At 38.7% G+C, this 52,657-nt stretch overlaps 3 protein-coding genes across 5 annotated transcripts in view; 1 reads left to right on the top strand and 2 right to left on the bottom strand.

Annotated features, from left to right (window-relative positions):
* Positions 1-1,935, bottom strand: part of LOC121954108 (glucosamine-6-phosphate isomerase 2) — a 6,569-nt gene extending 4,634 nt beyond the window's left edge. The window contains exons 1-4 of one of the 3 annotated variants that reach the window (XM_042501443.1): positions 1,882-1,935; positions 1,212-1,347; positions 972-1,073; positions 1-180 (exon numbers count right to left, since the gene is read on the bottom strand). The exon at positions 1-180 is cut by the window's left edge and continues 3 nt beyond it. In XM_042501443.1, the coding sequence (XP_042357377.1) occupies positions 1-180; positions 972-1,073; positions 1,212-1,335 (406 nt within the window). In that variant the 5' untranslated portion in view covers positions 1,336-1,347; positions 1,882-1,935. The other 2 variants (XM_042501442.1, XM_042501444.1) reach the window with 2 other exon arrangements.
* A 6,959-nt stretch (positions 1,936-8,894) lies between these two features.
* rrh (retinal pigment epithelium-derived rhodopsin homolog) lies at positions 8,895-18,548 on the top strand. The gene is made up of 7 exons (XM_042500146.1): positions 8,895-9,006; positions 10,113-10,303; positions 12,794-12,893; positions 14,153-14,306; positions 16,796-16,964; positions 18,117-18,295; positions 18,443-18,548. The coding sequence occupies exons 1-7, from the start codon at positions 8,895-8,897 to the stop codon at positions 18,546-18,548; spliced, it is 1,011 nt and encodes a 336-aa protein (XP_042356080.1).
* A 959-nt stretch (positions 18,549-19,507) lies between these two features.
* Positions 19,508-44,843, bottom strand: LOC121953974 (glutamyl aminopeptidase). The gene is made up of 20 exons (XM_042501265.1): positions 44,182-44,843; positions 37,635-37,776; positions 35,429-35,563; positions 35,177-35,297; positions 33,348-33,502; positions 31,674-31,787; positions 31,455-31,589; positions 31,231-31,296; positions 30,581-30,646; positions 29,290-29,447; positions 28,834-28,916; positions 27,767-27,903; positions 26,770-26,825; positions 26,535-26,685; positions 25,678-25,751; positions 24,266-24,370; positions 23,780-23,953; positions 22,744-22,884; positions 21,604-21,685; positions 19,508-19,685 (listed from the first exon to the last, which is right to left on the bottom strand). The coding sequence occupies exons 1-20, from the start codon at positions 44,841-44,843 to the stop codon at positions 19,539-19,541; spliced, it is 2,904 nt and encodes a 967-aa protein (XP_042357199.1). The 3' UTR covers positions 19,508-19,538.
* Between the last annotated feature and the right edge of the window lie 7,814 nt (positions 44,844-52,657).

Consider the following 52,657-nt stretch of genomic DNA (forward strand, 5'->3'; position numbering starts at 1 on the left):
CTACAAACAGCTCGATTCCTCCGGCCTCTGCAATCTTCTGCTCGTAGGCCTGACACTCGGCCTCCAGGTCCTCTACGTTTCCATCAAGGATGTGAGCGTTGGCTGGATCGATGTCGATGTGCTTGAAGAAGTTGTTCCACATGTAGGAGTGGTAGCTCTCTGGGTGAGCACGAGGGAGACCTGGAGAACAAGACGGTAACCTTTTTTTTACCAAAGAGATAACGTGCAGAGCTTCTACAATTCTTACAGTTATGAAACCGTGACATCATGTAACCACACCTATGGCAAGACCAGTTCATCCAGACATCCCCACTTGTTAATTACCTTTTATGAGTTTCATCTGTGACAATTTTTATTTGGTGAAAGAGTTTCTGCACTAAAATCCACCCTGCAATTAGACTGACCATGCCATGATAAGAGTTATTGTGAATTAACACTAATTTGGGCTGTGTTCATGCATATGGCATACATTTTAGCAAGACTGTGTATTTTTGTTTAATCTTGAAATTTCCAGCTCAGCTTCTACAAGAAGTCTAAAATACACTGTGAAAACTAAAGTGTTACATTCAGACTGTTAAAGTAAAAAAGCGTGCCATTGAAACCCATTTAAATTGACATTTTTGATCCCACAGCCATCAAAGTATCAAAGCATAAAAACATGCATATTATTATTTCTGGGTGTCATTTCGGCTTTTGACTAGGAATTTGTCATTTGTCATTTAAAAACACTGTGACAAAAAACTGGCATTTAAAGGATTAAAATTCTGAAAACTAATGAATACTTGACATTTATGATTTAGACTGAAGTTGGTTAAAAGAATCAACTCAGTGAGTTTATACGAGAATGAAAAGTGCGTAAAATGCAGTCCCTGAGGGTTAATAAAACAACAATGCATAATTCTACAGCTGTATGACATCAGTCCAACATTAAGAGAATAGTTGAGAGCGTGATCAGTCAGCCTTTAACTCACCCACATATTCATCCATGTTGAAGGTCTTCACATATTTGAATGAAATGTCTCCATTTCTGTAGTATTCTATTAACTTCTGGTAACAGCCATAAGGAGTACTCCCTGAAAGAGATGACACACATCAACATATGCTCAGCTTAACCCTTTAACACCTTGAGTGATATCACACATGAGCATTTAAACCTCTGAAACCGTGTGTGTGTGTGTGTGTGTGTGTGTGTGTGTGTGACCGGTGCTCACCTGTGGGTAAACCTAGAGTGAAGTATCTGTCAGCGGACGGTTTGAACTGGATGATTCTGTTGCGGATGTATTTTGCTGCCCACTCACTCGCCAGGTCATAGTCGTCCAGAATCACCAGCCTCATTGTAGTGCTTGACTACATTAATAATAATAAAAATATAATAAAATTATATTTTGGAAAACCGAGTCACCACATTTTTAATACGGCATGGTAATATTAATTATTATACAGAGCAGCGGGATGAGAAAACGCCATTACATTCATTATTCATCACGCCAAACACCACTAAACACTGCCAACTAACAACACGAGCTCTTTGCTAGGTGACCATCGAAGTTACTACAAATCATACAGTGCGTAACTTAATTAACATTCATTCGCAAATTTAAGGTTGGCTGTTATCTCCTATTGAGACGGAAACGGACGGTCCTTTACAGGTAACACTGTCACATAACAAGGTCTTCGGTAAATAGTCCGGTGTTAACGTACACTTGAAGCAGATGCTAATGTTAGCAAGCACGGCAACTAAAAGCTGCGTCTTCTCCAGAGTTTAAATGTTCAGTTACCGCTGACAAGTCGGCTAATGTCACTCAGCTGATGTGAAACTACCACCGTTTACTAGTAAGTTGTTAGCATGAACCAATGAGTTAAAGCATTACGTGTTTTTACCTGCTAAAATACGCTGTCTGTCCGGCAAAAAGTCATGTGCTTTAGACTGTTTTGTCATGTGACATACTACCGGTCAGGTGACTTCCCTGAAAAATATATGGAAGTCTGAGTATGCCAAAATGAATTATTATTATTATTATTAGTAGTAGTAGTAGTAGTAGTAGTAGTAGTAGTAGTAGTAGTAGTATCATCATCACATATTCATCAACATCAACATATTCACAGTGTTTTTGTTGACTAGTTGATATTATACTCTTGAAATACGGCTTGGTATCATTTTGCTTGTTAAGACACCTTTCACAAGCTATTTTACCCTTTCAAGCCCGAGCAAATTGGTTTGATTTATTTCTAAAACATGGGAAAAATTGAAAGATGACAAGAAAATTACCTAAAAATTGGTTTAAAAATAGAAGTGTTAGTGAAAAGAGAAAAATGTACAGAAAGCTGTATTTATTACATACTACAATACATTTTTTTAACAAAATAAAAAACCTTTTCAGCAATTTTTACATCATTTGTGTGTTTGTCTTTTACTTTTTGTTTCTTATTTTCAGGGGATTTTCTCATAACTTTTAAATTTTTGGTCATTTTTGAGCCATGTTTCGTTAAGTTGCCAATTGCCTTCTCCCCATGTTTTTTTTTGGGGTTTTTTTTAAGAATTTAGACCAATTTGCAGGTTTTTAAAGGGTTAAGTATTGAATTCCTTTTTATTTCCAGGTGGCATTTTTCCTTTTTTTTCAATCTCTTCTCCTGACATTGTATTTGACAACCATTCCTGCAGAAATGACTTTACTTTGTAAGTGTAACATTTTCTGAGGGAATATAGTTACATTTGAATACATTCCATCAAATGTAAGAGAAAATTATTCTTTGAATACATGTCTATATTCATTATTTTTATCAAACTCCTTTCTTGCAGCATCAAAATGCCAAATTTCTGAGCGAGGAATGGATCTCACTGAGAGCCATAGACACTATCAGCACTCAAAGTGCCCCATTCTTAAGCATGCGTAGATTTAAGCTGGTGAGTTTTGTCATAAGTCACCCCCCGTGCCGCTGTACCCTTTCTGCACTGTGGATTCTACATGCATAACTCTTATTTGTAATGAATTTCTTCACCACTGCCGATGCGTGTCCTTACTTTAAAGGGCGTGGTTAACCTGCAGCATTATCAGCTGATACTCTTCTGACAGCCAGTGGAGCTGGTTTAACAGAGTTCTCTGCCAGCAGCAAACCCTGCAACTTTTTATGACATCTGGCCATGAAATTAATCTTAGAAACCAAGCTTTAAACTCACCTATAAATCTACAATATAAATTATTAATAAGTAACAAAGTTATTTTTCCAGTCGTATGCCTCAGCGTAACAGTCAAGTCAAACCGTGTCTGAAAACATGGATGCTTCACCCACATCTTCACCAAATGTCTCCACTTCTGACCCTGAGATATGATGTTGAATAATGGGTATAAAAGGTTTTTTTTACATAGCATTATTTCAGTGAACCCGACCTCTGACTTTTTGGATAGAAAAGGCCATTACTTTTGTTATATCCTATTCAACATCTGTGTTAAATATGGTTCTAATCAGTGAAATATATTCTTGTTATGGCCAAAAACATGCTTTGTGAGGTCGCAGTGACCTTGACCTTTAACAACCAGATTCTAATCAGCTCATTCTTTTATCAATGTGGACATTTGTGCCAAATTTGAGCAAAATACCCCAAGACCTTCTTGAGATTTTGTGTTTACAAAAATGAGATAGATGTAAAGTAACCGTGACCTTGACCTTTGACCACCAAATTCTAATCAGTTCATCATCGAGTCCAAGTCAATGTTTGTGCCAAATTTGGAAAACTCCCTTGAGATATTTTTGAGATCACAAGTTGACAAGAAAAAGACAGACAAGGTCACAGTGACCTTGACCTCTGCGCACTAAAATCTAATCACTTCATTTTTAAATGCAAGTGGAAGTTTGTGCCAAATTTGTAGAAATTCCTTCAAGGTGTTATTGAGATGTAGTGTTCAGGAGAATGGGACGGATGGACAAACCGAAATCTTAATGCCTGTGGCCACACTCACCCCTGGCACGGGGACACATAAAGCCTTATCCAAAATATATACACACATAAAAATATACACAACAAGCAACATCGTTGTGTTTAAAATTTAATTTTGTAACATACTGTTTAAGAGGAAAGATCTACAATACATTTTTCAATGTATGTGAGAGAGTCAGTGTTTAGAGACAGTTGGTTTCTCTCTGGGATGTGGAGTGGATCTGTCAGAGGTAGAGGACTGAGGGTAAACTTGCTCCACATTCTTTTCTGCGGCAGAATATATTGGTGATGGTCCCAGGGTGTCACTGGAGGTGCAGGAGGTACCAGACTGTTAAAATGTCCACTTTACTCTTTCTTCTTGTAGTCCTCCAAGTGCGCCAGGATCCAGCCAGATGGTCCCAGGATGGCCAGAGAGAACATGGTGATGGCAACAGTAGTTTCCTGAACAACAGCCACAAAGGATTCAGTCAAATGACAGCCAATCAGCATCTTCATCGCTACAGAGACCAGGATTCACTAGTGCATCATGCAAAGTGTCAAAAGTTTCACCTGCTGAAGTATTATAATTATTATTGTGTCAGTCCAACTAAAACTGGACTTTTAAAGTCATGTAATCATGTTAGTCCGGCTGATATCGGACTAAATCCAATTTCCCAAAATTGGACAAACACACACACACACAGATAATGTGATTGAAAGTCAAGCTATTCCATCACGTAAACATCTCAATCGGACTTTAACTGGATTCGGCATTCTACGCCTGCTCCTAGTTGCCGCGCCTGCCTCCCTCTGTGGTTAGGGGTAGGGACTATTTGTTATTTATGAGGGGGGAAGGAGTGCTGCAAAACAGGACAGGCATTTTAAAAAATTAAGCACTGAGGAGGGACTTGTGCTTTTAAGTTTGGCTTGGGTGAGGGACATACAACTTCAAAAGGTAGTATTTTATATTTATTTTAAACTAAAAAGTCACACCCCAGCTTTATACAAAAAAGTGCAGTCCCACAACACCAGCACGGAAGCTACGGGATGTCCTGCTGTGGATGACGCTGCAACAAAACATATTTTAGCCACTGAAAAAATTAATATTAGGTGCATTTTCTTCTTCACCTTCCACAACAGCTGATGGACACAGCGGTAAACCAGCAGCTCTGCCAGGTCGGTAAGGCCTATTTTACTGCAAGGTAGTGGTGAAAATATTATAAATATAATGTAGGCTTCACTTAAATTGATATTGATTTTTTGTGGATTAAAACAAATCAATGAAAGCACAGTTTACTCAGCTTAGTTTATTTATATTTATGTGATGTGGTGGTTTTCTTCCCAGATATTATTGTAAATAAAAAGTTATGATTGTGTTTTAGTCTATAACATAGACTGTATAATAGATGTAATAATATACATCCATAGCAACTAGCTGAAAGAAGGAATATTGCCACCTGCTGTGTAGGATTCCAACATACTTCCATCAATAAATGGATTCTCCCCTGGTGCTTGTATACTGAGAAGAGGACAGTATCCAATTACATGATCTAATCAAGCTCTAACTGTAGCTCCACTTAACAGCATGGAAATACACTGATTGTTAATCCTGTGAGGAACCTGATGGCAGAGCTGCCTTCAGAGGAGCTGCTATGGCTGACACTTGACTTTACAGACAAAGTCATGAAACATACCACAGTCCTGGATCTTAGAGTGCTGTCTATGATGCTAAATTTTTACTTTGTTACCTGCTTTTAGATGAACTCTTAGGACCCCTTTTAATATTACACACACTCATGTCACTCTGCAGACATGAGATGCTTTTCAAAATGAAGCTTTTTAAAAAGTATTGTATTAAAGTATTGTACAAACATTATTTTCTACTTTTATTGAGTCTATTTATTTAACCAGCACCAGACCTAATCGTGACTGTCAAGAATTCATTAATTTTTGGAATTTTAACCCTTTAAATGCCAGGTCATGTCACTGTCATGACACCACTATATTTTTAGCTGGAAAAATATAATTATTGCCAACTACATAAAAGTTGTTTTTTGTGGTTTGTTTGTTTTGATATTCAGCCTGGGGTATTTTAATGATTTCCAGCAACATTGGTAGCATGTATTTACTCCAAATGCCAAATATGGTACAAATTGCACCATCAGGGGGTAGATAGCAAAAACGAAAAAACCGAGCCCAGGATAAGACCCAGAAATAATACAATGCGTGTTTTTATGCTTTGATGGCGGAGGGATCAAAATATGCCGATTGAATGGGTTTCAATGGTGCTTTTTTTAAACTAACAGTTTGAATGTAACAATTTAGTTTCCAAAGTGTATTTTAGAGTTAGGGTTTTAAGTGCTTAGTCAACTACTAGTTTTTTGAATTTGACAGTGAAGTCCATCTGTTTCAGTTCCATCACTGGATAGCAGAGGGTGCTGCTTCGGGCGAAAACACCTTAAAATACTTATTGATACCCTGTGAAATCACTTCAAAAGTTAGCAAACGGCTTATGCTCATGATATATAAATCTGACTCTGAGAATAGGAATTAAACTGAGTTTTCTAAACACAATTTGGCACGTCGTTCCTTGCGAACACGACCGACCGCTAAGTTACATGGCTAAAGTTAGCGTTTCCTTACTGCGTTAGCTTGTGCGTGACGTCGACTTCGTGACAAAAGAATCATTTGATAGTAATGTGAATATATGACTTAAACATTTTACGGGACAAGCAACCTTTCAAAGTCAGTTAATTAGACGCGTTGACTTTCATAACAAACGTCTTATATGACAGGTATCTATTATGACCTCGTCAGCCAAGGACAGCTAAGCTAATGCTAGCTAGACGTGTATTTAGCATTAGCCCTTATCAATAACATCAGACTCACCATTGGGCCAATCTTCTCTTTGGCCAGGGCTGTGAACAGATTGGCCCTCTGAGCGACGCTGTGTCCCCGCAGGACAGGAGCAGCACGGCTAGCGACGGTCCTCAGGAACCCCGGCATGTTTCTCTGTTACGGTAAAGAGATGTCTTCTCGAGTGAAAAAGCTGGTGTGGTGAGAAAAGGAAGTGAATCAATGCGGAGGTCACTTCTCTTCTTCTCTTCGCGAGTGGTCAGTAGTGAGCTGCACAGCGCCACCTACTGACCCGGATGTTGACGTACATGCAGGCAAAATGTTGACTTTAATACAATGTATTGAGGTCAACTTTTACTTTACTTGGCTGACCATTCTTATTTTATACTTACCACTACAATAAAGTCTACACTCTGCAGTACATATATTATATTATATTATATTATATTATATTATAATTATATTATATTATATTATATTATATTATATTATATTATATTATATTATATATTTAAAATAGTACTACTGTAGGCTGGTTACTATTAAGATTTAACATGAAAAATAAATGAAAATCTTAAGAACATTCATAAAATAATCATATGTAAACATCACTTGTATATTATCCCCTCTAAAAATCTGTCATGCTTTTCAGATATGTAATGTACAAGTTATTAACAGTTTCACCAAAGAGACATTTCTCTTCTAAACTTCTAACATTATTTCATCTAAATAACGTTTTCACAATCAAAGAGGTCAAATCAATTTTTCCCCAAAAATTGAAGAATGGAGAAAAGTCATGGTGCATGCTCAACATAATGACAGGAGGCCAAGGGCCAGTCCCAGCAGCCCCATACATGTTTTTAGGATTTTAGGACATTTCTTAGACTTTAGGATGTTTCTAGACGTTTAGGAAGTTGTAGGATTTTCAGACATTTCTAAGATTTTAAGATATTTCTAAGACTTCAAGATGTTTCTAGGATTTTAGGATGTTTCTAAGACGTTCATTTGTGTCTAGGATTTTGGGACGTTTTCAGGATTTTAGGGTGTGATTTTTAATTTGGAATTAGAAAATGGTTTGGGAGTCACCCAGTAGTCTATCAGGGGCCAGATTCACCTTGCAGGCCGTAAGTTGGGTATCACTAGACCTTTAAGGCCCTTTTAACCCATTGAAAACTAGATCGTCATCAGTTATGTTTTTGTTTGTTTTTTGTTGTGCTGCGTTCCGACGCGTTTCACAAGCTATTTGACCATTTGAAACATAGGCAAATTGATTTGATTGATTTCTAAAACATGCAATGATGACCAACTTGGCAAGACATGCCCCACAAATTTTAAGAAATTAGTTAAAAAGTGAAAAAAAAAAGAGGGCAGGATTGTCACAATTTGAAAATACGGAAAAAGGGACAGAAAATAATATTTACAATTATATTAATTTTATATTTATAATTATGTTACATAAAAAATAAAATAAATTACTTTTTTCAAATTTATTACTAACTTCTTGCTAATTTCTGGACCATGTCTTGTCAATTCACTTGTTGCTTTCTCCCCATGTTTTAAAAGTAAATCAAACCAATTTACTCTGCTTTCAAAGGGCTTATTTCATTTTGTATTAATTAATCAAACACACAGCGAACATGGGGTCTGACTCTGAGGGTCCAGGGTTCCTGAGCAGGTGCCGTCTTTGCTAGTTGGTCATTTAGTTGCAGGCTTCCTATAGTTTGTACCTTCAGCGAGGTGAACAGTGTTCAGTGTGAGGCTCAGGCATTAACTCAACTTCAGTTTTGTAATGTCAAAGCCTATTGGCCGGAGCTCAACCTGCAAGCAACTCCGCGTGAGAGGTAATCCTCTCTGGTGCAGCTGCTGCCCGCTGCCTCCTGCTAACTGGGAGCAGTGGTATGTAATAATCCCCTTCACCCCGTCCCTCCACCTTCACCCCCCCAACTTCTACACAACAATACCCTACAGATCAGAGTCAGAGCAAGCGTTTTGCAATACTGACTCTCCATCTCTCTTCTTCAGATTTTGTTTTTTTTATTAGTGTAATTTTCCTTCAAAGAGTGTAAGTGGAACACTGTTATCTTCAATTAAGGATCGATTTTGTTTGTCTTCACCTCAGAAAATGGGGATTGACTCTGGAGTCAATATTTCAGATGATGCTGTACCTTATGGCGGAAAAAGTGCCTTTACCCAACTGGAGCACAACATAGTGGCTGGATATCTAATAACTGCAGGTAACGGAGAGAACACCAGCAGCAGCTCTAGAGAGAGACAATGAATGGTTTGAATATGGTGATGTTGCAGTGTGTTTTCTGCAGAAAGTTAGCATATAACTGTCAGAGTCAGTGGCATTTCAAAGGAGCCTGCATTGAGCTATTGTTAAGACATTACCTACTCTCAAAGGTATAGTAGGTAGCAGTAGTCTAGGAGGTAATATGCTAATGTGAAGTACTTTTGGCTGTGTAACAAATTTGGAACATTCATCATAACATCATAAAGAATACAGTGAATTTGCACAAGTTTATTCTACAGGCTTTTTTTTCCCCCGACATATTGCAACAAAGCCAACCCCTTCGCATAAAAATTATATATTTATTACCCACAGTAATGGGAGAACTGTCTATGGAGAGTTTGTCACTCTTTATTTTGGACAATTTTACTTGAGAATCAGTATGTTTCTATTATCTGGTTTTAACCATTTTAAACCTGGAGCAACATCACTTTTCTTGTGTTGCTTTCAGAGATTTTTTTTTTTTTTTTTCAAATTTCCACACCAAATTTTTAAACCTATGAACCCTGAGCAAATTGGTGTGATGTCTTTCAAAAACATGGGACAAAGTCAGCCTGCAACTTGGTATGAAATGTTCCACAAACTGCAAGGAATTATTATTAACTGTTAAGCACTTTTAAAAAACCTTTTTTTTGTTTTCTTAGTGCTTTCTCATACTTTTTTTTCTTTTACAAATGTTTTCCTAATTTTTGGGTCATTCTTTCTTTTATTGCTCATTGCCTTCCTTCCGTGTTTTTGAGAGAAATTAAATCACAAGACAGTGTAAGAGAAACATGTTCGTATCAGAAATAGACTTTAAAGGACAATGAATGTGAAAGGAAAGTAGCAAATTATTATCCTGTGTAAAACTGTTCTGGCAGCATTATGTAACGTATCCAGGTCTTGGCACTGTATTCTATGTTGGGTGTATTTTTCTGTCTCTGAATTTCCAATTTGCATTTCTCCTTTGCCAACAGTGAAAGTTTCAAAAAACAAAGTTTCAAAAAGTGCTCTGCAGTGGTTCCAAAATCTTTTTCAGTAATTATTCCATGACTTCTTTTCTCCTCTCAGGTGTCATCAGTTTAGCAAGTAACATTGTGGTGCTGCTGATGTTTGTGAAGTTTAAGGAGCTGCGTACTGCCACCAACTTTATCATCATTAACCTGGCTTTCACTGACATCGGAGTGGCTGGGATCGGCTATCCTATGTCAGCAGCCTCAGACATCCATGGCAGCTGGAAATTTGGCTACACTGGTTGTCAGGTGGGTGGAATAAGAATGCCTTCACATGTACAGTATTTTACCAATAGAACAGCCAACGTCTACACTGAAAGCTGCAAATTTAATGTTGAGATTAGGGGCAGTGTATTCTTTTTTTTTTTTTTCCATCTTCAAGGACCCATCCTAAATGTCTAATATGCACTGAACAAAGCCTCAGTAATGTTTGGAGACTGGTTTACTGTGTGAACATGTTATCAGGTTCAGTGGCCCCCACTTACAAAAACTGCTTCAGTGTAATCAAAGGAATGTCTTTTATTATTATTATTATTATCATTTTTATGTTACTGACATCAAAACTAAAAATAATAATAATTAAAATGACACCTTATTCTTTTACATTTTCCATTAAGAAAAAAACTTCTTAGACTTGGCACTGAACAGTGTTATGTAATAGCTTTGTCATGGAAATATGTGAACAAAAATACTGCCAAAGCAAAGTCAATGAGGACCTTTTGCTGTGGTGGACACACATATGAAGTCTAAAGAGCAAGAGAGTTAGTGCAGGGCAGATAGGAGTGGTGCTGCATGGGTCAAACAAACATGGACTTTCAACTAGGAGACCTCTGTTCCTATCCCGTGTGAAACTAAATCTCAACATAGTAACATGACTTTATTTAACATGAGTAAGTACTTTACAAAGGCACTTTATGTAATCATGCCAAATACATACCTTTATGTCAGTACTGCCCTGTACATAGTTATTTATTTTCAGTGTTTTATTGTGTCCTCTGCACCTAACCAAGGGTTCTTTTCACTAAACTTAACCAAACTGTGTGCATTACAAAACAAAACTATAATAGTGCCTGATAGACTTTTCATTGGTAGTGTTGCCATTATGAATTTTGTAATAGATCCCATTGGGGTGAATGTAAACCAGTGAGGTTGGATTTAGCCATCAGTAAAATGCTTGCTGGGGTGTTTTATTAAGTTTTCATAAATTCTACACATTCCTCCAAAATATATCTAAATGTGGGAATTACTCAAAAGATCAATGATCAAGTCATCATATTTTCAAAAACTTTTAAAATGCCACACTAACAAACAAGACTTATTCTGAGACTTATTCTGAGAATGAACTGAAGCTCCTTCACTTCAGCCACTGCACTGCAGATTCTTTTGGCAGATTATGTTTTTCCTCAGTTCTTGTTATTGCACAGCAATGTTGAGTTATGTGATTCTGGTGTACAATGAGAGGCAGAGCTTGGAGACCCAGAGTTAAATGTTTGGAGTGGAAAGTAAGGGTTTCCTTAACAGTGCCAATATTGTGTACCTTTACTAAAACGGATTTGTCAAAAATATTCACACACTCACCCTGTTTCAGTGACAGACGTACATGTGGTATCAAAGGTCATATAAAATATTCACATTCAGCCGGTGAAAATACTGCCCTCCAGTGGGTTGGATAGACAGCTTTCCTCAAAACAAACATGAAAGATCTAAAGATGAAATGTAATTTACAGGAATACTGTTACATATAGGTTTGGAGGATTTTTCCTTAAATCTATTGACAAAAGAGATGACAATAGATTTTAGGAAAAATCCTCCAGTCTTGTCTCCTGTGATCATTAATGATCAGGTTGTTGAGGTCGTAGATCACTTGAAATATCTTGGCACTACCACTGATGACAAACTAAGCTTTGACTCTCACATTGATGCCGTCTATAAAAAAGCTCATCAGTGCATGTATTTTTATTGTAAGCTTTGTGGTTTTAATGTCGACCATACTTAAACGAGAATGTTTTACTCTTGTTTTATCGAATCAACGCTCACTTTTTCCTTTATTTGTTGGTTTGGATAACTGTCCCTTAAAAACAAGAACCGACTGCAGGGAATTGTCAAGGTGTGCAGTAAGATTCGATTCTCAAGCGATCTTTTTCACCTTTACAAGGTGAGGTCTTTAAGAAGGTCCCAGTCAATCCTGGCCATCCAGAGCTATCCACTTTACAGTGAGTTTTCACTGCTTCCATCTGGCTGCAGCTTTAGCAAGCCAAAATGCAGGACTAACAGACTGAAGAACTCCTTGATCCTGTTGTCATTGTTTTTTTAAATGATTCAGTGTGATTTTAAATGTATTGTTTTTATTTCATGTATTGTAGGCACTAATGCACTTCTGCTGGCTGCACAAGAATTTGCCCCTTGGGGATCAGGAATCTTAGACTTATTTGAGTTAGTTTTTTTCATCCAAGTGAATACATCTGCATTCACATGTCTTGTTGCCAAAGTTACATATCAATATGTGTCATTCTGATATCACTGTACAATGCAATAATTCCATTTGAATTTCTATGCAACAAAGCTGTAAATTGCCAAAAAAATGAATTTAAACATTAAAACTTGGATGAATAATGTGTATGAGGTCATTCGATATACTATTTAGCAAAAATGACCTTCTGATAGGACAAAACAAGCTATTTTGATGGGAAATGGGGATGGGTTAGAGGATTTATTTCATTTCTGTGTTTTTGTCTCCAGATCTATGCAGCTCTCAACATCTTCTTTGGCATGGCCAGTATTGGCCTGCTGACTGTGGTGGCAATCGACCGCTACCTCACCATCTGCAGACCAGACATAGGTATTTATATATTGCTCTTCTAGTCTCTGTGCAGGGGCGTAACTTCCATTGGGGATGGGGGGACATGTGCCCTAATGTTTAAAAATCCTATTTTTCACAGGTGTGGACTCGAGTCACATGACTTGGACCCAAGTCAGACCAAAGTCACTAATTTGATTACTTTAAACTTGACTTGATAAAATTAAAGAAAACGTACAATTCAACTTGGACTTTGACACAGTTGACTCGTGACTTCACTTGGACTTGAGCCTTTTGAATGTGCGATACTTGATATCTTCCATCAAGCTCAATGATAAAAAATAATGTTTTTCGTAGGTATAAGGCATAAAGGAAACTACAAAAGATTTCAAGTGAGGTTAGAACATTTAGAATACAGAGGTCTGTTTTGTATCTCTCCCCCTTTTAACTCTTTAAACCTCTGTCAACATCAGTTTTCTTTGGCTGAATTAAGACACCTTTCACAATGATTTTATCTCAGCAGCATGAGCAAATTGTTTTGATTCCTTTCATAAACAAAGGGGAAAAGGCAATCAGAATAGGCAAGAAATGTTCTGCAAAATGCAAGAAATTTGTAAAATGTAAAAAAAAAAACAAGAAGGGCATGGGAGAGATAATTATTAGAACTCTATTTAAGACCTTGGGAAATGTCAGTTAAACTGTACCTAAAATTATGTTACAGACAGAATGTATTTTTTTTAATTGTATTATTGTTTTATTTTTGGTGCTTTTTTCTCCCGGTCTTTTCTTTGTTGTTGTTGTTGTTGTTGTTGTTGTTGTTTTAATTTTTTTATTTTTATTTTTATTTTTTTTGGTAACTTTCTTATTTTCCTTCCTCTTCTTTTACTTAATTTCTTGGTCATTTTTTGGTCATGTCTTGTTAAGTTGCTCATTGCCTTCTTTCCTTCTTTTTGAGTGAACTCATGCTAATTTACTCAGTTTCCAAAGGATTTAACGCCACATTACCAGACGTATCATAATTTGCGACTTCACTAATTTAAATGTATATAGATGCATTGCAAAAAAAATATATATATATATGATTTGATTATGATTTCACTTGTACACATAAAATATAATTGTAATTATAAGAAACTTACCATGAAAGTTACTGAACACCTCCTTGTTCCCAGTGAGGTAAACCTTTTTGACAGTAATGACAATCACAGAGACAATATTGTAATGTAACCAGTACCTCCACACTGTATAACCAGTTGACTGACTTACCTGACCTTTATTGTGAATTTAATTCCTCTCTGCAGGGCAGAAAATGACGATGAGATCATACAACCTTCTGATTGTGGCAGCATGGCTGAACGCTGTGTTCTGGTCCTCCATGCCGATAGTGGGCTGGGCTGGTTATGCCCCTGACCCAACGGGAGCTACATGCACCATCAACTGGAGACAGAATGATGCGTGAGTTACAATAGACAGCACGTGTTGTTGCATACTTGAAACAGAACAACTATGACATTACGTTTTTAATCCACAGGGAAAATCGCTCACCATAATTCCTGTATGACACACTGATGGGAGGGACAAAGTGTCGGTATTTGACAACCTGGGAATAAGAACAGTAACAGGCTCACTATGTGCATACGTAAAAACATCCTATCAGCTAACACTAGGCAGGTTTCCATTTACTCTCAAATTGTGCTAATTGAAATTGTGAATATAAAATACATTTAATGGAAACGTCAATTTTGAAAAAAAAAATATATCGCAAAAAAGTTTTTACCCTTGCATGAGGTGGTGCTTCAGGCGATTTGGAAAAAGCGATATTTGGCAAAACTGCAGTGGAAACACTTTTTTGGCTTTTCTAGGTCACATGATGCTATGGCTATGTGCTTATCAGTAGGAACTGGCTCCCTGATGATGCAGCAGGAGCTACAAGAGCTGTTATTGCATCACATAACTGTTCAAAAGTTGAGTGGATCATCCAGAAATTTGCCAATCCACAATTCTTCTGTGAAATAGTGGACTATCACATCCCAGAAATCCTTCATACGTGACTGCTCCCACGTGTAAGGGGCTTGCTTCTCCATTGTCAATCGCATAACACGCCTACGTGGCCTTGGATTGTAAATAATGACGGCTGGTGCTGTGGCCACAATAGATATAAAGCTGCTAATGTTTTGAACATCCATCGCCATGCTTCTTGGAATGTTATCACCAGAGGAGAAGTCGCAGTAATTAAACATAAATAAACATAATTTAATGGAAACACAGTCATCTCGCAATTGTGTTTTGCACAAAGCTGTAATGTAAACTGGGCGAGTGATTACCAAAACACAGAAAATAAATACCCACAAAATATTACTATGCATAAAATCATATGAAACTATATTCCATCATTAACCCATTAAAAATGGTTAAAAAGATCCCCCCAAACAACAGTTCAAAAGCAGACTAAGAATCAAAGCTTAAATCTATCTTAATAGCTTTACCTTATTGTCTTATACCCTGTGGGATACATGGGAGGAAATAAGATTTAAAAAATGTAACAGGTGGTCTTAACCTACCACTGTGTTCAATAGGACAGTCCATACTGTCCACATGCAGTAGATGTCCGTCAATCTCACTTAGTTTGTTTGTGTTTTTACGAAGTTTACTATATCACGTTGCATTGCTGAAATGTAAAGAATGTCTTAGCGAGAGATTATCAGCTCATCTGATTAGTGGAGGCCTTCAGTCATAGAGCAGTCAATTATTTAAGGCACAGCAGCATCATGAGCTGAAACATGACTCAGAGCCAACCAAGCAGCATAGGCCACAGCTGTGTCTTATTTTAGACTAAGGAGTTTTAGACAAATATATGTTTCAGAATCACGTAACAAAAAGCAACAAAACACCAAACCACCATGTTACCTGTTGCTGTTACCACTGTGGTGAGTGTTACAACCACTGTCTACCATATCTAGCTATGTATATATGTATATGTGTGTGTACTGTTACTACTGGACCCCTACTACTAAAATTTCTACTACCACTAATGCCGAAGTTTTCCTGTGAACAAATATGGAATTAAGTTGATAAATAGCTACAAGAAGTATTGGTAAAGTAGTTGTTATAGTAGTTATTTTAGTATTTGGTCAAGAATTCATATGATTATCTATAATATTATTATTGATAATAATTAATACCATCTAATGTGGTAATGTAATGCTGTATTGTGCAGTGGAGTATAAGTTGTTTATGTATATATATATATATAGTGTGCAGTAACGAAATCCACGGTGGGGGAGTTCCCACCAAGACACCTGTCCGACCAATCGTCAGCAGCTCCATGGAATGCGAGTGCATGGATTGGCTGTCACAGCTGTCAATCATGGCGGAAAAGCCCCCCTTTTTGTATAATGTAATAACTCATTAAAACCAAATATCGTAAGCTACCGAGCTACCTTCAGTGACAGAAACCATTTTTGGGAAAAAATTGATTTGGCGTGTACTTTGACTTATTAGTTTGGCCTATTATGTCCCATTCAGTAACATGAAGGGGCGGGCTTTATAACCTATACTGCAGACAGACACCAAGGGGCGATCCAGATTCAGTAGCCACACTTAGGGGGAGCTGTTATGTTGTCCATCTTTATGTCTATGGATCCCACGTAAAAGGGGCTCACCTTTCTATTTTGGCTCCATAACACGCCTACGTGGCCTCGGATTGGAAATAATGGTGGCTAGTGTTGTGGCTGCAATAGAAATATAGCTGCTAATGTTTTGAACATCCATCATCATGCTTTTTGGAATGTTATGGTGAGAAGAGAAGTTGCACAACCTCAGTCAATGGAAATGCAGCCATCTCGCAATTGTGTTTTATCGACATTTTAAAAATATCGTTTAAGTTTTGTGCAAATCTGTAATGGAAGCCCACCTGCCGTCACTCCCTGTGCTTTTCTCCACAGCTCCTTCATCTCTTACACCATGGCTGTGATTGCTGTGAACTTTGTGTTGCCTCTGTCCGTCATGTTTTACTGCTACTACAACGTGTCCGTCACTGTGAGGAGATACAAAGCCAGCAACTGCCTGGACAGCATCAACATCGACTGGTCGGATCAGATGGATGTCACCAAGGTGAACACTGAGCCCCACTGAGCTGTCCAGCTCAATCTTCTTTCTTCTACTCTGATGAGTTATTTTGGCACTCACAGTGGCATGCAGGCAGCTTTTGTGTTTTCCCTGCATGCATTGCTTGCATTAGCCTACTTGTGAAGTGCTTCCAGTGTACATTATAAGCATGGCATGATGTGATGAAATCTTATTGCACTCAAATGTTTTTTAATGAGACATCACTGCATTTCAAGTGGCATGTTATTCACCAAACATGGGTGTTTTTTAGCAACACACCACTGTTTTTCCAGCGGACATAGTGCCATGAAAAGAAGTTGTTTTATTACTGAGACATCTTTGCATTTCAAGTGGCTTGTTCGGTACCATATGTGGGTGTTTTTTTTCCAATGGGGAAATGCCACAAAAAGAGGGTGCTTTTTACCAAGGCATTGTTGCATATCCAGTGATGTTTGAGGCACCAAACATGGGGGTTTTTAGTGACCCAACACAGTTTTTCCAGTAGAAATAGTGCCAAGGAAAGCATTTTTTTCAAAGAAACTGCTGCATTTCCAGTAGCTTTTTAGCTACCAAATGTGGATGTTTTTTAAGCCACCAATCATTGTTCTTCCAGTGGGGAAAGTGCAATTGAATGTGTTTTTTTTTTTGTTTTTCTTTTACTAAGCCATAACTATCTTTCGAGTGGCTTTTTTATGCATCAAACCTGTGTGATTTTAGAAACCCATCATTGTTTTTCCAGATGGCTCAACTCCACTAACAGCAGTTGCTTCTTTACAGAGATTGTGCCCCCAAAACTGTGTATTTTAAATCAAATCATGATCTTTTCCTAACCATAACCAAGTGATATAACAACACAACACCAAACAAAGTGTTGTTGAAATGTAAAGTTTGAACTTACTTACTTTATAATAACATGCAACTGTAAAATAACATTGTTCTTTCAGACCATTAGGGTTCCACAGATCCCCGGTTGTTAGACGGTGGGCTAGAAAAAAAAAAAAAAAACCTAAACAGAAATACCTGAGCCTTTTCGTCATATTTTTTAATGTGCCTTTTATTCATATTAATGTCTAACCCTTCACTAAACTCTCTCCTATATATTGCAGTACCCTGCCTGTGTTATATAAAAGATGTGTTGCTGTTTGCGTGTGTTGGCAGATGTCCATAGTGATGATTGTCATGTTCCTGGTGGCCTGGTCTCCGTACTCCATGGTATGTCTCTGGGCATCTTTTGGTGACCCCAAGACTATCCCTGCCCCCATGGCCATTATCGCTCCACTCTTTGCCAAGTCCTCCACCTTTTACAACCCCTGCATTTATGTTATCGCCAACAAAAAGTGAGTGTTTTTCCCATCATCATGCTTTGATAACAGCTGGTGTGTGTGCAGATGTACTTGTTCACAGCTGTGGGGGAAGAGAGAGGGTGTGTGTCATTTTGATGTTTTAATATGCTGTGATGGTGAGTGGCTGATGTTTTTCTGCAGGTTCAGACGAGCCATCATAGGGATGATCCGATGTCAAACCAGGCAGCGAATCACTATCAATACGCAGGTTCCCATGACAACCTCCCAACAACCCCTGACCCAGTGAGGTGAAATTTCATCAGTTTCACATTGTAATAATGTACCCTGCCATTCAAACCATGTATAGAAGATTGCTATGATGAAATAACATGAATCTCTATCAGTGTCTTTCTTTCTGTTTTAGCTATTTTTCTGTTGGATAACCTAAAGCACTGTGGTGTTTACTGTGTACATTCCACCTGCTGTGACATTGTAGTCTTTTTTTGTGTTGTAGTCACTTCAATAACAAACTGACAATGAAAATCTTTCTGTGTATGAACTGCATTCTTAAACTGATTCACAAAACCACATATCCCATAACAATCACAGACTGCATCTAAAGATGGTCAACATGACAGTTCCCCCAATGTGTAACTTTTCAAACTGGCGTACCATAACAATGTCTGCAAGAAGGCATACAAAGTTATTTTAGTCCAGATTTATTCATTTTACTCTTCATCTCCAGCATGTCAACTGCCCCACACTTCCATGACTGTTTACAAATACAAAATAAACATATGCATGCACAGAGAGTGGTGCGTACTGTGCAGCACACTGGGGGAGGGATCAGAAGGAATGTATCATTACAAGTTGGTTGGATGACCATAGCTGCACTTGGTGCTAGAGAGGGAAAACTCACTGTGCCACAAGTTAAAGATTTACAAAAATATATTGAAGAATTTGTAATAAAAATGTTTAAAGTACAAGAAAGGGTTGTATAAATATAATTCTTAAGATGACAGCAATTTGCAAAAGGGAACTTTTGCTGAAGAGATCAGGTTACATCTGAATGTGTTTATAAGTAGGAATGTGATCATTTGTTTTGATTTTCTTATTTACAATATTTATTTAGACCAGCGCGCTCCTTCAAAAAGAACACAAACTCCACAAGCCTCAGCCTGTGTGCTCTGCATGGGAAAATGCCTCATGTATCTACAGTACAGGGGTCTGTGGATGTTCTGGTTCTTCACAGGTACAGCGCTCCTGTATCCCTGCAGTGTTTTACACCGGTGCTGTTTTAGGCGACGTTGCTCTCCAGCCACGCTCTGATCTCGTTCTCATTCCTCCTGATCCATTCAATGTTATTCCTCACCGTCTCCAGCGCCTGCTTCCTGGGCATCTCCCCTGCACCAGCATCTGGTGTCAGCTTGAAGAAGTGCTCCATCTACAAGACCAGCACAGAGAAATATGTTTCAACAAGCCTGAAAAAGTGTCAACCTTTTTGCTTTGTTTAATGATAAAATAAAATAACATGTTTTATCTCCTTTTTAGTGATCAGAAAATAATTGTCCATTCAAAACCTTGTTAGGCCTTAATTCATAACTTAAATGGTGACAGGTTTTCACATTGGGGAAAAAGCATCAAAATGTACGTAGAAACTTCTCATTTCACCCAGTATATTTTGGCAGACTTTTGAAACTTCAAGGCAGGTAACCACACAGTACAGAGGCAATGTCCTCAGACATATTTTGCCAAAACCATCTGTGTTAAGGCCCAGACACAGCAAACTGACAACAAAGAACTAGTTGATGCAACGCCTCACGTCACAAAACGTTGCACGTAATCACACCAAACCAAACAACCAACTGACATATACGTTCTGCATCCACCAAAGAGGGAATACCCCTCCATACCAGCAGACAGCCAAGGTCTGTATTCAGCATTCAAAAAGGGAAACCAGAAGACTGTCGACGAGAGATTCTTCTGGTTAGCACATTAAAAACTAAATCTAAAGCCTCATTCCCCTGCACAAAAAAAGGCTAACACCCGCTAACATCTGGCTTTTTAATGGCTTTTTAATGCCATTTGGATGCGTACGATCGGCATTCACACCTAGGTCAAAAGTCTCTGCAGTAGACATGGGTTTTTATCGCCTCTGGCTCCAATCAGCATTGATGGTAACACAACACCTAGGTGAACTCCGTAATTTGACGTCTTTAACCAGGGAGATGCAATGACATGCCATCACTAATTACCCTCAGTCTCCTCCGAAGTTGAGCTAAAGCATTACTCCAAGTTGTACCATACCAAATTTGAAAGAGAGACAGAATAAGTAAGAAATATATAAAGAGAAGAAACCATTAAAAAGTTTTCAAAGACCTCTGTTCCCTTTGCTGTCTACTGTATACCTGTTCTCCGGCCTGTCCGTGACGTCACATGGACACACCAAGAAAACAACCCACAAACATACACACACCAGCTGACAGAAAGGCAGACTTGTCTGCTGCAGCGGTGTGTTCTCTGGCAGTGGGAATGCAGTCAATTGCCTATATTTAGTGGGTTTATCTGTGTTTGAAAAACTCACGTGCACAAGCTAATTTTGGTGGGAAAGGGGTACAATATTGAAAGAACAAAGCACATTTAGCAACAACAGAAACATCAGTAAATGTTTCTGCTAAAGAGCTCAACTCAATGGTTAAAAAAAAAAACAAAAAAAAAAAAAAACAAGCTCACCTGATATAACAAGTTCGTTTCAATCTCATCTGTTTGTTTAATTTCCTCACCCTTGTTTCTTTTCTCATGCGCTGAGCTGAACTGCCAATCGGGGATTTCTTTCACCGATGGGCTCAACTGTTGCTGATGCTGATTCAATATGCTGAATAGGCTGAAATGAAGCCAACCAGGGCTTATGAAGGCTAAAGGTACAAACTGCACTGACGGTGATGGATGCTCACTGACCGCCCAACATTGATAGGCTTGGTGTGTCAGGGTATTTGGAAACATACTGAGCATTTAGCTGGACAGCAGAGAAGTAGGTTAGGTTTCAGTGGTTTAAGAAGATTTAATAGATCTTTTGATTCATTTTCCCTGCAAAAAAAACATGTCACATTTGGAATCCATGGTACCAGATGTAACACAAGTGGTTTGCAGTCACCCTGAAGGCCTACTGGGAGTATTTATTATATACAAGAGAGTTTTAGTTGGTGTTTCTTTAAGGACATATAATTGGAAAAAGTGCATGTTACTGTGAAGACGGATTTACAGCCTCTTGCTCTTCATTCCAGTGAAAGAATGATGTAAAACTGCTTAAACCCAAACACGTTAAAAGGAATAAGCTAAAAAGACACCAGGTCAGTGCTAACCTTCCACAGCTGGAGCTCTGTGTTGTAGTTGGTACTGATTCGATTCAGTAGACGGCCGAGGTTCCTGTCATTGATGGTGTACCTGTTTAGACAGAAAATTCATGACCATGATCAACAAAATACAAAAGTGTTGCAAGGTTCATAGTCTGTCTTTCTGCCCTCCTCTTCTTCTGTATTCCTTATTCCCCAGCCCCCTACATTACCATTTGCTATCCATCCACCAGATGCCCTCGAACTTTCCCTCCTTTCCGCATCACCTGACTGCCCCACCCATTTACACCCATTCCCTCTTGACTTAAATGGTGTGCTAGCCATCAGTCTGCACCTTGGCCTAGCTCAAATCTATTCAAAAGAGGCTTGGACACACTGTTTGACCCCATGGGACATATGGGGTATGACACATGAGCAATGTAACTGAAGCTGCAATGTTGGAGGGTTGCAGCAGATAGCACTAAAAATGTGCTCGGTTTGACAGAACTTTTGAGTACACTCATATGAAGGTTGCTGATATATAATAGAGTATTTGCATATAGAAAGCATTTGTTTATGGTGCTCTATTATGAACTTTTTTGTTCTATGATAGTGTGCCAGCTAGCACACGCTGTAGACCTGGTTTCACTGTGCATGTGTTGTAACCTGTTGGTGTGACGTCATTTGAGAGCGTGACTTTTGAACCTTCTTGGTCTAGCTTAGCTGTCCCCTTTCTCCATGATGCTCATTCTGTATAATGACACAAGGAAGACTCCAACCTCAGCCCATATGAGCCATTGACCAAATATATCATTGGCTTGGGTGTTTCAGCTACTAAGACAGATCTTTAACACTGACTCTCCTTCTCCCTGGCCTTCAATGTATCTGTCACAGACTGGCCTGATCAGATAACTTCCCTCCTCTGGTTCATCCCGATTCTCACATCCATTCATCCACCCCTGTCATCCAATACTTCCTCATTTCATTAGACCTTGAAAATCACATTGGTCCTTGCTAGTTGTATCCAGTGTTGTGTTTGGAGCTTGCTCTGCTTTTGTTCTATGGCTGTAAGATTCAGTTATTTTTTGTGGTATGCTTTGTTGCTTGGTAAAAGTCCCTGTCTGTTGCAGTCAGCTCTGCTTGTCAGTTCATTGACCTTGTTGCACTGACCTGTTGACCAAGTAGTCCCAATTGAGTGTGGTCCAGTCCCAGGCCATGTCCTGCCCCAGTGGATTGTAGGACACATATCGCACCACAGTGAACAGGTCCTGACTCCTCACCACACTCTCATCCTTACAGGCATCCAGCAGCCTGTTGGACATAAGCCATAACCCGTTACCCTCTCCACATATTTTCTCCTGATAATATTTTTAAAGCTGTACTAGTTTTATGTTGTAATATTTTTCTGAAAATGCAAAAATGAATGTATTTTTTACTGGACAATAGTGAGCAGAGGCGTTTCTAGACATTCTGGGGGCCCCAGGCAAGAGGCACCTTGGAGGCCCTGTCAGCCATCTCTGGGGGCCCCCTTCCAGTTCAGGGCCCTAGGCAATTGCCTACCCCATTGCGACGCCTCTGATAGAGAGAGAGTTAAGAGAAGACCCAAAGACTGTCACAAGAACTGCTTGCATTCACACCATATATACAGGCATCTGTTGGTCGTCAAAGTGTCATGGGGAAATCTCCAAAGAGTGAAAGAGTAAAAACAGCATCATCATGTATGGTGCACATAAAGAACAGAGGTAGTAGGGTGCCTTGACACTTGTGTGAGTTTTGCAAGTACAAGTTGAGCAAGACAACCTTAAAATAAGCAAATTAAAACCCATAAATTCCCAGCTATCCCACAATATCAAAGAGGAGCTTGGGAGGGTCATAAGGCTATTAAGGGAACCTGAGCTGCCATTTCAGTGACAAAAATGATGAGATCCTTGGGCTGGGTCAGAATTCAGCCGAACCATACTGTGAAGGTTTAAAATATGAACAGTATGTAAGGGTTAAACATGTCTTAGCCAGATGCAAGGCTTCACACACATTTGTGTTTGGGGTGTAGTATCTGAGAAAAGACAAAATGTTGCAGGACACCAGTAAAAATACTCAGTTTCCAGCGTGGCTCTACAACCAGGTACAAACTTAACCACAAATGGGATCATCACAATCAGAGCAACATAATAAAAAAACACTCTTCACAATGAGCTGTGTTTATTACCTGTAGAGGAGTTCTACATTCTCCACAGAGGCCAGTCCATACAGCAGCTTGTCCTTCTCCTGAGCCAGAGACGTTTCTTTGTACCTCTGGAACATGATGTTCCACTTTTCTTCGGTGCCTGAGTTCTTCATGCCGTATCTATAGACCAGCAGCCTCAGGTTCACCGCTACACTGCTGCAGGTCAGAAGGTTAACACATTTTAAATATCAGGTTACCTGAGATGATAAAAAACATACTGAAACAATCGCTGTGTAAAACACAATGTAACTTTTCTTAAATGTCAGGTTTACATATCAAAATCAAAGAGAAATGGTTTCAAAACAAGAGTCTTTATGTTTTTCTGCTGGTCGTGCACGTGATTGATAAAAGATACACCATAATTAAGCCCTAGGTTTGTCACTTCAGAATACTTGATTTAAAGTCTGTAAGGAGAACAAATATATGTAGAGACACATAAGGTTTGGACAGAGACTCGAGTGGTAATACCTGAGACTTCCAGAGATCCACTGGTCAAAAAGAAGAGAGGCTGCATCCAGAGCCTCCTGATCTCCCATCTGACAGGCAATGCTGAGCACGTTCTCCCTCAGTAACCTGCCAAACACATCCAACCATCGGATGGTAAATTAATGCATGAATTAGTAAAAACAACAAGGACACATGCTGTTTACAGCAATGGTATTGTTACTGCTATCGGTTTTAATGACTGGACATTGTAAAGAAGATCAAAGAACAATCTAAGGAGTTTTCTGAAAAACAGTATGAAGTTGGGTTAGAGTTATTGGTTGTCTGGTAAAACCATCCTGATAATGTGAGCTTAACATTCTGTTTCACTCTGTGTATCAGTCTGGACTCTCTAGGCAGGTTTCCATTGCAGATTTGCACAAAACTAAAGTGATATTTTCGAAACATCGATAAAACACAATTGTGAGATGACTGCGTTTTCATTGAGTGAAGTTCTGCGACTTCTCCTCTGGTGATAACATTCTAAGAAACATGGTGATGGATGTTCAAAACATTAGCAGCTTTATTTCTATTGCAGCCACCACACTAGCCGACATTATTTCCAATCCAAGGCCACAGAGCAGAGGCGTGTTATGGAGCCATAATGGAAAGGAGAGCCCCTTACACGTTGGAGCGGCCAGGAATGAGGGATTTCTGGGAGGTGATAGTTCACAATTTCACAGAGGAATTGTGAATTGAACACTTCCGGATGATCCACTCAACTTTTGAAGAGTTATGTGATGCAGTAACACCTCTTGTAGCTCCTGCTGCATCATACCCGAGGGAGCCAGTTTCTCGTGATAAGCACATAGCCATAGCATCAGGTGACCGTTACGGTCACAAAAAGTGTTTCCATTATAGTTTTGCAAAATATAGCTTTCTGAATCGCTTGAAGTACCACATCATGGCAGAGTAAAAACTTTTTTGTAATAAATGTTTTTTCCTTTTTCAAAGTTAATGTTTCCAATAGGTAAACTTTATATTCACAATTTCACTTTGCACAGTTTTTGGGTTAATGGAAACCCATCTTCTGCCTCCCAAAACACAAAAATCTGGGCCACTCAGAGATCCCAACCACAGTAAAAAGCGTAAGTAGCCAATCAAGGATGCATTAGTGAGAAATGGTAAATATACAAATGGTAAATATAAATAAATAATGTTTTTCAAGACTGTTATTGCCCAGATGACAATGTATTTGTATAGTAGTCGCTTGTGCTAACGTCAGGATTGGCTGAAGATGTTTGTCTGTCAAGGCGACTCCCGCCCACTGAAAGTGTTTGGGGCAGCAGAGAGTCCAGACAGATACAGAGAGAGAAAGAGTATGTTGAGGTCAGGATGGTTTTATCAGGCTAAGTTATTGGACCCAAGCCTTGTTTGTGTAACTGTTCCTGCTGTACCTCTCTGTCTGTGTTCCTTTATCTTCCCATCCAAGCTGGTTTGTGATGTTTTTAACATGGTCACGAAACAGTTTCTAGAGAAAACAAACAAAAACATAGTTATTAAAAACACCAACAAACCTAATATCTCTTTCCACTGTACAAAATCCTGCTTACACCTAGCTTTTTGATGTAATGGGAAAGTATTTGCATTCACTCATGCATCACAGGTATTTATCACCTCAGGCTGTTATTGGCATTGACTGAAACACAATATGCGCGTGAATGTGCTCATTTTAGCCGCTTATCAGGTGAGATGCAATGATACACCAACACAAAATACTGTCTGTCTCCACCTAAGAAGCACTTAAACATTGATCCAAATTAGTCTGCAGGGACTTTAAAAGAGAGACTGAATCAGTGAGAGATAAAGAGAAGTAACCACTATCAAGTTTTTAAAGACCTCTATCCTGCTATGCTGGATATCCTGCTAACCTCTATGCTGCTCTCTACTGTTAACCTATTCTCCAGCCTGTTCATGACGCTGAATGTGATACACCAAAAAAAACCCAAAAAAACACCCCCACACACAGAAAGGCATACTTGTCTGCTGCAAAGCCGTGTACACCGTGTTCTGCTCTACCGATGATGGGAAAGCAGTCCATAGCCTATTTTTGGGGAGTTTACCCGTGTTTAAAAAAAACCTGCATGCACACACTAATTTTGATGGAAAAGGGGTATTAAAGAACTGGCCCACTTTGTCTCTGTAAAGGAACAACAAATGAGGATTTGACCGCACACAACAATTCTCATTGCGGGTTTTTTTTGTGTGTGTAAATGATAAAAAAGTTAAAACAAAAGATTAGCAGCTGTCTTACCTGGAACTTTGGGTAGAGTTCTGCATTGTTGGAGAGCATGTTCCGGACATAGGCGATAGAGGAGGCTACGCGTTCCCATGGTATGTAGTCAGTCTCACTTTGCAGATACATGGTAAGATTGAAGGCATTGCCATAATCTATAACATCTGCCCTGAACAGTGGAATGAAACAGCAGTTACAGCATGTGCATATGATACCATGTGTTCATACAGTGTGCCACGGGTTGAAATCTTACCTTGCAAGAGCAAAAACATCATCAATATAGCTGGTGCGGTCAGCTGCATCAAACTCCTGTTAAAGAAAGAAATCTCAAGAATTAGATTTATTTAATATAAAGCTCTCCAAGAAATGATAGAACATAAAAAAACACTAAAACATTATGCATTATAAAAGGCTGATTTTGTTTGTTGTCGTCTTGCTCTTTAACTTCATGCTAAGAAGTTGAAATCAAAGGTGAAACACATGATAAAGAAAATTCAGCACTAAAATGTTTAATAGTGTTCATGTGTCTGGTAGTTATAAATGTAAAATTGGCTGGATGTTGGTTAATTGTGCAGAAAAAGATTTCAAGAATAAAGTTGAAATATCTTGAGAAAATGTGATTATTACAGCATTGAAAACATGAAAAACTGATCAGAGAAATTTTGTGTTAAACTGTTGTTCTGTGAACACATTTTTACATGATTTGAGTTTTGATTAAGTGCATTAAATTACATTTGTATGTTTTAGCAATTTCTTGACCCCATTCACATAATGAGTAGCGTTATAGCTATAAGGTACTCAAAAGTACAAGTACTTCGATAGTACCTGTTTAAAACAACATGAGCTTCAATAGTATTAAAAGTTCTGAAGTTTAAAAATAAAAAAAGTCATATTTTGTTTTTGCAAGTGTATATATGCAAGTGTATATATGTATATATATATATATATATATATATAATATATATATATATATATATATATATCTTTAGAGAGAGAGAGAGAGATAAATAAATGTGTGTGTGTGTGTGTGTGTGCACGCGCATGCGTGTGTATATATATATATATATGTGTGTGTGTGTGTGTGTGTGTGTGTGTGTGTTGTTATATTGAATTTCATAACTTTAGTATTGTGACAACCAAATGTCAAACACATCTGTATCGAGTAATACTAAAAATACTGAAAAAAACTGAATTACAGTTGACCTTGAAAATCTCCTGGGTGGTTTGTTAATCTGTGAAAACAGTGTTACCAAGTGGTTGTTTTGAAGCTGTTGACTGATAGCGTTCCACATGTGGTCATCGTGGTTGACACGGTAGAATCCGATATGATCATTGTTAACCTTCAGCAGTCCGTCCTCTGAGGGCAAGTAGCCAGTGATGACATGCTCTGAAAATCAACAGACAGCATGAGTGTACTGTGAGTGAAAATGGACATTTTGGCTGCAGTGTTCAGTTTCTGCTTTAAAAACTAACCATTTAAGTTATTTATTAAGAAAAAGAGTTCATGATTTTATTTGTAATTGTGATTTAAATATTATTTATTTCCTATTCATCTTTTAGGTAACATAAATTAAATCTAACCCGTTTTCATATTCCCAGGGTGTCATATACCAAAAGCAAGTGTGAGATAAAAACAAAAAATGTACATAAAGTTTCTACTGATTGGGTAACACCTTTGACACAACCCAAAAATGAGAGCGAACACACCTCACAGCCTGTTGCACACTGTTTCAAGATTGTTTTTTAAAAATGCATTATGTCACTTATGTAGGTACGTGATATACCTGTGTCATTCATGTAATATATTTACTTCACGTGTCATACTTGTTTTCACCAAAACATCATGTTTTTTCTCGACCTAACCAAGTATATTTTGCTGCCTAAAAATATCTGCATCTTCGGGGCAACCTCTAGCTCACCAGGTAGAGTTTATGCCCCATATGACTCCGGCCTCTGCAGCAGCCCAGGTTCAAGTCCAACCTGTGGCCCTCTGCTGCATGTCAATCCCCCCTCTCTCTCTCATCTCTCCTGTCTATCTAAAACTGTCCTGACAGAGGAAAATGCCCCCAAAAAATAATCTAAAAAAGAATTAAATAAATATGTGCATTTTCCATTTTTAAAATACAATAAAATTGTAAAAAGTCTTGTTTTTTCAGTATTTGTTTCCAAAAGCAAAATGATAGAAACAGATGACAGCTCGTTTTCCAATTTCCGATGATGTGTGCAAATAAAAAAAATGGGAGAGGTGCGTCACAAAGAGTCAGTTTTTGGAATGTTTTGAGATGATTAAGCTGCACAATACTTGAACTGAGTGTACCTGTGCTGCTCTTGTCAAACATCGCCAACATATTTTTGTCGCTTTTCACAGAGTGCCATTTGACTGGAATCGTCCACTTGTACCTGTAGCAAAAACACACTCATGTACGGGCAAACAAAACTTATGTGAATTAAAATCCTAAAAAACACATTTACATTTAACTCCTAAAAGTTGCCCTCATCTCTCTTCTTAGCTCTGTTTTTGATCTCCACCAACTAGCACAGTGAGTTTACTATAGCTTTTTCACTGAAAACAGCTGCTAATTTAACTTGTCAAAAAAGTCACAGCCTGGTGTGTTGAAAAAACTAAAAAAGTCATACTATTATGTGTCAAACTAAACTAAAAGTCATAACATAGCATGCTGGAAAAAAGGTAACAGTTTATTATGTTGAAAATAATAACAACAAAAACAAAAGTCATTGCAATAAGCGTTTTTATGATGTTTGTATCACTGACCCCAGAGGTGAAGGAGGCTGGCTGGCATCAGCTTTAGGATCTAGCAGGAATCGGCTTTGGCTCAGTTTGGCATTTTCTGAGACAGACAGGTGCAGCACAGGATAACCCATTTGTTTGGTCCATGTGTCCATTACGTCTGCAACCGGCAACCTGCTCACCTGAGCACAGACAGGAGAAATTTACTGTAAGTAAAAATTTACATTTCTTCTGAGAATGAGATGTTCAATATCAATCTAATGTCTGTGAAGAGCTGGAGTCAGGATGTAGTTCGCCTAGCGTAGCATAAAGACTGGAAACAAGGGGAAACAGCTAGCTTTTCTCTGTCCAAAGTTAAAAAATGCATCTACAAACACATCTGAAGTTAACTGATGAAGACCAAAACAACACAGAGGAACTGAGCAGAATTTGCAGGGAGGTGGTAGGGGACAGAATATGTACTGTGACACTTGAATACTGGGTTTGTGTCCAGACTCCTGTTTGTAGTTAGGTTTAGTCAACAAAAGCACTTTAGTTAAGGTCAAGGAAGGAACATGATTTTGGTTCAATGTTAGTAAACCAGAATCAGGTAATTCTTGAGTTCAAATGGACGTGTGTGCCAAATTTGAGGAAAGTCCCTCAATTCCCTCTTGAGATATTGCATACATGAGATGGATGAGATAGATGCAAGGTCACAGTGACCTTGACCTTTGACCACCAATATCTAATAAGTTTTTCATTGAGTCCACGTGAGTGTTAGGACCAAATTTGAAGAAATTCCCTCAAGGTGGTTGTGAGATATCACATTGATGAGAATGAGATGGTTTCAAAGTCACATTAACCTTGACCTTTGACCAATATCTAACCAAATCCAATTTTGGCAGAAAAACACTGAAATATGTTGTCAGTAAACATTTTGTTGTTCTGTCAACATTTTTACGAACTGCCAGGTACATAAATTAGCAACAAACACTTATTATATTGTTAGAAAATGTAATTCAGTCTGCATTAAGTCCCCTCAAAACATATTCACTGTTTAAAATGAGTTGTATAGAGAAGTACTTTCTTAGAGACAGAGCTGGCTGTTTCACTGTTCACTGGTACATCTGTTTAAACTAAGCTAACCACATTCTGAGTGCAGCTCTGTATCTAACACAAGGACATGACACATGACATCCATCCTCTAACCTCACTTTCATAAAGAATGCAAAAAAAAACATTCCTTTCCAAAATACTAAACTTTTCCTTTGACACTGGGTATTACTCTGGCCTTGTACAAAGATTATGTTCTAAAATTGGTAGAAATTAAACTTACATTGGCGAGAGATTCCCAGAAGTTGGCTGTTTTTGCGTTCTTGAAGTAATAGTCTTTCAAATATTTCTGGGGAAAGATAAAAAAAATGCTTTTATTTATCAGCTGCTGGAACACTTTAACCCTTTGAAACCTGAGAAAACTGTGTTTATTTTCTTTCAAAAACAGGAGAGGGGAAGGCAATGGGCCACAAAAGAAGAAATTTTCATAAAATAAGCAAGAACTTAGTATAAGGTAAAAAAAAAAAAAAAACAACAAAAAAACCTAAATAAAAAATACAAGGCAAACAAGACTTGGAAAAAGTACCTAAAATTAAACTCTTATTCTGTAACATAATCTTAAATATTTATTTATGGTCATTAAAACAATGTTTTTTTTTTGTTTTTTGTTTTTGTTTCAACTTTTTTCTCTCTAGACATTTTTCCCTAGACTTTTCTAAAACTAATGTTTTGCAATTTGTGGAAAATGTTGCCTGTTGCCTTTTCCCCCATGTTTTTGAAAGAAATTGCACCAATGTGTTTAAAGTTTAAATATTGTAAAAAGCATCTGAAAGCAGCACAAGTAAAGTGATGTTGCTAGGTTTCGAAATTAATCAAAAGAGCAACATCCACTTTTAAATATCTGTCATGAATGTGCAACAGTCTCTGACTTACTCGACAGCCGTCTCTGAACGTGTCTTTACCCATCCAATCTTCCAGCATCCTGAGAATGGACGCTCCCTGGAGAGAGTTGGATCATTTTCAATACAAATAGTATTTTTTTCCATTAAGTATGATGGCTTGCACTGGTAATGTAACTGATATGTCACTGTTTCCATGGGAACCAGGGTTTTCTGCACCTCAAACTGAACCCTTTACTGACTCAGCGTTTCCAGTACCTTGCTGTATGAGATGGCATCAAACACAGAGGTGATCTGTGCTGGGGTCGACACATCCACTATGATTGGGTGAGAGGAGAGGAGGGCGTCGTCCAACATGACAGGAAGCACATCACTGATGATCATGATGTCTCGCTGTTTAGCACCGGAGGACATAAGGCAAGTTTCAGATACTGTCAGTGGTATTCATTGCTGTGTGTGGGTTAAAGGAGGACTCACCATGCCCCAGCTAGGTTCAGCCTTTTCCACGCCGATGTACTCAAAGAAACTGGCAAAGCCCTCATTAAGCCAGAGGTCATCCCACCAATCCATGGTCACAATGTTCCCAAACCACTGGAAAAAAGAATTATAGAATCTGTAGGGACAAGTTAACCTGTATAACAGCCACACCTCATAGGAATACAATATTACAGTGTAATGAAGTGTATGTTTTCTTCTCTGATACAGGCCCAATATAAAGCCTTAAACATAACTGTTTCTCTATTTGACATCATTGTCATGGTAACGTTGACAGCTGGCAAGCGTGTGATGTTTAAGATATCCTGTGTGTATCCGTTGTTGTATCGCCGTCTGTGTATCCCATTTCTGCTTTGCTTTGTTTGTCAAAGCACTTTGTAAACTCTGTTTTTAAGGTGTGATACAAATAAAGTTATTTTTTTAATTAAAAAAATCATGATATTTCTGGAAATTTGGGCCCCCTCTACAAGACCGATTTTTTTTCACCTGATATTGTGCATATTAGCAAACAAATGGTTCCAAGTTCTGCTGTGGATGAATTAAATTATCAAATCGGACTGAATTGAAATAAATCAAATTACAACAAACCCCATGAGACTTTGAAGGGTCTGGAGGCACTAAAAATTTGCTTACTGTAATTCACACTAGCATGAGTACACAGTATTCTACTCTATAGTGTACAGTGTAAAAGGTTTATTCTTCAGTACACGTGAGACGGCCTCAAATGCTTGCTGCTCGGAAGTCTATTTGTACATTATTGTATTCAAAATGAAACAGTAACCATCCCTCATACCTGTGACTTTGAAGAATTCATAAAACTTTATTGGCTGCTTCAAGGCCTCTTATCTGCCATCACAGTGAAATATCTGATATCTTGCAAAGACATGTCATAAAAAGCTTGAAGAATAGCACACAATACTTCAGTACATTTTAAACATTTACAATTCTGAACTCTGAACTTATTTTTTTCCTTTTCAGTAATAGTTCAGTAATCTTTCCATCCATGTTCATAATAAAGATAATAATCAGTGTTCCATTGCCAAAAGAATAGGAAGCTAACTTGATGTGAGCTTTTCTTTTTTTTTTTTTTTTACATGGGGTTGTATTGTGACACAGAGATAAAACTGTACTTAAAACCACAGTCATGAAGCTTGCACAATTTGGGCCTTACTCTTATAATTATAAGAAAAATACCAGCTGAAATAAAGTGTAGGGGTTTTGTTTGTTTTTTTACTCTATCTTTATTAATCTATTCATATTACAGCCATAAAAGGATTAAAAACTTCATTTCTTGGCTTTTATTCTCCAGTTTTCTCTTTTTTACTCCAACCAAAAATGTGTCCTAAATACCACACCAGTAGAGTTGCAATATTTGTATAACTTACATATTACATATGTACAATATACTGCCCTGCAAGGATCTATATTGGGTCGTACTTTATTTACAATTTGTATCAATAATTTGTATTAAAATGTTGCAAATACAAAAGTTATTATAGTTATAAATTATTAAATTAAAAAAGTACAGTACATAAATTATAGGAAAAAATTGTCCTTCTGTCATGTCGTCTTGCCTGCTGCTTAAACGTTCTGACTGTCACATGTGCCTCATAAATAAAATCAGCAGAGTAAGTAATATTATCTTTATGTTAATACCTGGTGAACCAGCTCGTGGGCGATAACACTGGCCACGCGCTGCTTGTTGTAGGACGACGACTGCTTCTCGTCATACAGCAGGTTGGTTTCCCGGTAGGTGATGAGGCCCCAGTTCTCCATGGCACCAGTCCCAAAGTCAGGAATGGCTATCTTATCTGGATCAAACAGCACAGACAGTCCATTGAAGTTACAGCTTATCATGTGTTTTATTGCATTACTGCCTTGGTTATTGTTGTAGGACAATGAGAATGTATCTAAATTTAAATTGTTGTTCTTTATCCCCAGATGATTTTATCAAACTTTACCTTTAAACTGGTTTTAGGCAAGATACCATGATTAATTTTTTTTTTACAGATTTCCAACTATTAGTTCATTCTATGATGCCCACCATGGCACATTTCTTTCATTGGACTGCGTTACGCCTCCTTTAACTTTCATTTACCTTACTTGTTTTTTCTTCAGAAACTCTGCAATTCTAATAACAGTAAGGGCTTTAAAATCCTTCTCCAGAGCATAATGAGATGTACCAACTGCACTGTGCTCTTACTCACAGCTGCTCATACTTCGAAAATCAAAGAAACACTGACAAGCAAAGGCTGATATTTCACTTAACTGTTAGGGGACACAGTAAATGTTAAAACTTCTCAAAAACAATTTCTTAAAGGGGACACCAAAGCTACCACCGTTCTGACTGTGTTTTCTGCATATGATCCTGTCACCAAAAGGCACCTTCCACGTACACATGATGCCCCTGGACTGCATTAGTTAAGAACATGGCTGGACAGAACTGGTTGCATTATAATATGTTGCTGGATGGCTCCTCACAGCAGCATGATACTCTGACAGGCATGTGGATACTTGAGAACGAGGCCAGATGAAACCTGATGCGTGTGCATGATACACCACAGAATGACGTCAGGTTGGAGCTCTGCCAGTAACGATAAAATATAAGGAGCGAAAGGGCACCTATAGGGCGGGCGGGAGGTATGGATGATGGGTCCAACAAACCCCAGATTTCCATGCGGGAGTCCAGTGTTTGCTTCCTGTCTGCCATCATGGATGCTTGTTGATGTTCCAGCGTTAGTTGCTATGTGCTTGTGTTACAAAAACATAACCATGTGCTGTGTCATCCCACCATGTGCATTTGTTGACATCATGGTAGCACCACCCCAGAACATAAAGAGCAGACACAGAAGGATACTTAAAATGTGATATGTAGGCACAGAAGTTCACTGCAAAGAGGCAACATGTGAACACTTGAGATGAAAACGTGGTGCATTATTACTGTACTATTATTTGATGGAGAAAGTCTCTACTTAGTTAATACTGTAAGTCAGTATGTAAGGCTGGTTGGATGACAGGCAGACCCTCAGTCTTTGCAAAGGTAACAGTGTTGTGTTGTAACTGCCATTGTAGTTAATTCTATTGGAGGTATTATGGTGCAACAGTAAATATTATTAGTCTGTTGTGCTCAGGGGTAACAGTCATTTCTGCTCTGGGGTGGTGTTGTCATTGTTTTAACTGTAGCAGCTAGAGGCAATGCAGTGTGGAGATCCTGTGAAGGAGGGTGGGGAGAGCTTTCTTGGGACATGCAATCAAATAATAGAATCACAAAAAAAAAATGTTTATGAGAACATGCTGCCAGTGGAACGAAGCCACAACCACTGAGAGTCCTAGCAGGGACTTCTCTGTTTGTTATTCTCATTTGGAAAACAGCATGACCCTAAAAACAAAGTATGCGTCTGATTGCAGGGCAAAAAACAGAAAAATACATTAGATATAAATAATTCAAATCTGAATGCATTACATAGGCTACAGTCTGAACGTACCCAGTTTTGCGATGGAGTATGTCATGTTGAAATATTTTTCAAAGTAGTCAAAAATGACCTTGGTGGTGTTGGCAGCATACTCTGCAGTTGCTAGCTGACTTGGCTGGGCGTAGATTCTCAACTGTGAAGGCAGGGGAAGAGAAAACACACAAGTGTGTATGCATCGGCATTTCCTCTAATAATGCGAGTTCATTTGAAATAATTTCAACAAAACTCGATTGCACTGACAATGACACATGATGGTAAACTTACGGGAATTCCTCGGGCAGAAGTTCTTTCCACAAAGTCAAACTGATGCACAGCAAAGCATACCAAATAGGTACTCATTGGAATGGACCTCCGGAAGGAGGTCTTCACCTTATTGCCAGGCAGTTGTTGAGGGGCACCCTGGAGAGGCAGAGAAAAGGGCTAATGGGTCAATGTGGACATCACTCAGTCTTTAGAGTTGGGTGGATGACCCCTGAACAGAGGCACAAGATTGATTCCTCTGCTTTTAGTATTCAGAGTGTTCCCTCCAAGCCCGGCTTCCCTTTTCTTTGTATTCTCCCCCTCAACCATGAGTACATTTGAGTAATTATGCTCTCCCATCTAAAGCAACCATTCTCTGGTCCAACAGGAGCAGTTTTACTGGCAGAGTAACTCTGTACATACAAGATAATCCTTGCTGAAAGTATCAGTAGTGAAAAGTAGAGCTGTGAATTTGGAGGTTTTATGTTCAGTTCAGCTGATGAACAACATGTTTCCTCTAGAATGGGAAACTTAGACAAACCCTTAACTGATGAAGCCCAGTCAAATTAACTTAAATTTATTATGAAATTTTATTTTTTAAAAAAAGATAATCAACACACTTTTGGAAATATTCCAAACTGTAACAGGCAGATTTGATTGGTAGTAGCTACTAGCTGATATATGCTAACTCTACTGGAAACTGATTAGTGCTGAAAGAAAAGACACCTATAAGCCTTTTGTATATGGTGGATATCATATCACCTAGGGCAGATCAACATGTTCTCATCCCAAGTTGTCACATTTTGCCGCTTTGCTACAGACTTTCACATCTACATCAAGGAGGGTGGAAAGAGGCAAATCACAGTCTCAAATGACATCACACAACCAAGGTGCAACATATGCTCAGTGAAATCTGGTTTGCAGTTGCCCGGGCTTATTGGTTGATTGCTCAGCAACTGTAGAACAGATTTCAATGCACATGTGCTGTACTTCAACTGTGTGATGCCATTTAAGACCGTGAATTCTCCACCTCCACTGTCTTTGATCTACATATTATGCACAAGGTATTCTTCTGTGTCTGCTATTGATGTTCTGGGACGCTGTAACTGATGTCAGCACAAGCACATGGTGCACTTACCCACACATGGTTATGTTTAGGCAACAAAAGCACATGGCAACCAATGTCGGGATGTCAACAGATGCACATGTTGGCATGGACGGTTAGGCTTAGGCAAAAAGGACACATGATAAGGCGTAGAAAAAAAAAACAACCCATCACATTCAGGCAGGAAGCGAACCTCAGACTCCCACATGAAAGTCCCGAATTTGTTTGACCCATCCACTGCCCATCCCTCCCACCCTATAGGGGACATTCACATTTCTTATATTACATTGTCACTGGCAGTGCTTCAACTTGACACCGTCCAGCAGCATGTCATGTGCACGTGACAGGTTCCGTCCAGCTGCATTCTCAACTGACGGCAACCATCTGTGTATCATGCTGCTGTGGCAGGTGCCACCTTGCCTGAATGAAAGCCGTGCATGGCCGAAACATGTTCGCTTAATTTTATCTGTTCCACCATGAACTAGCCTTGATAATAAAGCTTTTAATCAAAATAAGAATGCTGTGGTTACGCCCCTTTTTTCAACAATCTTGGGTAACTCTTTATGCATATTGCACATAGAAAAAAACAGACAGACAGATATGTCACGTCTAGTTAAGATTGCTAATCAATTGGACAAACACTCTCAGGGTAAGGGGTAATAATGAAAGGCCATGACACACTGGACACCGATAAGGGCAATGACCCATGCCTACAGGTTGTGCTTAATGACAAAACATGAAATAAAAGGAGCAAAAATGAGGGGAAATAACCAAAGAATAGAGTTCATGGGGGGGGGTTCTGAGATCAGTCATACTCCTTTTCTACCAAATATTTTTTTAAACTGTTTCCATTGAAGATTCCTGGGACCTTGGAGCTTTTTCGTGAATTAGCCCCTGTTTCTGCCAGTTTTGAGTGGAACCGTTGGATGCGTCTTCAGTGCACAACAGAAGGAAACAACAGTAAAATCACAGATCACACTGATTACCTGCAGTCTTCTGTCCTGTTAGTACATTGTTTTTACCAAAAAACAAGCTTGTTACAACTATTAAAGAGATCACTGAAGCCCTGATATTTTTTCACCTGACTGAAATATTAATATTAAGAATTGTTGAATTGAGTCCTACCTCGGGCGGCATGTTGGACAGAGCTCCATAGTTATCATCATGAGTAATGGAGATTTTGTAGGTGGCCTTCTTGTTGGGTTCATCGAAGCAGGGAAATGACTTGCGAGCATCTGTTGGCTCATGATCAGTCGCAGCAATCTTTCTAGTGATCAAATGAAGGACAGATTACTGCAAACGTGTTTGTGACCAGGTGCTTTTTTAAACCCCTCAAATTATTTAGGTGAATACTGTACAACAAAATAATATACTGTACACTCAGATGTAAGATTGTCATCTTTGTCTGAAACCACCACTGGTATTTGTATCAGTTACTCTGGTCAAAGCCTGTCCCTGAGGAACTTTGTGTCTACCTCTGAAAATAAAAATGTCCTTTTGTTATTATGTAATATATATTGTGGACCTGATAGACTCAATCAAGACAGTGTTAACTGGTATAGAAAGGACCTTCACTGGTCTGTGTAACTGAACTGTGCTGAACTTCCCTCCATCTAGCCAGCGCCCAGATCTCCCTGCTCATCTTCCAATTTTGCATTGTCTGGTGGATTTTTACCTCCTCATTTTTGTACAACCCAATGAACACAAAGAGCGTAGAAGCAGATTGACTCTCTCTTTCTTAAACTCAGACCAGATTGTAAATCTAGGCAGCGCACTGATCAAATATAAACCAACATTGTGAACAGGAAGTGGGTGCCATACTGGTTCCTGAATTGTGAAAAATGGAGGCTGAAAAAAATGACATCACACTGTAAAACTAGGCAGCCATCAAATATAAACTACGGTTATGTTACTGTGTGGCCAATGTCTCACCTTAAATGTTTTTGGAAACATATTCCAGCATTCTGTTTGATCATTTGTCAACAGCCACTCATCATATTGTTTTTGGACAAATAATCGCATTTAATCCATTGATGCAACATTTATTTCTCTGGGAGTTGCTGGGTGGTACATGAAGCCAAAAGGGTTAAACTACCACATATAAAATAAGCCCAATGATTAGCACTAATTCAGCCCACAGAGCAGGTGCACTGGAGACTTACAACAGCCAAGCAGCCAACTTCTACAAACCAAAGGGCTAACTTCTGCTTTGAAGTTGTTCTAGACATTAGAAATGTAATCTTACCAAATGGATCAAATGCTGATCTGATGATTCTGAGTTATTTTGTCAAATTCATCAATTGATCTATAAATGTCCCTTTCGCCATCTAAGTCAATGGGAAAAAGCCTTTTTGGCCTGCAGATCATCATGTGGAGGTGTAATTGGACTTTTTGGCCACTACAAAAATTATCTTCAAAGCTTGACACAAATCCATGGGGCTGGATTACATCATCCACCAGCTTAGTCCAATGTGGTGCAGTCAATTCTGGTAGGTTTTCTACTTCTTGAACTAAAGCAAATTCCACAGCCCTTCCTCTGTTTGTTTGTTTTTTTTTTCTTTTTTCTTGTGATGCAGCACCAGTTTAAAAAATATTTGCATCTTTCCACTGCATGGACAGCCCTAGTTTTATTAAAAGTTCATCTTTCCAGCAATGAAATACGTCATTTCTTGTTCATGTTTGCATAAGATCCATAGAATCTTTTCAACCCCCTTCTGCAGCATACTCCATATCTGCTGTCCATGCTCAGTATGTATGAGGTAGTGCATTAAGCCAATGAAACAATGACTGTTTGGAAAATACTGAGCATACAGGACTTGACTGGATTATATCTTTGGAGAGGTTTAAAAACTTTCTATGGACGGATCATTTATTTCCCTGCGGTGTAAACATTTGTCACCATTGGAATCCATTGTAACTGACATGAATCCAAGCTGAACCCAGCTGGTGTCTCTGAAGGAGCAAAACAGCCGCTTACAGCTCAAGAGTGTTTGTTTCTCAAAGGATGGATTCTGTATGGACTATCCCTTCTATAAAAATATAAGTCAGTATTACATCTAAAAACTGTAATACACTGGCAAAGTGTTGCTATTTGATCAGCATTTTACAATTTGACAAAACAGTTCGATAAAACAATACAAACTATTCCTATTCCTGGAGCTTTCTATCGTACTGCAAAGTCTTCATCAGTAGATGAAGTTTGTTCATGTAAATAGATCATTCAGCTCAGTAGCTGTTATGAATGCATCTATTGCACATCCATAACATCTTAATGACAGTTGAGTAATTCTGCTGTAGACCATGTGAAAAAGACACTGAATGGACCTTGAGCTGGTATTGATTTGTCCAGCAATTAATGTCAAGGTCAAGACTGAACTGTCAAACTTAGACTTTTTTTAATATACCACCCAACTTAGAATGATTTTGACTTTTACACAAAAACAATACAAACAAACAAACAAAAATATGACAAAATAGTCAAAAACACTTAAAAAGATAGCCTGCATAAGTTTTTTTTTTTGTTTGTTTGGTTTTTTTTCCTGGCCAACATGATAACATTTTCACTGCGCGCTGAAAAAGAAAGTTTGTTATCCAACCAAATTCCTGAAATACTTATACTTGTATAATTATACTTCTTCAAATGAGTCCCCATTTAGAGTCTAGAGCACTATGTCACTTAGGGATTGAGAAGAAACTCTTTAAAAAGTATTTGTGACCTGGTGCTTTTACCCAAATATGCTTTAACCTCCAAAATTGTTTAGATTAATACTCTACTAAGAAGTAATACACTTCCAAGTTTGCCCTCTCTGATTGAGACCACCTTTAATATTTTTCATCAGATACTCAAGCCTTATCTCTAAAATATATCAACCAACTTAAATGCCCATTAGAGTGGTTTTGACTTTTAGACAAAAAAACATATTTGTTATTTATTTGCTTGAAAAAAAGACACTAGGCAGGCTTCCATTTAACCTCTAATTGTGCAAATTGAAATTGTAAAAATAAAATACATCTAATGGAAACACATCATTTTCGAAAATACTCCAATTTTTTGCAAAAAAGTTTTTATGCTCACATGAGGTGGTATTTCAAGCAATTCAGAAAAGTTGTATTTCGCAAAACTGCAATGGAAACACTTTTTTGTTTTTTCTAGGTCACATGATGCTATGGCTATGTGCTTGTCAAAGGGAACTGGCTCCCTCATGATGCAGCAAGAGCTACAAGAGCTGTTATTGCATCACACAACTCTTCAAAAGATGAGCGGATCATCATCATCATCATCATCAAGTTTTGAATCCACAATTCCGCTGTGAAATCGTGGACTATCACCTCACAGAAAAATCCCTCATACGTGGCCGCTCCCACATAAAAAAGGCTTGTCTTTCCATTATTGCTTACATAATATGCCTACGTGGCCTTGGATTGAAAATAATGACGGCTAGTGTGGTGGATGCAGTTGAAATAAACCTGCTAATGTTTTGAACATTTATTGCCATGCTTCTTGGAATGTTATCGCAAGAGGAGAAGTTGCATAACATCACTCAATGGAAACACGTTATCATGTTATTGTGTTTTACTGACATTTCAACAATATTGTTTAAGTTTTGTGCAAATCTGTCATGGAAACCCATCTCTGAAGTCTTTGTATGCTCAAGTAACCATGACCTCATCATTCATACCTCGCTGATTACTGATGAACCTGGTCTGCTTTAGGCAACCTGCCAGGATTATCAATTGACTTCGAAAGATTCCTCTGACCAGAGCAACTTTAGTCTGAATTACTATCTGAACTTTGCTGAGTTTTAGTTTTAACCTTACTTCAATCAACCACACTGGAGAAAGAGAACAAAGAAAGAACAGGAGGGAACATTTTTTAAAGAGTGGGATCTGACTGGGATACTAAAAACACCTTCATAAACACAGTCCCAGAAACTCTGCTGATGTTTTCCATTAATGTGATACACAGCAGCAACAAATCATCATTAACTGAAATCTGAGACCCTAACCCAAAATCACAATGGCAAGTTCCATGGAGCATTTGACTCAGTACTGTCGAATGACTTGGACAGGTCATATTTTGATTCATTTCTGCCAGGCTTCATCACTGCACCTGCATTTACTCTCCTGTCTGCCACTAAAGTACAACCCTGCTGCCAGACTCATACTGTACGAGACTAAATAAAACTATCCTTGCCTCCCATCACTGGTTGATTATGAGTTTTTAGCCATGGCCGAGGATGAACTGATTGCATCTGGGTGGTCAAAGATCAAGGTCACTGTGACCTTACATCCATCTCATTCTTGTGAAGGTAGTATCTCAAGACCACCTTAAGGAAACTTCTTAAATTTGGCAAAGACATTCACAATGCACAGCAATGAACTGATTAGATTTTGATTGTCAAAGGTCAAGGTCACTGTGACCTTATGTCCATCTCATTTTCATGAGCATAGTATCTTAGAAGCACCTGATGGAAACTCCTTCAAATTTGGCATAAATGTCCACTTGGACTTAAAAATGAACTGATTAGATATTGGTGGTCAAATGTCAAGGTCATCATGACCTTCCATCTCATCTTTGTGAACTCAGTATCTTAACAATCAAGGTAAAGGTCATTGTGACCGTATAAAATATGTTTTTGGCCATAACTCAACAATTCATATGCCTAAATTTAAAAAAAAAAAGTTTTTTAAAGAAAATATCAGTGAAGTGATTGTGCATTTTATATCCAAAAGGCTAAAGGTCAATTTCACACTTTTCTGGTCATTACTCAACATCATATCTCACCAAGGTAAGACATTAGTCTATACATTAGACATCTAGTTGTCAAATTATTCCGGCTCTTTTATTTTGACATAACCTTACCACTGTAATTGAGTCCTGAGTATATAAATGAACATATTGAGTATTTATTTTGGAGGCCCTGAGAGCTCAATGTACTGCACATAGAAACATCCTAAACAAATTAGGATTACTAAAGATATGTAGGAAAAGCACTACAAGAAGATCACAACCCAACGGGAACTGTTTCCAGGGCACATGTTCACAAGGCTGGGACACACTTGCTGTTGCCATGGTTTTGGCTTATGAAGGTACTGAAGTTGTCAGTGTCATCAGTATTGTTAGAAAATCACCTAAAAGGTTTGCTTTGCTTATTTTAACACTGTGATCACATCATTCAGATATGAGGCTATTGCCAAATGCAGATCTGCTGTTATCTGTAGACTGCCAATCATACAAACTTGTAGTTCTATAGGTAAAGTTATCTAAGTTATCTAGGTATTTATATCCTCATAATTAATGTTTTCTAAATGCTGCACAAGTGACATCAAATGGATGCCTCTATGTGTCGTTTAGATGTTTTTTTGTTGTAAAGTGATTTAAAATCTTTGCAATACATACATGTCTTTAAATTGATATCTCTGTGTTTCAGTTTGGTAAATGTTCTCAAAATGCAGTGCATGTGTCATCAAATGGAAGTTTTTGTGTGTTAGGTCAGTATGTTTTTATGTTTTCAAGTTGATGAATATAGTTTCTAAATGCTGCACAGGCAGACACTCAAACTGATGCTTCTGTGTGTCATCATGTTGAATATTTTCTAAATGAATCTATATGTGCCATTAGGTGGGTGTTCCTACATTGTTTGATGAGAAAAGATGTTTTCTAAATGTGGCACAAGTAATCAAAATGATGCTTTTGTGAGTTAAGTTAGTGTTCTTTGAGTGTCGTAGAGTTGGTGTTTTCTACATGGTGCTCATGTGTCGACACGTTGATGTTTTTGGGTGTTGTTAAGTTGTTGAAGATGTTTTCTGCAGGTGTGTCATCTAATTGATGTTTTGGTTTTGTTAAGTCATTGTGTCTTTGCTGTCAAGTTGCTGAAGATGTTTTTTACCAGTTGTGCATGGGTTTTTTTTTTTTCTATTTTTGTTAGATCGTGTTTTAGTGTGTCGTTAAGTTGGTTAATGTTTTCTAAATGCTGTGCTTATGCTGTTAAGTTGAAAATGCTTATTCATTTGCTTGTTTTGTGTCTGTTTGCAGTGTATTTAACTGTGAGTGCCACCATATACTTTTTCCACAAAAATTATAACTCTTCCATTGCAGCATCCATGACTTCTATCTAAGCAGTTAATGAATACTTGTTGACAAAGTATTAAATTGTTGTAATCATGGATAACGATATTCATAGATCACATGCATATGCACAAATCATTACACTATTAAACATTTATTCATTCATTCATTCATTTCCTGTAACCGCTGAATAAATGAATTAAAATAGCACAAAAAAACAATTTAAAAATCAAGGATAGTTCTTTTGCATTTCTACTTTCTCTTCTTGTTCTTCCTTTACTTAAAAAAAATAATTAATTTAAAAAGCATAAAAAGAAATAATTTAAAAATCAAGGATAGTTGTCTGGCATTTCTACTTTTTTGCTCTATTGTATCCAACTAAACCATGAATTTGGTGAACTGTTAAACCCTAATTATTGCTATTTCACAACATTACTCAATATCTGAATATATTCCAGTTACTATCAAACATATTAATCAATACAGTAATGAATTACAGATGCTGTGTGCTGTCTAAATGCCACTTTTTTTCTCTTCCTTTTGTTGACATACACATTAATGTTTTTCACGTTGTTTATGACACAATACATTAAAAGAACTTACTTGGTGACCCCGTTCTCAGTATAAATGACCCTGTAGAATCCCACCACAGAGCCGTTGAGCCAGCCCTGGAAGTCCAGGCTGAGGACGTACACCTCTCCTGGTCCGGTGACGGGCAGCTCCTCCGTTACCTCTACCACCACATATTGTTGAGGAACGTACTCAAAGCAGCTCTTCACCGCCACCTCCCTCTGGCCCCGCTGGCCGCTCTGCATCCTCAGCCGGGGCACATCGCTGACAAACGTCTCCCTGATGTGGAGCCATAGATGGTGAGTGGGCTTGCTGACCTCCATGTGGATGTCTACCGTGCCCGTGTAGGTGTCATCGACCAGGTCTGGCTCGAGGTGCAGGTCATAGTGGACTGGCGTCACATAGCTGGGCAGGCGGAAGTTCTTCCAGTCCCCAGTGGAGTCAGAGGAAGCCTTACAGGGCCCTCTGGCAGGCGGAGGGGGCTGCGTAGGCGCTGTTGTGGGGGCCGGTGTGGAGGCTGTTGTGGGGGCTGGTGTGGAGGTGGTGGGAGTGGTGGTACTGTCTGACCTGGAGAGGCCCACCCCGAGGCCCACCGCCAAACAGCACACCACCACTGTCAAACAGATGATGACTACATGCTTCTTACGGATGCAATAACGCTTGTCCTGCTGTTCCATGTCCATGCTGTCAACCATGGTGACGCTGAAAACTTCTCAGGACTAAAGAACAACTTTCTCCAGGTTCCAAAGCTGACCCGGAGTCAGTGCTGCAGGCTTTGGCTCTTACAGTATTTAGATTAGCAGTGGGAGCTGATCCAGTGCTTGCCTCTGTGCTGCTGCTGAGGGGTGGAGAGAAGAAGAAAGAGGAGGAGAAGAGAGGAGAGGAGAGGAAATCTGTCAGACAGCGGAGAGAATCTCACACATTGAGCGAGGTGCTGTTACACACACCTCCTCCTGTTAAACATACACAGTCTGCCTGTAAATCAACAGCTAAAGTTCAGAGCCATGTGTTGGGTTTCAAAAATGATACAAGTAGTTCTCAGTGTAAAGGTTTGTAAAGGACATGAAGTTAATGTCTGCTACCAGCTTTTGAAAATAAGTGATCCATTGTGTGTGTGTGTGTGTGTGTGTGTGTGTGTGTGTGTGTGTGTGTGTGTGTGTGTGTGTGTGTGGGATCATATTTCAAAGTGAGTGTCCTGCTGACAGTAGGGAGGGAAGATGCCATTGTTCAGACACTATTAAATTTGCTCTTTGGTCAGCATAATAGTGATTGCAACAGAGCGATTTGTGGACAGAAAAGCAAAACAAAGTATGTATTGTCTGGCACTACAGTAGCAGGATTAGCTATTTAAAAAAAATCTTTTTTTGTTCTAAAGCCCCTTTTAAACTGCCTGTTCAAGGCGGGAATACCAACACGTCACATGGTGCCGCTCTGTCAGCTGACCTTGCTGGTTACTCTCCCAGAGGCCGTTACCGTGATGTCAAAAATGCACATGGTGGGATGAAGCAGCACAGCTCTTGTGTTTACACATCAACAATTTCAAGATGGTTAGAGTTAGGAAAAAAGAGGCACATGGTAAGGTGTAGGAAAAAAGAAAACATCCACACAAGAAGTGAACTCCAGACTCCTACATAAAAGTCAGTTGTTCTCACCTGCCCTATCCTATAAGCACACTTGTGCTCCTTCCTTATATTATGCTGTTACTGTCTGGCAGTATTATTACCTGATGCTGTCCTTCAGCATTTCATGCACACGTGACTGGTTCAGTCCGGGTGCACTCTCAAGTGACGCACCCAGTGCCATTCGGCCGTGCACCAGCGTATAATATCAAAGGCTCTGTCTGAGTTGTTTTCATCTTATGCCATTCAGCCGCATTCCAGTTAGATGAAGAGGGTCGCTTTTGGCATCACGCTAGTACTGCTAAAGCACTGACAGAGCCATATATTGTGGACTTCTAGCTAGCTGCTAGCTAGCCAGGTTAAGGTTTTCAAATGTTAACATGAGTAAACATCAAAGAAAGATGGTGAAGATGTACACCAGTTGAACTAACATCCTGCTAGCCATTGTACAGCCAATGTACAACAACCTGGACAACCTCTGTGCTGCATCACCTTCCTACAGGAGATCAAGAACTGAAATATCCACTGATTCACTAAAGCGTGGCTAAATCCTGGACAGCACCATTCGGCCAGGAGATACTTTTTCTAAATGCCAATCCATCTTAGCAGAGGACTCTGGGAGTGAAGGAGAGGAGGAGTGTGCTTTACACGAAATAAGGACTAGTGTTTCGGTGGGAATATGAGGTGCTGTCCTGTTCCTGCTGTGGCTCACTGCTCACTGCAGTGTGGCGTCGCTGTGTTCAGGGAATGCGACTGTGCTGCCGTCTTGTTGGGTTCAGGATGTGTGGACAGTTTAATCTTTCCACAACTAGAAACCCTGGATTACCAGAGCTCTCTGGAAACATGAACAATTATAAAGCTGCAGCCAAAAATGTAAGAAGATGCAAAAAAGGATGAATCACAGAGCGCGGGTTAAAGAAGTTGATATGTTTATATTTCAATGGAGCTGTACCTTGTATAAATCCATTTGACAAATAAAATATTGATTGATTGTATCAAAGTTATCCTTAAAAAAGTTCATTAAAAAATTGTTCTTCTAAAACAGAACTTCAGAACTGATGATTATAGCCGATTTATTCTTGATGATAAAAATTAACCCTTTGAAACATGAGCAAACTGGTTTGATTTCTTTTGAAAAACACTGGGAAAAAGACAGTGAGCATGCTTGGCAAGAGATGTCCCACAAATTGCAAGAAATAAGTAAAAAGTAATTCTAAAAAGAATACCTCATTAGTTAATCCTTTTTTATTTTGAAGGAAAAATGTTCAGAAAACTATATTAATAATTATTTTCATTATACGTTTAAAATTAGCAAAAAAAAAGTATTCTTTTTTCAGCTCTTTTTTTTATCATTCTATTGTTTTTTTCCATTTTTTTTAATTTATTTATTTTTTGTTATGTTGGGGATTTTGGGGTGATTATTTATTAAATCAAAATCATTGTCTGCGGTTTTATAGGGTTAATAAGCTACTGTGTCATAGTGTCATAAATTGGTCATAAATTGATGACATGCTTTCGCAGACATAGTGACCATTTTTACCATCAGGAAGTGAATGCTGAAATTGTTACCATTTATTGTACATTTTTGTGCTTTTAGCAGGGCTTTAGGATTTTTGTCTACTTATGCACAATACAGTGAAATCTCACTATGCAGCGGTTTCTGTAGTGAAATATGAAGCTGTTTGAGAATCCAGTTTCCTTAATCTGTTACCAACATCACCACAACTGTCAGTATGCTTCAACAAGTGCTCCTCGGATTATTAAAGATCATCTGAACACCCCCTGTCCCCCAATACTTGTCCCACATCCCAGGCTGTCCCTGTCCCTCGATGCACCCTGCCCTCACGTGTGGCTGTTGTGAGCAAACACCTTTTTGCCTTTCAAGCACCGCCCAGACTTACAACAGCCAGAAAGGGTAAAGATAAAGCCCCAAGCATGCTGACGATGATTATTTTTCTTGCTTTTCTTTTCTCAAGGAGGAAGGGTGCAAATGTGAGAGTGGTTTGTCTCTCCTGCAGATGTTCGGTGAAGGTCAGGGATGAAGGAGTTGTAACATTTATGAGCGTCTTATCTCCGGAAACTTGTAAAACAATAAAGAAACAGTATGAGGAAAAAGCTCAGGGTCAGGACAGTTGTATAAGCTTAACAGGATTTTTACCTCTGGAACTAAGGCGCTCTCCTGTTTTACAACTCTTGTGATCATCATGTGCTCAGTAAATTTGATGGCAGGCAATTAGATTTTCATATTTTTATGTAAAAGTGGGATCTAATGGGTCAATTAAGTCATTTGGGGACATCCTTTGGGGTTTATAGAGAAGAAGTAACTTGATTTGGATCAAGTGAACAAACAAACAAATCAACTGCATGAACAGCATCAGTCGGGTTCGGGTTCGTTTTTACTGAAACAAAAGCCCTTTACAGTTCAGTTCAATTCAGTTCTCTCTATAAAGTCCAATATAACAAATCACAATTTACTTCAGAGGGCTTCACAGCAAACAAAATCCCTCTGTCTGCAAACCCTCACTGTGGATAAGGACAAACTCCCCCAAAGAAACCTGTTAATGGGGAAAAAATAGCTAGAAGTCAGCAGATGTTAACAGACTAGTGAGTTGATTTCCTCATCCTGATGATAAACTGCAGTCACACACCACAGCAATCCAACACTAACCTCAAAAAGTACCACCAACGCTTGAAAAATTGACATAAAGGTCAAAATTTGGTACAAATTTGGCACAAAATAAGAGGAGCGTACAGAAGTCGGGTTTCCATTAACCCTAAATTGCGCAAATTGAAATTGGGAATGCCTAATGTGCTTAGCTTTAAGGTAAGCTGAGGTAAGATTAAAACTAGAAGACAGAACACACGAGAACATTGTGGATAAGAGCAGTAAAAATAAAAATAAAAAACAAATTAAATCAATCAAACAATAAAAGTGATGAACACAATAAAAACATGAAGATGACATCACATAAAATCATCATGATGTGTTTTAAAGAGGAGATCAAGGACTGAACAATGTGACTGTGGTTAGTTTGAATATTACTGTTGGCAACATACAGTATGATACTGCAGTCAAACCTGATATCCAACTGAATTTGCTAGAAATCCAGACAGGATTTCATGATTTCACCAGTGAGCTTGTCACTGGAATGGTCCGTCTCTGTTGTCTGCTTGTTTGTCAGTATGAGTTGTGCAGCTCTGCTTGATAAACTCGGCTCTGTAAAGCATGTTTTGCCCTTGAAGGCTGTTTTGTTCTCTGACCATATGTTTTGCACTCCTCATATTATGTCATCACCAGCAGCGTTACAGCTTGACGGCGTCCTTCTGCATTACATGGGCATGTTACTGGTTCCGTCTGTCCGTGTTGTATGTGGATGTGCCTGGTGTCCTCCCACCGCCTGCCAGCATATAATAACAACGCCACCGGTTCCATCCAATCTTATTCTCATATGACGCGGCCCAGCTGTATTCCAGGTGGACACAAAAGGTGGCATTTGGCGTCACGCTTGTACGCCAAGAGTACCAACAGAGTGGACGTATTTAAAGAGAATAAAAATGGGCTGACATTGCTACCATGTAGCTTGGGGTTACACCCACACGTTTTGCAATGGCAACCGGCATCAACCAAAAGTCACATTCTCCATGAGTTCAGAATGCAGTAGTGCAGCTTATTACTGGGTTTAACAGAGGACATCCCATCACCACACTCCTTAATGGCTCCACATTTGGTTAAGAATTGAATTTAAGATATCACTGATCACTTGCATAATGCAGAGAACACAGTTCATGTGTGAAGTCCCCCATGCTGCCCCAGGGGGTTGAACTGTTTTCTTAAGCCACAGAGATCAGAGACAAAGAGACCAGATCCAAATACCAAGACCTCACTGGTATTTACATTCTAGGACCATCAAAGGGGGAGAAGACAGGTCAGACTCACATATGACGACCATATAACAGCAGGAGGGCGGCTGCTCTGCTATCTTCACCCCCTGGACCCTCACGTCACATCTGCATGTTTAACCCTGCATGTTCTCCTGCAATAAAGCTCACTTCCAAAAGGGAGAGGACAGCTAAAATGCATAGGCATTTGTGTATTAATATCTAAATAACCATTATTGGTTGTGTCTTCTTGTAATCCTTTGGGCATAGACAGGTTTACATTAACCCTCAAACTGCGCAAATTGAAATCGCAAATATAAAATACGCCCAATGGAAACAAGTCAATTTAAAAAAAAAAAAAAAAAAAATCCTATTTATCTCAAAAAAAAAAAAAATACGCTCACATGAGGTGGTATTTCAGGCAATTTAAAAAAGCGATATTTTGCAAAGCTGTAATGGAAACACTTTTTTGTTTTTGTAGGTCACATGATGCTATGGCTATGTGCTCAGTAGGAACTCGTTCACTCATGAAGCAGCAGGAGCTATAAGAGCTGTTATTGCATCCCATAACTATTCAAAAGTTTAGCGGATCATCCAGAAGTTTTGAATCCAGAATTCCTCTATGAAATTATGGGCTATCACCTCCCAGAAATTCCTCATACATGGTATGAGAATATAGTTATTTAGTACAGATCTCTGGTTAATCAGGAAGTTGTTTCAAAATGAATTAAGATCCATAAACTTACTCTATCACCTTTAATGAATAGTGTGTCCATGGAGGTGAACAGTTGCACCAGCAACGAGCACATCCACTGATTGGTCAACACTACCCTGAAAACTTTACCCATAAATTGAAAGTCACCAAGATGAAGCAGTGAAACTTCTTTGTTATTGGTGTAAAATTGCCATGCTGTTTGCTTTTGTTACAATGTTAGCTGAAGACGCTTGACTTTCAAAATTTTTGGCCAAGCAAAACACTATTCATCCCCAGTGCTTTTTGTGTCCATTTACACCTGTACTTTCATACTGTCAAGCACAACTCAATTGCAATGTGATTATCAAGGACAGGACCTCTTAAACTATGTATTAGTCCTCTGGAATTGATTTTCTATTTCTTCTGGGTGTGCAGACCCTTGCATGAGTCTGACCAACATGGACCGTGTTTAGTAACATCTAAAATGCAACAGCTGCCCTTCAGGTGCCTGTTGCCTTCTGGTTACACTGGAAGATCTGATGACACTATCAAGGCACCCCTTGACCTCACCACTGCATTATACATAGTAAAGATATGATACTGACAATGTATCGTTGCTTCTTCCAAATGTACAAAAATGAAGCCGGTACTCTAGTGACCAGTCTTTGGACAGTGTGCCTGTGTACCTGTTGCTCTGCTACAGGTGAGAACGAAGCCAGCAGAAAGGCTTCATTGCCCTCCTGTGGTGAAAACACATAACATTCATCCAGCTTTATCAGTCTGCCAATATTAAGAGGACCTCTATGAATCTTACTGAATGGTTGGTAGAAAAAGATAAGGTGTGTGTGCACTCAGAGGGAACTAAAAAGAAGTTCCTTTTTGATTAAGTTAAATTTTGATGGCACATTTCACAACAGCAGCAGACTTGGTGGGGCTGGGAGGCAGGTCTGATAACTCAACAGCGGACAGCCTCTAATAAGGAACAGGCAGTGAGGTAAGTCACCACATATGAATATCTTTAGATCAGCATTTTAAGGGAATGCCCTACACAGCTGGAGCTTGTTACTGTCATACATGATGTATTGTTGGTCTTGACAAGCAAAACATGAAACATACTTTTGCCTTGGTAACCCTAGATATTACCCTTATTATTAGAGCAGTGAATATAAATATTAAGCAATTTTTATTCTGCAATATCTACTGCTTTTTGTACAACAAACTCAAATGAACAATACCTGTATTTGTGCCTATATGACAATGGGCCTCATGTAGGAACACTCTCTCGAATTCCTCTTATATTTAGGACCCGAGCACCGAACGGGTGCGAGGACCCCATTGAAATCCAAGGAATTATTATTATTATTATTATTCCTATAAATAAAATGCCTCTTTGGGGACTTTATCATACTCAAAAACTCAATAAACTTGGCAGTTTTATCAGGTCAGGCACAAATTTTACAAAATGGCTCAGGAGCACCCCCTACTACATTTGTATGACAGCCCCCGCCTCTGCTTTCACCTACATTAACCAAAATTGGTAGGCACATGTCACACACCAAGATGGACAAAAAAGTGCAAAAAGTCTGTTGGACCCATACGGCAAATCCAACAGAAGGTCGGCCATTTTGATTTGAAGTTGCCATTTTTCACATTTTTGGCCATTTTTACGGGTCATGTTTTTTACATCTTCTCCTACAGATTTTATCTGATTGACTTCAAAATTAAACCATCGTCTCAGAAGGAGTTGACATCAAAAGTTAATAAAATCGTGAGTTTTCGTCACACCATGTGGCCGTTATTGGGCAAAACATTTCCATGTCTCGCCATGAACCAGGAAGTAAACAGTAAGTAGTTAATAACTCTGAGGGCAATGGTTCAATCTGCACCAAACGTCACATGTTTGATGACAGTCCTATCCTGAACACATCTACATGATAACCCTACCATTTCTTATAGCACCATGTACTGGTAACAGGAAATGGCATGAAAATTACGTGTTCTTCTTTGATGTATATCTCCTACAGATTTCAGCCAATTGACTTCAATGACACCTTGAGACGTAAAATAAAAACTGATTCAAAAAATTTAGTTTTCGTCACACTAAGTGGGCGTGGCTTGGTTTCCAACTTTGATTTTTCGCCACGAAAAAGGAAGTTGTTGTAACTCAGCCAAACATCATCTGATCTGCCCAAAACTTCTCATGATTGATAACTGTCCCAGCCTGAACACATCTGCATGGCTCAATTAAGTTATCATCAAAGCGACAAAGTGACATTTCTCAGTCCAGGGAGAAAACTCTGCATGCATTATCTAACTT

The sequence above is a fragment of the Plectropomus leopardus genome, chromosome 14 (genome assembly GCF_008729295.1).
Source record: "Plectropomus leopardus isolate mb chromosome 14, YSFRI_Pleo_2.0, whole genome shotgun sequence".
Taxonomy (NCBI): domain Eukaryota; kingdom Metazoa; phylum Chordata; class Actinopteri; order Perciformes; family Serranidae; genus Plectropomus; species Plectropomus leopardus.

Excerpts from the sequence above, each read along its gene's own strand:
- rrh (XM_042500146.1), top strand. The coding sequence starts at position 8,895 with ATGGGGATTGACTCTGGAGTCAATATTTCAGATGATGCTGTACCTTAT. Across the intron at positions 10,304-12,793 it reads TTGGCTACACTGGTTGTCAG|ATCTATGCAGCTCTCAACAT; the intron begins GTGGGTGGAATA and ends TTTTGTCTCCAG. Across the intron at positions 18,296-18,442 it reads TATGTTATCGCCAACAAAAA|GTTCAGACGAGCCATCATAG; the intron begins GTGAGTGTTTTT and ends GTTTTTCTGCAG.
- LOC121953974 (XM_042501265.1), bottom strand. The coding sequence starts at position 44,843 with ATGGTTGACAGCATGGACATGGAACAGCAGGACAAGCGTTATTGCATC. Across the intron at positions 37,777-44,181 it reads ACTGAGAACGGGGTCACCAA|AAAGATTGCTGCGACTGATC; the intron begins GTAAGTTCTTTT and ends TTTGATCACTAG. Across the intron at positions 33,503-35,176 it reads ATACTCCATCGCAAAACTGG|ATAAGATAGCCATTCCTGAC; the intron begins GTACGTTCAGAC and ends TGTTTGATCCAG.